Raw genomic sequence first — 72,089 nt, 5'->3', positions numbered from 1 at the left:
TCACAACAGTGAAAGGATTGTATTCGCCAGCTACAAAAGTAGTAACAATGGCGATTGAAGTGATAACAACAGCATACTTTAGTAATGAACAAATGTAGAAAACATGCCAAAACTTCAGAGTCAACAAGTCAGACATGCTGATTTTGGGACTTATTGAAATAAACAACGTATATTCTTCTTTGAAAAGGTCTTATTAGAAGTGCTAGATGTCGCAAATGATGTGTCATTACAGAAATTTGCAAGATGTTCAATGAAAATATTAATGTTTTAAAGTCTTTATTTAAAAACGTGAAAAGAACTTAATGTACACTGCAACATTTTACCTATTAACGAACGGCCTTGAAACAAATCGGTGATAACCATCTCAGGCTGAATTATTGATAAAGACAAGAGGGACTAAATTGATGATATGAAATGGAAATGGGAAATTTTCTTTTAACAGGGACACACATATTGAAAGACATCACATCAGAGAGCGGACCAGACACTTGATAAATTCTGGTCTTACATGGAACACAACAAACAGCTCAAAACACTGTAAAATTGCGTGTGCTTTATACGAATACTTACAAATGTACATTCCCGTTGGCGGATAGGGGAAATAGGTTTGGGGGTTGAACTACCTGTACTACTAAATAGTACCAATCTAATTCTTCTTCATTTGTTTTCCGGTGTATATTAAAATGACTGTGAGTACTGCAGGGGTGGTTGTCAAGCTTCAAATGTTTCCATGGTATTACAGTCGATTTCTGAGCGTATAAAATGGCAAAGGTATGATATGGTGGTCATATTATGTCGATAAAAACGGGGTTTTACAGTCTAGATCATAACTGGGGATTAAAACATATATCGCTAAAATCTCAACGATTTGAACTGGACATGCTGGAGTCTATAGGGGCAGAAGGGTTCTAACAAAAAAGGACACGGTACAGCACCCTTCCACTAGTTAGCAAATCGCATAGTAATTATTGTAGGGATGTATGGTCTATGAATAAATACCTGATTTAAACGTATCGGATAATTTCTTCCTTGCTCAGTGTGTGGATAATTTTCTGGATAGAAATAGTTGCAAAAAAGTGTTATATCAGTGAAAATGGATACTATAGTGAATGACATTAGTAAACAATATGGCTGACCTCCAATTGTTTTCATACGAGAAACAAGTTTGTTTGGTGAAAGAATGCCTACAAAACAAGAATGACTAAAACATGAGGAGTTATTTGAAGCGCTGGCTGATGTAATTGTCTGCACCCACATAACATGGCTACAGAGAGTTCGAGGTATGTGGCGAATATACGTCGAAAATGTCGACGATAAAGTTTCATTGCTAACTGAAGGGGTAACATTAAGGGGGAAAATGATAAAGTTGCTAAATACCAATCCCAATCGCTTAGATGGTAAGCAGACAGTTAGAATAAGAGTAAAAGATATATCACTTTCCGTTGACGATGGCGTTATTCTAAGATCTCTAGTTGCAGAGAATATATAATTTATCACTATCATTCGGGAGAAACTTCGTGTCAAGGATAAACTAACGAATTGTGAGAATGGTGATAGGCTGTGCATTGCGAAATCCAGCTCGCTCTCAGACACCCTACCAAAGTTTATGGCTTTTGGACATTTTACGGGTCGTGTATTTCACCCCGGCCAAATTCTGAGAATAAAGAACGTAAATGTAGAAAATGTCTAGAAACTGGGCACAAAACGATTGACTATGAAAATGACTGGCGATGCCTTGATTGTCATCAAATTGGTCACAAAAAGGGCGAATGCGATAAGAATTTAACCCTTCGAGCACCCCTCAATCAGACATAGAAGTCACTCCGATTCAGGACAGTATCCAACAAGCGGAACACAGTGAACCGTCAAGTCCACGGGCAAAAAAGAAAAAGCGGAAAAAGTCGATTAAAGGTCAAAAGCCGATCGACGCTTTTGTAGTTATCGGAACAGATAGTAAAGACACACCAAACAAAGGGGAAAAGCCCATTGCATCGGAACGGTCACCGCCGACTCCTGCAGAAGAGTTAAACGATGAGTCAAAGAAATCTAGACTAAAGGATTGTGATACTCGTTTATAACTTTCCAAAACACGATTACATTGGACTTAGTTTAATGGACCTAGATTTTGCTTTACGACATTATTTGTTTTATATGCATTTCGTTATGATCTATTTGAAAGATACTTACTCAAACACAACAAAGAGATGCTGTGTTTTTACAACATACATGTTTATAATGTGATTTATATTGTCTAAATGGGAATTATTATTGCACTAGAAAATGTATTGCACTTTGTGATATATAATGTATTACACTACTATAAGTATATGTGTGTATGTGTAGGTATTTATGGACGGTCGTTATATGTTGGATTATGCGAGTATGGAACTATTCCAAAGCGAAGTTGGAAGCTCTCCAGCTGAAGTATTTTTAGAGGTGTTAAGCGATCCTTGTGCTAATATTTCGGACAGATTTGAGCTATCCAGCTTATCATTTTTTCGCGTTTGACTATTTAAGATGTGTAAGGCTTACGCCAGGGGTTTATCAATTACATCGCCATCAATTCGAATGCAAGACCTTTTTCAGCGCTTAACAGATTTAAGTATGACTCGTGGAGAATGGACGATTATGTAATGTCATTTTTTAAGATTACGTCGGAAACATCATAATGGAAAGTCAGCAATTTCTATAAAACGGACTAGTATTCCAAATAAAAATACAAAATCAAAATATGATTATAAACCTTAACGAAATCGGAGTATAGTTGTCTGTCAGTAAGTAAGGGTTACACCGAGATACATGTTTGACGGTACAATTATATACAATGCACATTCATTAACCAAGTTATTAAGCTAAATCATCTAAGGTAAGCGACTCTATCACGCGTAAAGTGAAATCAAAGTATGCAGTTGCCTCTCCTGTTATAGCGCGCGTAACGTATGACAATATCCACACACCCTCTAGGGTTGAGGTCGAGGTTAAGAACTCGAGTAGGGGTTTACTCGACTAACTCTCACGTGTACCATGGTGAAAATGTGCTTCAATATTTATGCAAAGGGCTACAGAAACAATCTCAGTAGCAAAACAATTAAACACATACCCGGTTTAGTGGCAGTGGACAAACGCCAAAGACATAGAACACAAAATCACAAACAAGAAACAAAGAAGAAAAGCACAAAACTCCACAAACAGCACAGTGCATACATATACTTTGTATAAAAAATAGGTATGTTTATCAAGAATTTTTAGGTACCGCCTTGGAACGGTCAGTAAAATGTAATTTTACTGGGTGTTTAAACCAGTTTATGTGCACAAACTTCACTCTTATCCCAACAATTCTTAATAAAGATAAAACTCAAAAGGTAAATCTTATCAAAGTATGCATTAATTGGAGGAAACTTATCAATAAAACAAATACAAATAAACGTATAGTAGACCCCAAGTACTTCTATGATAAGAGATTCCAACTCTATCTGCAGACGGAGGGATACAATTCAGAGCATCTCAATACAACTTCTTTTATCTCCTCGGTATTGCGCCCCCAAAATCGGCTTCGTTTCTTCTCGGTATTCCGCCCCCAAATGGGTTTTTCCCCTCGGTATTCCGCCCCATCAAAATGACACTACTGACGAGGCTGGCACAACTGTGGCAGGTAAACAGTTGCTTTTAACGTTCATTTGATACAGATTATATTGAAGTTCGATAAAATAATCACTGCCAATTTTCATAAAAAAGTACAATTTTATTAATTTGAAAACGTGTCTTTAACGAGAGAGTGATCCGCTATTAGATCTGATTCGCTAAGGGTAAATTTACTTTACACATTCGCGCTAAAGCACAGTGTGAACTGTCAATACATCGCGTTGTTAGTACCGTAAGTTTTTATTTCATAACTGAAGTGGCTATTATATACCATTGTTAGATATTTTGTTAGTATAAACAATCTTGATATGATAGTTTGCGAATAAAAGTTAAGCAATAGTGCATCAACTATGTCTTATTTGTGGTGTATATGTACTCATTGAGTAAAATAACATGCATCTGCCATCCTCTTGTTTGTTAAACGAGTTCACTTTCTATCATTTATAAGGAACGATTAAACTGTTCGTTCTAGATTGCTCATAATTGTGTTATGTCCCTTTCATTCGATGTGGTATGATGAAAACACGAAGATTATGTAGCTACTATTAATTGTTTAAATGAGAGTCATTTGTACAGCTAATTTGTAGTTTATTTGTTAGTCAAGTCACCATTAAAGTGGGTTTTTTTTGTATACACATGAAAATTCATAGTTTTCGTTTAGAAATTCTTTAAAATGTGTTCTTGAAAAAACAACTGTTTAACAACGCTTATTGGAATGTGAGCATAGTAAATTCCCGCTTTCTTCCTAGTTGATCAATGATTATGTGTTTGAATCATCGGTTCGGACTAGGTCTCAAAATCAGACAATATATTTTAGTAAATATGGGCAAAAACACATATACCCTTACAGTTACATAATACTTACATAACTTTTGTGTAACAGATCGAACCTTTTTAAGCCCTGGAAACGAGTTCCAAACTAAGTAGAAGTGCTTATCTTAATCTTCACTGAACACATTTCAAAATTGGGCACCTAGCACATTGATATATTTGAAAATAATAACCACCATCAAAATAATTATTAATTCATGTAAAAATTATACATTTGCAACGTATTGTTTCATGACCATATTGTTAATCACTCGAGTAGGCCAACCTTATAATGATAAACCCCTAAATAAAATGAATCGATGCAAAAAAAACACACACAAAAAAAACACAAACAATAAAAACATTGATTGCAAATGAATGCTTTTCAAAGCATGGAACAAATAAAAGCTGAACATCTTCAAACATATGAAAAGTTTGAAAAGTTGGTCCTACATAAACTGCATGTCATTTTAGTTGAGGTGATTTTCTATATTGAAAATATATTGGGATATGAAAAGAGATCAATTTGAATCATTGTTATGTCTATATGGGTTTTTCTTAGAAACGTAGTAGTTACAATAATTCAGCTATAATAAATGTATCAATGTAATGAGAAATGGAAAATAATATTCAAATTATGGTCATTAACGTATCATCTGTCGTGATTGGTATTATTCAAAAAGGTGACGGTAAACTAATGGGATGGTGGGTGTTTAAACATTCGAAAAACAGCTTGTTTTTCTGATATTATCATTTTTATATGTAAAAACGGAATAATTTTAAGTAGCAGCTTAGTTATTTCTGATATTATCCTTTAAATATATCGTATTTATACTTACTTTGTAAGTTCAGTATTGCCTCCCTAGATCAATAGTTACACTGACAGTTATGGTCAGCTTGATTACTATGGTCACTCTGACTCCTATGGTCATTCGGACATCTCTTGTCATCTTCACTCCAATCTACGAACGGTCACTTTGGTTCCTATGGTCTGCCTTATTCCTGTGGTCGCCTGTACTCCTATGGTTGCCTGGACTCGTATGGTTATCCTGAGTTCAACGGTCACCCTAACTACTATGGTCTGTCTCACTCCTATGGTCACCCTGACACTTATGGTCACATTTACTCCTATTGTCACCCGGAATCCTATCGTCACCCTTGGCTAAAACATTTCCCTGACTCCAATGGTCACCTGGACTCCTATCGTGACTCTGGCTCAAGTGATTACCCTGACTCAAAGGGTTCTCCATACTCCTATGCTCACACTGACCACTATAATAAATATGTCTCTAATGGTGACCATGACTCCTATGGTCACTCTAATTACTATGGTCATACTGACTACTTTGGTCACGTTGACTACTATGCTCACCCTGACTATTATGGTAACATTGACTCCTATAGTCACCCTGTCTACTATGCTCACACTGACTGCTATGGTCACCTTGATTCCTATGGTCACCCTGACTACTATGCTCACCCTGACTGCTATGGTCACATTGACTCCTATGGGCACCCTGACTACTATGCTCACCCTGACTGCTATGGTCACATTGACTCCTATGGGCACCCTGACTACTATGCTCACCCTGACTGCTATGGTCACATTGACTCCTATGGTCACCCTGACTACTATGCTCACCCTGACTGCTATGGTCACATTGACTCCTATGGGCACCCTGACTACTATGGTCACACCTACTACTTTGGTCACACCTGCTTCTATGGTCACCGTGACTACTAGTGTAACCATGACTACTATGGTCACCTTGACTACTATGGTCACCTTGACTCCTATGCTCACCTTGACTCCTATAGTCACCCTGACTACTATGGTCACCTTGACTCCAATGGGCACCCTGACAAATGTGGGCACACCTACTACTATGGTCACACCTTATACTATGGTCACCCTAACTACTATGGTCACCCTGACTACTTTGGTCATCCTGACTACTATGCTCACCTTGACTCGTATAGCCACCCTGACTACTATGGTCAACCTGACTAATATGGTCACACCTACTACTATGGTCACCCTGACTACTTAGGTCACCCTGACTACTATGGTCATCCTGACTACTATGGTCACATCTACTACTATGGTCACACCTACTAGTACTACTTTGGTCATACCTACTACTGATTCTAATGGTCAGACTGACTTCTATGATCAAACTCTCTCAAATGTTGACCCTGACTTCTATGGCCACCTTAATTAATATGGTCACCCTGACTCCTATGGTAACCCGAGCTACTATGGTCACTCTTACTACTATGGTCACTCTGACTCCAATAGTCACTCTAACCCCTATGGTCACCCTGACCCCTATTGTCACTCTGACTCCTTTGGTCACCCTAACACCTATGGTCACCCGGAATCGTATGGTCCCCCTGACTCCTATGGTCACCCGGACTCCTATGGTCACTCTTACTACTATGGTCACTCTGACTCCTATGGGAATTCTAACTACTACAGTCACCCTGACCCCTAAGGTCACTCCAACTCCTTTAGTCACCATGACTTCTATGATCACTCAGACACCTATGGTCACTCTAACTTCTAAGTTCACATTTGGCTTTAATGGAAACCCTGATTCCTATGGTCACTCTTACTACTATGGTCACTCTAACAACAATGGTCTACGGTCAACTAGATGACTATGGTCACCCTGACTACTATGATCACACGTACTACTATGGTCGCCCAGAACTCTACGGTCAACCTGACTACTATGGTCACCCTAACTACTATGATCACACGTACTACAATGGTCGCCCAGAACTCTACGGCCAACCTGACTACTATGGTCAACCTGACTACTATGAACACCCTGACTAATATGGTCACCATGACTTCTATGATCACACGTACTACTATGTTCGCCCTGACCATTAAAAAGTGACCGTAAAATAATGGGATGGTGGGTGTTTAAAAATTGGTAAATCAGCTTGTTTTTCTGATATTCTCATTTTTATATATCAAAATGGAATAATTTCAGGTAGCAGCTTGTTATTTTTGATATTATCATTTTTATATATAGAAATGGAATAATTTCAGATAACATATGGATGAAATGGAATAATTTCAGGTAAAAAAGAATTTTTCATGTGTTTGCAAATTTTTAAGAAAATCTTAAAAACACGATCATAATGCCTCTTTGAAATCAAATGGTACTCATTTTATAACAAACTAGAAATTTCGATCAGTGAGGTTTTCGATCTTTCACAAGGGTTTATTAAAAGTCTCGAGTAAATTGCCAGTTTATGTTAACACATACACACTTTAAATTGATTGATTATGTGTCATTTTACTTGACCTCCCTTAGTTGTAAGTTTTTCATTAAAACGTTAGAATTGTCAGTAATCAATGTAGCACTTATTCGGAATTCCCGTAATAGATAAAGGCTGAACATAACCCACGGTAAGACAATGCTCAAAACCCTTTAAATAACAATATTTTCAAACAGAAGGAATAGAACAAAGCTGGAATTATTAAAAAAAAAACACAACATTTACTACCGCTAAAATGCAGGGGACAATAAAAGGGGGTTGATTTATGGTCGACTCAACCTTGCTACCCATACAATGCAGTTGAGGACACATGTGGTGGGGTTTGGGGATAATATGGTAGGCTTATCATTATTAACGTTGCTACCCACAGAACGCAGGTAACGTCAAAAGGGGGTTAATCAGTGTCAGAATTACGAAGGAGACAACAATAAGGGTTCAATATTGTCGGTTTATTCTTCCTATCCTTAAGTTGACAAGGGATTGACAAGGGGTTATGATGGTCGGCTCCTCGCACTATGCAAGAGACGACAAAATGCGGCTTAATTAAGGTCGGCTGAGTTTTGCTACCCGCAAAGGGACGACACAAAGTGTTAAATATGGTGGTCTCATACTTGCTATCCGTAGTATACAGAAATTGACGAAGGGGGGAATAAATTAAAGTCGCCTCCTCCTAGTATGCAGGGAACGACAAAAGGGGTGTGATAATTTATGTCGGCTAATTCTTGCCACTCGTAACATGTAGGGGACGACAAAGGAAGTTTAATTATGATCGGCTTGTACTTGCTACCTGCAGTATGTAGGGGACGACTTAAGGCTTCATTCTTGCTATCCTAAGTAGGCAGAAAATGAAAAGGGGTGATTATGTTCGGCTCTCCGTAGTATAAAGGGGTTGGGAAAGTGGGAATAGGGTTAGTTATGGACGGCTCTCCGTAGCATGAAGGGTGAGCAGAGGTGGAAGGGGTAGTAATGTTCGTCTATCCTTAGTCTCAAGGGATTGGTAAAAGGGGAAAGGGTTAGTTATGGACGGCTCCACGTAGTATGCAGGGGACGACACAATCAGGTAAATTATGTTTGGCTCATTATGCAGGGTACAACAAAAGGGGCTTCATATGGTATGTTCTTTCATGCTACCTGCAGTATGCAGGGCAAAACAAGGGTGGGGATGATTATGGTCGGATCATATCTGTTAGCCTTGTATGCAGGGGACGACAAAAGATGGGGGGATAATATTGGTAAGTTCAGTATTGCCTCCCTAGATCAATAGTTACACTGACAGTTATGGTCAGCTTGATTACTATGGTCACTCTGACTCCTATGGTCATTCGGACATCTCTTGTCATCTGCACTCCAATCTACGAACGGTCACTTTGGTTCCTATGGTCTGCCTTATTCCTGTGGTCGCCTGTACTCCTATGGTTGCCAGGACTCGTATGGTTATCCTGAGTTCAACGGTCACCCTAACTACTATGGTCTGTCTCACTCCTACGGTCGCCTTGACTCCTATGGTTGCCCGAATTCCAATGGTCACCCTGACTCTTAGGGTCACACTTACTCCTATTGTCACCCGGAATCCTATCGTCACCCTGGCTAAAAACATTTCCCTGACTCCAATGGTCACCTGGACTCCTATCGTGACTCTGGCTCAAGTGATTACCCTGACTCAAATGGTCCTCCATACTCCTATGCTCACACTGACCACAATAATAAATATGTCTCTAATGGTGACCATGACTCCTATGGTCACTCTGATTACTATGGTCATACTGACTACTTTGGTCACCTTGACTCCCATGGTCACCCTGACTTCTTTGGTCACCTTGACTCCTATGGTCACCCTGACTACTATGCTCACACTGACTACTATGGTCACCTTGACTCGTATGGTCACCCTGCCTACTATGCTCACCCTGACTATTATGGTAACATTGACTCCTATAGTCACCCTGTCTATTATGGTCACCTTGACTTCTATGGTCACCCTGACCACTATGCTCACCCTGACTGCTATGGTCACATTGACTCCTATGGGCACCCTGACTACTATGCTCACCCTGACTGCTATGGTCACATTGACTCCTATGGTCACCCTGACTACTATGCTCACCCTGATTGCTATGGTCACATTGACTCCTATGGTCACCCTGACTACTATGCTCACCCTGACTGCTATGGTCACATTGACTCCTATGGGCACCCTGACTACTATGGTCACACCTACTACTTTGGTTACACCTGCTTCTATGGTCACCGTGACTACGATAGTAACCATGACTACTATGGCCACCTTGACTACTATGGTCACCTTGACTCCTATTCTCACCTTGACTCCTTTAGTCACCCTGACTACTATGGTCACCTTGACTCCAATGGGCACCCTGACTAATGTGGGCACACCTACTACTATGGTCACACCTTATTCTATGGTCACCCTGACTACTTTGGTCACCCTGACTACTTTGGTCATCCTAACTACTATGCTCATCTTGACTCGTATAGCCACCCTGACTACTATGGTCAACCTGACTAATATGGTCACACCTACTACTATGGTCACCCTGACTACTTAGGTCACCCTGACTACTATGGTCATCCTGACTACTATGGTCACATCTACTACTATGGTCACACCTACTAGTACTACTATGGTCATACCTACTACTTTGGTCACATTGAATATTATGGTCACCCTGAATACTGTGGTCACACATACCACAATGGCCACACCTACTACTTTGGTCACACCTGCTTCTATGGCCATCGTGACTACAATAGTTATTCTGACTATTGTCACCCTGATTCTAATGGTCAGACTGACTTCTATGATCAAACTCTCTCAAATGTTGACCCTGACTTCTATGGCCACCTTAATTAATATGGTCACCCTGACTCCTATGGTAACCCGAGCTACTATGGTCACTCTTACTACTATGGTCACTCTGACTCCAATAGTCACTCTAACCCCTATGGTCACCCTGACCCCTATTGTCACTCTGACTCCTTTGGTCACCCTAACACCTATGGTCACCCGGAATCGTATGGTCCCCCTGACTCCTATGGTCACCACGACTCCTATGGTCACTCTTACTACTATGGTCACTCTGACTCCTATGGTCACTCTAACGACTACGATCACCCTGACCCCTAAGGTCACTCCAACTCCTTTAGTCACCATGACTTCTATGATCACTCAGACACCTATGGTCACTCTAACTTCTAAGGTCACATTTGGCTTTAATGGAAACCCTGATTCCTATGGTCACTCTTACTACTATGGTCACTCTAACTACAATGGTCTACGGTCAACCAGATTACTATGGTCACCCTGACTACTATGATCACACGTACTACTATGGTCGCCCAGAACTCAACGGCCAACCTGACTACTATGGTCACCCTGACTACTATAATCACACGTACTACAATGGTCGCCCAGAACTCTACGGCCAACCTGACTACTATGGTCAACCTGACTACTATGAACACCCTGACTAATATGGTCACCGTGACTTCTATGATCACACGTACTACTATGTTCGCCCTGACCATTAAATAAGTGACCGTAAAATAAAGAGATGGTGGGTGTTTAAAAATTGGTAAATCAGCTTGTTTTTCTGATATTCTCATTTTTATATATCAAAATGGAATAATTTCAGGTAGCAGCTTGTTATTTTTGATATTATCATTTTTATAGTTAGAAATGGAATAATTTCATATAACATATGGATCGAAATGGAATAATTTCAGGTAAAAAAGAATTTTTCATGTGTTTGCAAATTTTTAAGAAAATCTTAAAAACACGATCATAATGCCTCTTTGAAATCAAATGGTACTCATTTTTATAACAAACTAGAAATTTCGCTCAGTGAGGTTTTCTATCCTTCACAAGGGTTTATTAAAAGTCTCGAGTAAATTGCCAGTTTATGTTAACACATACAAACTTTAAATGGATGGATAATTTGCCATTTTACTTTACCTCCCTTAGTTATAAGTATTTCATTGATACGTTAGAATTGTCAGTATTCGATGTAGCACATATTGGAGTTCCCGTGATAGATAAATGTTGAACACAACCAACGGTCAGACAATGCTCAAAACCCTATAAATAAAACAATATTTTCAAACAGAAGGAATTGAACAAAGCTGGAATTATTAAAAAACAACAACATTTACTAACGCTTCAATGCAGGGGACAACAAAAGGGGGTTGATTTATGGTCGGCTCAATCTTGCTAACCATAGAATGCAGTTGAGGACACATGTGGTGGGGTTGGGGGATAATATGGTAGGCTCATCATTATCAACGTTGCTACCCGCAGAACGCAGGTAACTTCAAAAGGGGGTTAATCAGTGTCAGAAGTATGAAGGAGACAACAATAAGGGTTCAATATTGTCGGTTTATACTTGCTATCCTTAAATTGACAAGGGATTGACAAGGGGTTATGATGGTCGGCTCCTCGCACTATGCAAGAGACGATAAAATGCGGCTTAATTAAGGTCGGCTCAGTTTTGCTACCCGCAAAGGGAGTATAAAGAAATTGACGAAGGGAGGAATAAATTATAGTCGCCTCCTCCTAGTATGCAGGGAACGACAAAAGGGGGGATAATTTATGTAGGCTAATTCTTGCCACCCTTGACATGTAGGGGACGACAAAGGAAGTTTAATTATGATCGGCCGGTACTTGCTACCTGCAGTATGTAGGGGACGACTTAAGGCTTCATTCTTGCTATCCTAAGTAGGCAGAAAATGAAAAGGGGGGATTATGTTCGGCTCTCCGTAGTATAAAGGGGTTGGGAAAGTGGGAATAGGGTCAGTTATGGACGGCTCTCCGTAGTATAAAGGGTTAGCAGAGGGGAAAGTTGTAGTTATGTTCGGCTTTCCTTAGTTTCAAGGGATTGGCAAAAGGGGAATAGGGTTAGTTATGGACGGTTCCCCGTAATATGCAGGGGACGACACAAGCAGGAACAATTATGTTTGGCTCATTGCGCAGGGGAGAACAAAATGGTCTTTATATGGTGTGTTCTTTTTTGTTACCCGTAGTATGCAGTGGACGACACATAAGATTAAATAGATAGCCTGATTCATGCTACCTGCAGTATGCAGGGCAAAACAAGGGTGGGGATGATTATGGTCGGATCATTTCTGTTAGCCGTTGTATGCAGGGGACGACAAAAGATGGGGGGATAATATTTGTAAGTTCAGTATTGCCTCCCTAGATCAATAGTTACACTGATAGTTTTGGTCAGCTTGATTACTATGGTCACTCTGACTCCTATGGTCATTCGGACATCTCTTGTCATCTGCACTCCAATCTACGAACGGTCACTTTGGTTCCTATGGTCTGCCTTATTCCTGTGGTCGCCTGTACTCCTATGGTTGCCTGGACTCGTATTGTTATCCTGAGTTCAACGGTCACCCTAACTACTATGGTCTGTCTCACTCCTACGGTCGCCTTGATTCCTATGGTTGCCCGAACTCCAATGGTCACCCTGACTCTTATGGTCACACTTACTCCTATTGTCACCCGGAATCATATCGTCACCCTGGCTAAAAACATTTCCCTGACTCCAATGGTCACCTGGACTCCTATCGTGACTCTGGCTCAAGTGATTACCCTGACTCAAATGGTCCTCCATACTCCTATGCTCACACTGACCACTATAATAAATATGTCTCTAATGGTGACCATGACTCCTATGGTCACTCTGATTACTATGGTCATACTGACTACTTTGGTCACCTTGACTCCTATGGTCACCCTGACTACTATGCTCACACTGACTACTATGGTCACCTTGACTCGTATGGTCACCCTGACTACTATGCTCACCCTGACTATTATGGTAACATTGACTCCTATAGTCACCCTGACTACTATGCTCACCCTGACTACTATGGTCACCTTGACTCCTATGGTCACCCTGACTACTATGCTCACCCTGACTGCTATGGTCACATTGACTCCTATGGGCACCCTGACTACTATGCTCACCCTGACTGCTATGGTCACATTGACTCCTATGGTCACCCTGACTACTATGCTCACCCTGACTGCTATGGTCACATTGACTCCTATGGTCACCCTGACTACTATGCTCACCCTGACTGCTATGGTCACATTGGCTCCTATGGGTACCCTGACTACTGTGGTCACACCTACTACTTTGGTCGCACCTGCTTCTATGTTCACCTTGACTACTATAGTAACCATGACTACTATGGTCACCTTGACTACTATGATCACCTTGACTCCTATGGTCACCTTGACTCCTATAGTCACCCCGACTACTATGGTCACCTTGACTCCAATGGGCACCCTGACTAATGTGGGCACACCTACTACTATGGTCACACCTTATACTATGGTCACCCTGACTACTTTTGTCACCCTGACTACTTTGGTCATCCTGAATACTATGCTCACCTTGACTCGTATAGCCACCCTGACAACTATGGTCAACCTGACTAATATGGTCACACCTACTACTATGGTCACATTGACTACTTAGGTCACCCTGACTACTATGGTCATCCTGACTACTATGGTCACATCTACTACTATGGTCACACCTACTAGTACTACTATGGTCATACCTACTCCTTTGGTCACATTGAATCTTATGGTCACCCTGAATACTGTGGTCACAAATACCACAATGGTCACACCTACTACTTTGGTCACACCTGCTTTTATGGCCACCGTGAATACAATAGTTATTCTGACTATTGTCACCCTGATTCTAATGGTCAGACTGACTTCTATGATCAAACTCTCTCAAATGTTGACCCTGACCTCTATGGCCACCTTAATTAATATGGTCACCCTGACTCCTATGGTAACCCGAGCTACTATGGTCACTCTTACTACTATGGTCACTCTGACTCTAATAGTCACTCTAACCCGCTTTAGTCACCCTGACCCCTATTGTCACTCTGACTCCTTTGGTCAACCTAACACCTAAGGTTACCCGGAATCGTATGGTCCCCCTGACTCCTATGGTCACCCGGACTCCTATGGTCACTCTTACTACTATGGTCACTCTGACTCCTATGGTCACTCTAACTACTACGGTCACCCTGACCCCTAAGGTCACTCCAACTCCTTTAGTCACCATGACTTCTATGATCACTCAGACACCTATGGTCACTCTAACTTCTAAGGTCACATTTGGCTGGAAACCCTGATTCCTATGGTCACTCTAACTACAATGGTCTACGGTCAACCAGATTACTATGGTCACCCTGACTACTATGATCACACGTACTACTATGGTCGCCCAAAACTCTACGGCCAACCTGACCATTATGGTCACCATGAATACTATGATCACACGTACTACTATGGTCGCCCAGAACTCTACGGCCAACCTGACTACTATGAACACCCTGACTAATATGGTCACCATGACTTCTATGATCACACGTACTACTATGTTCGCCCTGACCATTAAAAAAGTGACCGTAAAATAATGGGATGTTGGGTGTTTAAAAATTGGTAAATCAGCTTGTTTTTCTGATATTCTCATTTTTATATATCAAAATGGAATAATTTCAGGTAGCAGCTTGTTATTTTTGATATTATCATTTTTATAGTTAGAAATGGAATAATTTCATATAACATATGGATCGAAATGGAATAATTTCAGGTAAAAAAGAATTTTTCATGTGTTTGCAAATTTTTAAGAAAATCTTAAAAACACGATCATAATGCCTCTTTGAAATCAAATGGTACTCATTTTTATAACAAACTAGAAATTTCGCTCAGTGAGGTTTTCTATCCTTCACAAGGGTTTATTAAAAGTCTCGAGTAAATTGCCAGTTTATGTTAACACATACAAACTTTAAATGGATGGATAATTTGCCATTTTACTTTACCTCCCTTAGTTATAAGTATTTCATTTATACGTTAGAATTGTCAGTATCCGATGTAGCACATATTGGAGTTCCCGTGATAGATAAATGTTGTACACAACCAACGGTCAGACAATGCTCAAAACCCTATAAATAAAACAATATTTTCAAACAGAAGGAATTGAACAAAGCTGGAATTATTAAAAAACAACAACATTTACTAACGCTTCAATGCAGGGGACAACAAAAGGGGGTTGATTTATGGTCGGCTCAATCTTGCTAACCATAGAATGCAGTTGAGGACACATGTGGTGGGGTTGGGGGATAATATGGTAGGCTCATCATTATCAACGTTGCTACCAGCAGAACGCAGGTAACTTCAAAAGGGGGTTAATCAGTGTCAGAAGTATGAAGGAGACAACAATAAGGGTTCAATATTGTCGGTTTATACTTGCTATCCTTAAGTTGACAAGGGATTGACAAGGGGTTATGATGGTCGGCTCCTCGCACTATGCAAGAGACGACAAAATGCGGCTTAATTAAGGTCGGCTCAGTTTTGCTACCCGCAAAGGGACGACACAAAGCGTTGAATATGGTGGGCTCATACTTGCTATCCGTAGTATACAGAAATTGACGAAGGGAGGAATAAATTATAGTCGCCTCCTCCTAGTATGCAGGGAACGACAAAAGGGAGGATAATTTATGTCGGCTAATTCTTGCAACCCTTGACATGTAGGGGACGACAAAGGAAGTTTAATTATGATCTGCCGGTATTTGCTACCTGCAGTATGTAGGGGACGACTTAAGGCTTCATTCTTGCTATCCTAAGTAGGCAGAAAATGAAAAGGGGGGATTATGTTCGGCTCTCCGTAGTATAAAGGGGTTGGAAAAGTGGGAATAGGGTCAGTTATGGACGGCTCTCCGTAGTATGAAGGGTTAGCAGAGGGGGAAGGGGTAGTTATGTTCGGCTATCCTTAGTTTCAAGGGATTGGCAAAAGGGGAATAGGGTTAGTTATGGACGGTTCCCCGTAATATGCAGGGGACGACACAAGCAGGAACAATTATGTTTGGCTCATTGCGCAGGGGAGAACAAAATGGTCTTTATATGGTGTGTTCTTTCTTGCTACCCGTAGTATGCAGTGGACGACACATAAGGTTAAAAAAATAGCCTGATTCATGCTACCTGCAGTATGCAGGGCAAAACAAGGGTGGGGATGATTATGGTCGGATCATTTCTGTTAGCCGTTGTATGCAGGGACGACAAAAGATGGGGTGATAATATTTGTAAGTTCAGTATTGCCTCCCTAGATCAATAGTTACAATGACAGTTATGGTCAGCTTGATTACTATGGTCACTCTGACTCCTATGGCCATTCGGACATCTCTTGTCATCTGCACTCCAATCTACGAACGGTCACTTTGGTTCCTATGGTCTGCCTTATTCCTGTGGTCGCCTGTACTCCTATGGTTGCCCGGACTCTAATGGTCACCATGACTCGTATGGTTATCCTGAGTTCAATGGTCACCCTAACTACTATGGTCTGTCTCACTCCTACGGTCGCCTTGACTCCTATGGTTGCCCGAACTCTAATGGTCACCCTGATTCTTATGGTTACACTTACTCCTATTGTCACCCGGACTTCTATCGTCACCTTGGCTAAAAAAATTACCCTGACTCCAATGGTCACCTGGACTCCTATCGTGACTCTGGCTCAAGTGATTACCCTGACTCAAATGGTCACTCTTACTACTATGGTCACTCTAACTACAATGGTCACATTTGGCTATAATTGTCACCCTGACTCCTTTGGTCATTTTGACTTCCATTGTCAACTGACCCAAATGGTCACTCTTACGAGGAATTCAGGAGACTACCTTTTGCTAACAGGTACAAAATGTGCTACCAGCCTTTAAGTCTCAGACGAGCAGAACTTTTTTCTCATAATTTAAATTTTAATATTAAACCTTACATAAATATGTCCTTTATTTGTGTATATAAAGTTAATCGGTACGTTTAACGGTCACCCTGACTGTAATGATCATCCGGACTTCTACGGCCATCCAGACTCCTATGGTCACACTGACGTCTATGGTCACCCTGACTTTAAAGATCACCCTGACTCAAGTGTTACCCTGTGTCTAATGGTAACCATGACTCCTAGCGTAATTCTGTCTACTGTGGTCACCCTGACTTCTATGATCAAACCTACTACTATGGTCACCCTGACCTTAATGGTCAACTTGACTACAATGATCACACTGGGTACTATGATAACAGCTGCTACAATGGTCGCACAGACCTCTACGGTTAACCAGATTACTATGGTCACCCTGACTACTATGATTACACGTACTACTATGGTCACCCTGACTACTATGATCACACGTACTACTATGGTCGCCCAGACCTCTACGGTTAACAAGACTACTATGGTCACCCTGACTACTATGATTACCCTGACTACTATGATCACACGTACTACTATGGTCACCCAGACTACTACGGTTAACCAGACTACTATGGTCACCCTGACTACTAGGGTCACCCTGACTACTATGTTCACACGTACTACTATGGTCGCCCAGAACTCTACGGCCAATCTGACTACTATGGTCACCCTGACTACTATGATCACACGTACTACTATGGTCGCCCAGACCTCTACGGTTAACCAGACTACTATTGTGACCCTGACTACTATGATCACCCTGACTACTATGATCACACGTACTACTATGGTCGCCCAGACTACTACGCTTAACCAGACTCCTATGGTCACCCTGACTACTATGATCACACCTATTACTTTGGTCGCCCAGACTATTACGGCCAACCTGACAACTATGGTCACCCTGACTACTATGATCACACGTACTACTATGGTCGCCCAGACCCTTACGGTTAACCAGACTACTATGGTCACCCTGACTACTATGATCACACTTACTATTATGGTCGCCCAGAACTCTACGGCCAACCTGTCTACTATGGTCACCCTGACTACTATGAACACCTTGACTCATATGGTCACCATGACTACTATGATCACACGAACTACTTCTATGGTCGCCGTGACCATTACAGTCAACATGACTTCTATGATTACCATAACTTTTATGATCACCCTCATCACTATGATCACTCGTAATACTATGGTCGCACTGATCATTACAGACACCCTGACTACTATGCTCACCCTGACTACTATGGTCGCCTTGACCTTTACGGTCAACCTAAAAACTATTGTACCTTCTAACACTTTAGTCACCCTCACTGCTAAGGTCACCCTGACTACTATGGTCACACAGACTCCTATAGTCACCCTGACTTCAATGATCAGACCTATTACTATGGTCACCTTGACTCCCATGGTCACCTTGACTTCTTTGGTCACCCTGAATAGTATTGTTACCCTGACCCCTATGGCCACCCTGACCCCTATGTTCACTCTGACTCCTTTGGTCACACTTACACCTATGGCCAACCGGAATCGTATGGTCAAACTGACTCCTATGGTCACCCGGACTCCTATGGTCAGTCTAACTACTATGGTCACTCTGACTCCTATGGTCACTCTAACTATTATGGTCACCCTGACACCTAAGGTCACTCTCACTCCTTTGGTCACCATGACTACTATGGTCACTCTGACTCCTATGGTCACTCTAACTTCTAAGGTCACATTTGGCTATAATTTAAACCCTGACTCCTGTGGTCACTATTACTACTTTGGTCACTCTAACTACAATGGTCACATTTGGCTATAATTGTCACCCTGACTTCTTTGGTCACTCTGACTCCTATTGTCAACTGAACCAAAAGGTCACTCTTATGAGAAGTTCAGGAGACTACCTCTTGCTAACAGTACGTACAAAATGTGCTACCAGCCTCAGCCAAGCAGAACTTTTTTCTCATAATTTAAATTTCAATATTAAACCTTACATAAATGTGTCCCTTATTTATGTATATAAATTTAATCGGTACGTTTAACAGTCACCCTGACTGTAATGATCATCCGGACTTCTGCGGTCATCCAGACTCCTATTGTCACACTGACGTCTATGGTCACCCTGACTTTAAAGATCACCCGGACTCAATTGTCTAATGGTAACCATGACTAGAGTAAGTCTGACTACTGTGGTCAACATGACTTCAAAGGTCACAAGGACTTAATTGCGCACACCTCCTAACATGGTGTCCTTGACTCATATTGTCACCTAGACTACTATGATCACACCTACTACTATGGTCACCCTGAGCTATACGGTCAACATGACTACTATGGACACCCTGACTAGTATGGTCACTCTGACTACTATGGTCACCATGACTACTTTGATCACACCTACTACTATCGACAAGACTGACTACTATGATCACACCTACTACTATGGTCACCCTGAGCTTTACGGTTAACCTGACTACTATGGTCACTCTGATAACTACAGCACCCTGACTACTATGATCAAACCTATTTCTATGGTCACCCTGACTACTATGGTCACCCTAACTACTATGATCACACCTTAAACTATGGTCGCCATGGCAATTACGATTAACTTGACAACTATGGTCATCCTGACAACAATGGCATCCTGACTACTGTAATCAAACCTATTTCTATTGTCACCCTGACTACTACGGCCTCCCTAACTACTATGGTCACCTTGACTACTACGGTCATCTTGACTACTATGATCACACATTATTCTATGATCGCCATGGCCATCAATGTTAACCTGACTACTATGGTCATACCTAATTCTTTGGTAATCCTAACTACTGGCACCTTGATTCCTTGTATCACACCTTATTCTATGGTCGCCATGGCCTTTACGGTCAATTTGACTACTATCATCACCCTGACTATTATGATCACCCTCACTAAAATAATCAAACCTATTACTCTGGTCACCTTGACTACTATTGTCTTTTAACTTCTACGGTCACTCTGACTACTATGGTCACCATGACTACTATTATCACATCTTTTACAATAGTCGCCATGACCATTACAGTCAACCTGACTACTATGATCTCACCTGTTATTATTGTCGCCATGACCTTTACGGTCAACCTGACCACTATGGTCACATTGACCACTTTGGTCACCCTGACTACTATGGTCACCCTGACTACTATGGTCACCTGGACTCGTATAGTCACCCTGACTACTATGGTCAACCTGACTACTATGGTCAACCTGACTACTATGGTCACCTTGACTCGTATAGTCATCCTGACTACTATGGTCACCCTGACTACTATGGTCGTACTGACTCCTATGGTCGCTCTGACAACTATGCTCACTTCTACACCTATGATCCATGCTACAACTTTGGTCACCCTGACTATTATGGTCACTCCGACTACTATGGCCACCCCGACTACTATGGCCATCCTGACTGCTATGGTCACCAAGACTACCATGGTCACTCTGACTCCTATGATCACACTGAATACTATGGTCACACTGACACCTATAGTCACCCTGACATTTATGATCAGACCTACTACTATGGTCACCTTGACTCCCATGGTCACATTGACTACTATAGTCACCCTGACTACTATGGTCACCTTGACTCCATGGTCACCCTGACTACTATGGTCACCCTGACTTCTATGGTCACCTTGACTCCTTTGGTCACCCTGACTTCTATTGATATATCTACTACTATGGTCACACCTTGACTACTATGGTCACACTTAATACTACGGTCACACCTACTTATATAGTCATCCTGACTATTTTGGTTACTTCTACTACAATGGTCACACCTTTTATGGTCACCCTGACTAAAACAGTCACCCTGACTGCTATGGTTATCCTGACTACTATGGTCACACCTACAACTATGGTAACACCTGCTACTTTGGTCACACTGCTATTTTGGCCATCGTGACTATTATAGTTACCCTGGCTACTATGGCCACCGTGACTACTATTGTTACCCTAACTACTATGCTCACCTTGACTTCTATAATCACCCTGACTACTATGGTCATACCTATCACTATGGTCACACCTACCACTATGGTCACACATGCTACTATGGTCACCGTGACTACTATGGTCACACCTACTTCTTTGGTCGCCCTGACCACTACGGCAAACCTGACTACTATAATCACACCTACTACTATGGTCGCCTTGACCTCTACGGTCAACCTGACTACTATGATCAGTTCTACTTATATGGTAGCCCTGACCATTACAGTCAACCTAACTAATATGGTCACCTTGACTACTTTGGTCAACCTGACTACTTTGGTCACCCTGACTACTTTGGTCACCCTGACTACTATGATCACACCTTCTACTTTGGTCGCCCAGACCTTTACGGTCAACCTGACTACTATGGTCACCCTGACTACTTTGATCACCCTAACTACTATAGTTACTCTAACTACTATGGTCACTCTAACTACTATGGTGTTATTTGGCTATAATGGTCACCCTGACTCCTATGGTCACTCTAACTACTATGGTCTCATTTGGCTATAATGGTCACCAATGGTCTACAATTATAGCCAAATGTGACCATAGTAGTTAGAGTGACCATAGTAGTTAGAGTGTCCTACTATGGTCACTCTAACCACTATGGTCACATTTGGCTATAATTGTCACCCTTACTCCTATGGTCACTCTAACTACTATGGTCACTCTAACTACTATGGTCACATTTGGTTATTATGGTCACCCTGACTCCTATGGTCACCCTGACCCCTATGGACACTCTAACTACTATGGTCACTCTAACTATTATGGTCATATTTGGCAATAATGGCCACCCTGACTCCTATGGTCACTCTAACTACTATGTCCACGCTAACTACTATGGTCACTCTAACTACTATGGTCACATTTTGCTATAATGGTCACTCTGACACCTATGGTCACTCTAACTTCTATAGTCACTCTAACTACTATGGTCACATTTGGCTATAATGGTCACCCTGACTCCTATGGTCACTCTAACTACTATTGTCACTCTACTTACTATGGTCACATTAGGCTATATTGGTCACCCTGACCCTTATGGTCACTCTAACTTCTAAGGTCACATTTGGCTATAATGGAAACCCTGACTCCCATGGTCACTCTTACTACTATGGTCACTCAAACAACTATGGGCACATATGGCTATGATTGTCACCCTGACTCCTTTGGTCACTCTGTTTCCCATTGTCAACTGAATCAAATGGTCACTCTTACGAGAAATTCAGGAAACTACCTTATGCTAACGGTGCGTACAAAATGTGCTACCAAACTTTAAGTCTCAGACGAGCAGAACATTTTTTCTCAAATTTTATTTTTTTATATTACACCTTACATAAATGTGTCCCTTATATGTGTATATAAAGTTAATTGTCGTATATCAATGTATTTTAATAAAAATCCAGTTTTTATGACGTCAGCGATCCACATTATGTTGTTGCTGGTCCTATGACATTATAAGTACCGGCCAGTCAGCCACCGAAAATGTATACGTTAGCCTCGGTCCATTCAACTTAGGGGGCTGACTGGCCGGTCCTTATAATGCCATATGGCCCGAAGTGGTGTGTTATATTTCTTATATTATACCGAACACTGTTTTTACCATTTAATAATTTTAAAGCGTGTTTTATCTATCAAATCTAATAATGTTTACTTGCGAAAAAATGTCGTTGTGAAATTTGCAGGCAGCACTCACCTGTTATATGACGTCAGCAGTTCATATTATATGAAGTCAGCGGTCCATATTATATTTTTGGTGAGGTCCGTCCGGTGACGTCAAAAAAACTGGATTTGTATTAAAATACATTGATATACGGACCGGTCAACTTTATACACACAAAGAAGGGATAATTTATGTAAGGTATAATATTAATATATATTTATACAATGGCTATCCAATGAACAATTTTTGTTTTATCATGATTGTGTCGACAGCTGAAACGACATTGGTTAACTCCACGTTTCAAATCAATATATTTTCTCCTATAATTACAGCTATATATTTTACCAGCCAACATTTATCAAGTCACAATTTTTGAATACGACGGATAATTCAAAGATGAGGGTATATTTGGTGAGTTAAATACTTTTTTTTTCATTTTATTCTGACTAATATTAAATGTTACCGGAGGGGAAGATAAATAACCACACCTGCTTCTTGTACATTAATGATAATGATACTTAGGAAATATTGCTTTTCAAATTTTAACGCTCAGTTTGCAATTCGTATGACCAAAGATATTGTATGGTAGCAGAAAGAAAAATCGAGCGTCTTTCAATATGTGCGGTTGATATATCAAACTCATATTGTAACAGACATCATTGCAATTTCGAGAATGTTTAATTCTAAACTATCGTTAATGTCTTATTGTACACGTTCATGAACAGTGGCGTAGCTACATATAGGCCTTGTAAGGCTGGGTATACAGCTTTTTTGGAGAATGACAAAATCAAATAACCCGAAAAAGCAATAAAAACTAAAACACTTATAACAACTCAAAAGTTTGTTTAATTATGGCCAATGCAAGTTCGGTGTTTAATTTAACTATATGCAAGGTGATTTTATTTTAGTCATTGCCTATTTGCACTTGTGCTTTTGGTTTTTCTCCAGAAATGCTTCATAATTTCACCATTTTGCTTCTTATTTAGAAAGAAATTTTAGAGTTTTTAAGGCATAGGTACGCCTCTGCATGAATATATTATGTGAACGTGTGTGAATGATTATTTGAACGGAATAACGTTTGCAAATGATACAATAACACTCATCCGCCGAACACAATCCTATTTGCTTAAACAATTTTTAATTAAGTATTATATTCAATAAACATAATCAAAAGATTAACTGTGAAAATAATTAAACTGTAGAATAGTGCATTGATTTTTTTTTAATTATTGTTACCGCCTGTATCTTGCAAATTGTGCAAAAAAAAAGAAATTTGTTCAAGTTACAAAATCAGGCAAAAAAAGCTTACATAATGTCTCCGTGGCCTTGTGGTTAAGGCGTCCGCCTACGGAGCGGATGGTCGAAGGTTCGAGTCTCAAAAAGGGCTTGTTCTGACATGGCCGGTTGCCGACCAAGCAGCTAGTTAAATCGAGAGATACCGATTGCCTTCCTGCCAGGTGCCTGGCATTTGGGATAAGGAATCGGGGTAAAGATGTTCACGAATGTCGGTGTCTCATAAGCCCAACGGGCTGGCCCTTAACTAAGAGGGGTGACACTATAATAAACAAACACTTTACTTTACTTTATATACTGTCAAAAACACATTTTTATATATTTTGTATGCATACTGTATGGTGTTTAAGACTAAACCTTTACAGGAGTGTGTTATATTTCAAGAAATTCATTGTTGTTTTTTTTCAAATCTGCGTTTGACTAATTTGGAATAAAATATTATTTTAGGAAAAATGGAGATTGCGCAAAGGAAACAACATTAGGAAGGCAGTAAATTGCACCAAAGAATCACTGTAGTGATACTTGTTTCTATTGTCTTAAATAACAAAATGCGATAACAATATCCGTTAGTTCATAGATATAACCATAACTTCTTTGTTCACAGGTTGCATGCTTGGCCGTGCAGTTGCTGAACGTCCATGGTCTCAATGTCTTTGACCTGGGCTCTTCATCATCTTCATCATCACCATCATCCTCATCATCGGAAGGCCGTATCAGAATTAGCCTGTCGGACTTAACGAGAGGCAGCAGCAGCAGGAGCAGCAGCAGCAGCAGCAGTAGTAGCAGCAGCAGCAGCAGTAGTGACAGTAGTAGCGAGGGTGTGCAAAGCACCAGTACCGATCCTCATTGCAGCCTGTGTGGCAGTATTTTAAGTAGTGACGACAGCAGCAGCAGCAGCAGCAGTAGCAGCGAAGGACATGGTATTAATTTAATCTGATTTGAATATTCCGGCTACGTTACGGGCTATATGTGAAAGTTATAAAGCGGAAATCGTTAGTTCCAGTCTTTTTAACAAATATTTAATATCATAGAGGTATTTTGTATGATAAGTTCTCTGTAAATGTTGCAAATATCTTCATAATAAATTCTATATCCTCGTCCTTACAAACAAAAATGTCCATTTCACGCCATCCTTTTTATTTTCAAGATGGCGATACTAATGGCGGCGGGACGGGCGATAATGGCGGTGATGGTGGTGCTGGTGGTGCTGATGGTGCTGGAGGTGTTGACGGTGGGAACGGCGGCAGTGGCGGACAGCATTCTGGCCGTATGTTTGTTCCATTAAGAATCTTTTACGAATCCTTTAACCAATGATTTGAATTATGGATGCATTCAGACATTTTATTATAATAAGATTTGGTTTTACAACATGCATACAATGTGTTAAAATAAATCAAAAACAATATTACATCGAAATCAATATTATAAAGTTTATAATATAAACATATTGTTAATACATATGTAACTATATATTATAACAAATTTGTTCAGGGATTTCGCGATTATTTGCATGACTCAACGATTATCAGTTTTGTGGCACGGGCCGATTTTCGATTATTATTTTACGGCCCGTAGAAAGTTCGCACGTGTATTCAATTTTCGCCTTTATATCAATTTTGGCGATCTTAAAATAATATCTTGACTAAATAAATAAGAATTTATTGAACTGCTTGAAGAAAGTTAATAGTAAAATCCTAAAGGGAGGCAAGCGCGAACCAGTTTAGAAAGATATGCTAGTGTTCGATAACCAGTATGGACCAAGTATCACTAGGCCGTGTATTAACCTCCAACAAAACTGATAAGCCTGCTGCCGATTTCAGTTGAAACAAAGAACAAAATGCTAATATCAAAACCTTTACCAACAATTCGTGTCAATGCATTTATCGTACGTATAAGCAATAAGCAAACAATTCCAATCTCTAAGTCTCATAAAACACCCACTCGATATACGATGTTCTGCTCAGTATACGTCATCTTATGCCACACGTATAAATGAAATATTGCTCCGTGTACGTCATTTTTCTGTCACCAACGCTCGATATGTTACAGACTGCCTCGTAAACTTTATCGACTAGCACATCCGCTCAATATATGATATCTTTCTCCGTGTACGTCATCTTTCTGACACCAGCGCTCGATATAGGATTTATTTCTCCGTGTACGTCATCTCTCTCTGCCAGCAGCGCTCGATATAGGATATATTTCTCAGAGTACGTCATACAATAATTTGACAAGTGAACGTATATCAAGTGTTTTCCTCATGTAGCCTCGTGTTATGTCACTCGTCACGTTCGTCATCAAATGTACATATAAAAACGATAAAAAAAACTGTGTTTTTTTACGAATGTTCGTTATCTCGAAGTATTTCCCCGAGGTCCCTACGACTTCGACATAGCGAGTTTTAACTGTATCTCAGTTTAAACCTGTCTGAACATCGAGACGTATAAACAAAGCTAGGCCACCTTTAATCTATTATATCCTTACTCAAAGCTGCTCATGTCGGCGGCGACTGTTCCGGGTGCGGAAGCTGCTTCGACCCGCATGCTATCTGTAAGGAGTTCGGCTGTTTCAACATCTGTATGTGTGAGCCGGGTTACGCGTTTGTCAAGAACGGAGCATTTCAATGTGGACAGTGTCTTCCAGGTGAGTAAAAGTGTGGAAGCAATGTTTGTTACATGCATTAATTGAGTGCAAATGTGTTTTTATCGTGATGTTTATTTTTAGAGCGAACACAGTTGGAATAAAAAGATGTCTACCTAAAATTTCGTTGTAATACTCTAACAAAAATAAGTCAATGGTGATATCTCAATTATCATATTCTAGCCTTCTGGCCCCAATTTCTCTTAACAGGCTTAAGTCGCTTAATTCAATTAGCCAAAATACATACTGAAAAAGGATTTTGATTAATAAAAAAGTGTTTATTCTGATAATCATACAGATTATTCCTACATAATTCCTAAAAATTCTTGAAGAAGTAAATATAACCCATTTTATAGAACAGCAAAAATAGTGAGATTAGCTTAATCCTGTTATAAGGGACTAAAGAAGTTTCGAGAAATTGGGGCCCGATCTTTAGGTACATATAACTCTATACGGATAATACCGGAAAATTCTATACGGGTATTACCGCCCCTTTTATAAATATTCAAACACATGAGTTACTGATTCTGATTAAATTGTGTTGTTATTGTTTAATACAAACTGGTGTGTTTAATTCAGCATGTGCATGTGTATTTCAAAGATTTGGAAACTATGAAATGTCGTTCGAAAATTGCACTGATTTGGATGACCAATACTCCGCTTCGGTATTCATGTTTTTCAACCACTCGTTGATTGTTAAAAAGTGTCCTTATTATGCCCCCTTTTGAAAAAAGTGGGGTATATTGTTTTGCACATGTCGGTCGGTCGGTCTGTCTGTCTGTCGGTCGGTCGGAATACCAAATGGTTTCCGATCAATAACTTGAGAACGCTTTGACCGAGGGACCTCATACTTGGTATGTGTATTGGTCATCACCAGCAGATGAACCCTATTGATTTTGAGGTCAGTGGGTCAAAGGTCAAGGTCAGTGTGACCTTTACATGAAAAACGGTTTCCGATCAATAACTTGAGAACGCTTTGACCCAGGAACCTCATACTTGGTAGGTGTATTGGTCATGACCAGCAGATGAACCCTATTGATTTTGAGGTCAGTGGGTCAAAGGTCAAGGTCAGTGTGACCTTAACATGAAAAACGGTTTCCGATCAATAACTTGAGAACGCTTTGACCCAGGGACCTCATACTAGGTAGGCTTATTGGTCATGACCAGCAGATGAACCCTATTGATTTTGAGGTCAGTGGGTCAAAGGTCAAGGTCAGTGTGACTGTAAGCTGAAAAAAGGTTTTCTGATTGCCCATATTTTATTTAAGTGTCCAAATCCTACTAACAATTTGGCTCCCAAGGGGGCATAAATGTTTCACTAACATCTCTTGTTTTTTTTCTTAATCCTATAGAGTGTTCCTGCGAGGATGGTCAGGAGTGCGTAAATGGAGAATGCGTTCCCGAGTGCGTCGGATGTGAAGTGCGCATGCCCGGAGGCGAATGCGGTAAGTTAACCCCGTTAACATAACTGATTTAAAGAGAGTGAAATAGAGAGATTTCTTGAGTAAACACTTATCCGAATGAACGGGTGTAATATATATGGATAGAAAATGAATGGTATTGTAAAAACATGCCGTTCGAAGTAATGTTTCTAATGACGAGAGCGTTATCAAGTTTACCGGAAGTTGGGTGCGCATGCCCCAAAAGAATACAGAAAGGACTTAAGATGTTTTATGATTACCGCATCAGAGCTGCTTTGATATTTATAGTATTGTTACTATGACATGTTAAAGCCTCTCAAACTTTTTCTGAAAAAACAATACAACTAGGATGCATCAGTGTTAAATGCAGTACGTATGTGTGTGCGTGCGTACGTGCGTGCAAGCGTGTGCTTGTGTACGTGCGTACAAGCGTGTGCTTGCGTACGTGCGTGCAAGCGTGTGCTTGTGTAATTGCGTGAGTGTGCGTGTGTGTGCGGGTGCGTATGCGTGTGTGCGTGTGTGCGCGTGTGTGCGTGTGTGCGTGTGTGCGTGTGCGTGTGTACGCGTTTTCCACTAATGCAGGTTGCCGGGTTACATTTGTTATAAATGTAGGAGTAGACTACAATTCGAAATCCTTTAGGTTGTAAATCCTGACTTTAAATTTCAGTGGAACTTCTTTACGGAGACGACTGCACGCTGTTCCCTGACGGTTGTTGCCGTGACGATCTCGCATGCATGAGTGGCATATGCGAATGTGTGAACGCGGGTCTCCAAAACGACGAGGATGAAGACAAGTGTTGTGGGTTTTTGTTTATTACTGTTAAAATAGGATAGAGATTTAGCTTGTCAGAATAGATTGCAATGTCCCACCAAAGGGCGGGACTGAGAATTTGATGTAATCGGATGAGGGTCTTTACTTTGGGTATAAATCTCATCGTCATCCCTTCAATGCATCACGTTTAAATTTGATATGGAAGGTTAACTGATATCAACTAAATAAAATCCGATATCATTTAAAAATATAATATTTTGGTTTATTCTGCATATTCGTATTACCATAGTGTCATAACAAGTTCAATTTGAAAATTCAAGCGGATTTGATTGGGAGAACGGGCGCCCTAATTCCCATGGGCTCGGCCTATGAGTCTAGGGCTTATATTGATATTCATGTTATATTCAACAGTTTATTATTAATAACATTCATTTCGAAATAGTCAATTAGAAGCATGATGTTATGGATATTCATGGGCTTATTATAGCCAAGATAAAAGAAATCAATATCCTTTCACACAATGATTTCATTCATTGTATTGGCAAATATGTAAAGGAGTTAAAAACAATCACTTGATCCATGATCATCCATTAAATGGCCTAAAAGATTTCAATTTGGTGGCCAATACTTACCAACGTCAAATGAACTAAAATGGTGATTGACTTGTATCGTTACGTTAAATCTAAAGTTATAATTGAATATGGCTCCTATCGTTAAAAACACATCAGATAGCCTTTTGTTTTCGGTAATCACTTATTTTAAATCTAATATGATAATTAAATACGGTGCTTGTTATATTAATCTTTCGATGTATATCATTAAAGAAACACCCTTATCAAAATAACAAGATTGCTTAATATAGTCACACATATGTTTTCCTTAGTGGGTGATGACCTCGGTGAGCCTTGCGATGATAATGATGAAACCGACCTATGCACAATCAAAAACAATCGTACCGTGTGTGTCAGTGACGGGGATGGCAACCCGGTGTGTAGCTGCTCTGAACCATTCCTTGAAGAAAACGGCATCTGTGGTAAGTATTTCATAACCGTTTTTGAAGCAAATACGTATATGGTAGGTAGGTGTGAGCCACGAACAGTACGTGCAAATCACGATATATTTATGCGCACGGTATATCAGTTCCAATCAGTGCAAAAGACAATCTTTATAAAGCGTATGTCTGCTTCGAATTTTCAACGAGAAAGATGACATCTAATGTAGTTCTGCTTCGGGAATAAAGTTTGAATAGACGATACCTGCTGGTTGTTCTGCTCGAGTGCCTACGAGAAAATAGACTGCAACTCCGGCAAAATCTTCTTCGAGGTGAGCACGACAATGGATGGCTTCCATTTGTATCTGCTCCGAGGCCAACGTTCAAACAGTTATTTTCTGCTGTAAATGTTCGGTGTTAAACGTTGAAATAATCGGCATCTGCTTACATATCGGCTCGGTGTCTTACGTTGAAATATGTGATGTCTGCTGTAAGATCGACTCGTAGTCTTACCTTGAACGATCAAAAAAAAATAAGGCCCAAAGTCAGCGTTGAAATATTTCTACATCAGCATTAAGATCGGTTCCGTGTCATAGTTTGAACCATACGGCATCTGCTGAAAGATCTTATCCAAAACCTTCGATAAGATGTACGGCACCTGCTGAAATATCGGTTCTAAATCTTACTTTTAAATATGTGACATCTACTGAAAAATCGGTTCTGAGTCTTACGTTAATGTATGCGAAATCTGCCTTTAGATCGGGTCCGAGGCCTACATTGAAATATGTGGCATCTGCTGTTAGATCGGCTCCGTGTAAAACGTTGAAATATGCGTCATCTAGTGTAATATCAGCCTCGAGTCTTACTTTGAAATATACGGTATCTAACACAGTTCAGCTCCGGGGATAACGTTTAGATATACGGCACTTTCTGCTTGAAACATATACATATGCTGTAATGTCCGTTCGGAGTCCAATGTTAATATAAACGGTATAAACTGCGAGATCTGGTTCGAGACCTACTTAAAAATATGCCCTATCTGCTGTAAGATCGGGTCCGAATTCTACGTTCGAAGATGCGCATCTGCTGATATGTCGGGTCCGAGTCCTACGTTCGAAGATGCGCATCTGCTGATAGATCGGGTCCGAATTCTACGTTCGAAGATGCGCATCTGCTGATATGTCGGGTCCGAGTCCTACGTTCGAAGATGCGCATCTGCTGATATATCGGGTCCGAGTCCTACGTTCGAAGATGCGCATCTGCTGATATGTCGGGTCCGAGTCCTACGTTCGAAGATGCGCATCTGCTGATAGATCGGGTCCAAATTCTACGTTCGAAGATGCGCATCTGCTGATATGTCGGGTCAGAGTCCTACGTTCGAAGATGCGCATCTGCTGATATGTCGGGTCCGAGTCCTACGTTCGAAGATGCGCATCTGCTGATAGATCGGGTCCGAATTCTACGTTCGAAGATGCGCATCTGCTGATATGTCGGGTCCGAGTCCTACGTTTGAAGATGCGCATCTGCTGATAGATCGGGTCCGAGTCCTACGTTCGAAGATGCGCATCTGCTGTTAGATCGGGTCCAAGTCTTACGTTGAAATGTATTGCGCCTGCTGTTATGATCAGCTTCGTAGCCTACATGAAAAAACGGCATCTACTGAGTTCGGCTCCGATGCCAAAGTTGAAACATGAGGCATAAGCTGTATGTTTTTTTGGCTTCACATCCTGAGTTGAAATGTTCGGCATTTACTTTAACATCGGCTCCCAGGACAACTTGCATTTAATTTGCATTTGCTGATATATGCTCCGAGTTCTCCTTTGGAAAATACGGCATCTGCATAAGGATCGGCACCAAAACATAGATTGAAGTGTGATGCAAATGCTATAAATCGGCTCTGAATCCTTCGTTGAAACATATTGAATAAACTTAAGATCCGTCCCGAAGCCATTTTAGTAATATGCAGAATATCCTGTTATAATATCTGCACCATGTAAATAGACAAAATCAGCTGAAAGTTCTGTTCCGCGGCCTTCGTTTAAATTATAAGGTATTCTCTGTGAGTTCTCCTCCGGCATCATCTTAAAAGTGTTAGCTTTTAATAAAGACTTGCTAAAAATAGATACCTCTTCCGTCTCTCATATCAATATTCAAATACCAAACACATCAATTGCCGAATGTGATTAGGTCGTCTTGTATTTGTTTTGTACTAGTTGGTTGGTTAAATTATGTCGTATCTGAAAGGTTTTGGAACAATGAAATGTCTTTCGAGATTTACTCATACTTGGATGACCAAAATTTTACTTTTATATTCATTTTTTCTGAACAACTCTGTGATTAATATTCTTTATCCTTCAGAGTGTTCATGTGACGATGGTTGCCCTTGCGGCAATGGTCAGGAGTGTATAAATGGAGAATGCGTTCCCGAGTGCGTCGGATGTGAAGTGCGCATGCCCGGAGGCGAATGCGGTAAGTTAACCCCGTTAACATACTGATTTTAAAAGAGTATATAAATATAGAGAGATTTTTTCGAGGTAACACTTATCCGAATGGACGGGTGAAATAAACGCGTGTTTGAAATAAGATGGTGAAAAGTACGTGGTGAAGGATTGACGGCTGTGAATGAATTTCTCAATAAAAAGTGCCATCTGAAATGCACTTGATGTTGGGTGCGCTGTCCAAGTGAAGGATATTGTAATCATAACCATTTGCATGCCTCTGGAGTAGTGTTTTAATACGAGGGTGTTCTCAAATACACCGGAAGTCGGGTACACTTTCCCCGGAAAGAAGATTTGAAATTTCATGTCGACTGCTTTGCGTTGGTTGAGTGCACATATGACGAGAGCGTCCTAAAACTTGAAGTGAGAGTGGTGCGCATGGCCAAAATGTTTGTGTTGTTATCACGTGCCGTCTTCTTGTGGATGCTGAAGAAGAATGAATGTGTGAATTTTCAGAATACATACTATGTGGGATGCGCGTTCACTGACGTATGAAATAAATTGACTTGTATGTCAATAACATATATTTATGTGCTGTTTGTAAATGTCCCTAAATGTCCCTTAAACGTTGGGTTAATTTAGGGTCCAATTCGTCGGTTTCCATGCTCTTGGCAATTGATTTTTCGTTTAAATACTGTGATTGTTATATCACAAGACTGCTTAAAAATGTACATATTAATGCACCAATCAATTGTAAAACCCCTCCCCCCCCAGGTCCGGGGAATAGCGGGAACTTTGACTTTCGGTCCAGCCAACCCCGGTTAAAATCTCCGCGTTGCGGGGACGAACTGATGGTCAATTCCCCGCAAAATGCCCCCGCACCCCAGGGATATATTTTGTGCGAAGACAAAACCACCGCATTCACCCGTCACTGTGTAACGTAACAGCCACAGATACTCTCTAAGTGTTCACTTAAACTGTTGGAAGTCTTTAAGTTATTAAACAACAACCGTTCGAATGTCAGTTCTTTATTGTTCCACGTTCTTTCTAAGTATAATAATAAGTTCTAAATACAGCATGACATTTAAGGTAATCCCGCATCCTAACTGCCGTCCATTAGGGACCCAAGGCCGCTTTCCTTGCCTTGCCTAACCCAACTCTGTTTTCACATCCCAAATCATCTCTCTTATACTAATTTGTTGTCTACATATTACAGCTTTACAACCACAGGAATACACGTTTTTGTAATTAACATGACCATTTTGTACATTTGTACCAGGTCGGCTGTCAACCATCTCCATATTCAAATGACAATCAAATATGCCCTACATTACTAAACATACAGTATGTAGACACATATACATTTAATTAAATCTTAATTATATCTTAAATATAACTTTGATTAAAGTATTACGGTATTACGTCACAACTGCAGGGCCACCTGCAATCTCAAAACACGGCCCGTTTCTCCGGCAATCCCCCCGAATCTGGGGGGGGGGGCGTGGTCCCAATTGACTGGTGCATAAACGATATCTATGGAATTGAGCGTTAGCAGATGTTTGAGTTTTTGTCATTTATTTTGTGTTTTTTTATGTAATTGATACACTTGAATAATATGCGCCAACACAGAAAGTATTAAATTGCATCGAATTCTTTCGCAGAAACATATGATGCATACTTTATGGGGTTTTCATTTAGATTATTTTTTATAATGTTTTGCAACAGTATTGGATGCGTTTGATTATTACAGTCGAAACCCGTTGGTTCGAATTTGCTTTGCTCGATTATCTCGTTGACTCGAAGTGTATGTAAAGAACTTATTTCTTTTAACACAATGTAAGCATATCCACTTGGCTCGAATTTTCCGAGGCTTGAGGTATTTTTGCCGGTCCATAGGAGTTTGAGCCAATGGGGTTCGACTGTAGTTAGTTTTATCCTCACCAAATTTCATTGAAAAATCAAAAATAATTGCCATTTGCCTCAAAAGAGGAACGATGTATGTTAGATTATTTTACGAATTTGGCGACGATATTTCTTCGACACATTTATAATATATATCAAAAGCGCTTTGGGTAACTTATCATTTTAATTCAGAAACGACTTCAATAATCAGTTTTCATTAAAGATTCAACGATTACTTTCGTTTATACATGTGCGTGCGTGCGTGCGTGCGTGCGTGCGTGCGTGCGTACGTGCGTGCGTGCGTGCGTGCGCGCGTGTGTGCGTGTTTGTGTTTGTGTGTGTGGAGGGGTGTGGGTGGGTGCGTACGTGCGTGCGTGCGTGCGTGCGCGCGTGTGTGTGTGTGTGTGTGTGTGTGTTTAACACTAGAGCAGGTGTCAGGGTAACATTTGTAATGAATGAAGGTTTTAACTACATATTCGAAGTTTTTTAGGCTGTAAACTTTTACATTATCGTTTCAGTGGAACTTCTTTACGGGGACAACTGCACGCTTTTCCCTAACGACTGTTGCCGTGACGATCTCGCATGCATCAATGGCACATGCGAATGTGTGAACGCGGGTCTCCAAAACGACGAGGATGAAGACAAGTGTTGTGGGTTTTTGTTAATTAATGTTGAAAAAAAATGAGATATAGCTTGTAAGAATAAGATTGCAAGTACAACCAATGTCCCACCAAAGGGCAAGATCCAGAATTTGATGTCATCGGGTGAGGGTCGTTTCTTTGGGTACAAATCCTATCCTCATTCCCTCAATGCATAACGTTTTAATTTGATATGGGAGGTTTACCGATACCAACTCAAAAAAAGTCCGATATCATTTTAAAATATAACATTTTGGTATATTTAATACCATAGTGTCATAATAACAAGTTCATTTTGAAAATTAAAGCGGAGTTGATTGGGAGGCCAATGGGCTTTAGAGTCTTGGGTTGATATTGGTATTCATGTTATGTTCAACAGTGTATTATAAATAACATTCGTTTCGAAATAGTCACTTAGAAGCGTGATGTTTGGGATACTCCTGAGCTTATTATAGCCAAGATAAATAAATTAGTATCCTTTAACACAATGATTTCATTCATTGTATTGGCCAATAAGTAAAGGAGTTTAATATTATCACTTTTTCCATGCTTATCCATAGAAAGGCCTAAAAGATTTCAATTTGGTGGCCAATACTTACCAACGTCAAATGAACAAAATTGGTGATTGACTTGTATCGTTACGTTAAATCTAAAGTTATAATTGAATATGGCTCCTATCGTTAAAAACACATCAGATAGCCTTTGTTTTCGGTAATCACTTATTTTAAATTTTATATGAGAAATTAATACGGTTCTTGTTATATTAATCTTTCGATGTATACCATTAAAGAAATACCCTTATCAAAATAACAAGATTGCTTAATATAGTCAAAAATATGTTTTCCTTAGTGGGTGATGACCTCGGTGAGCCTTGCGATGATAATGATGAAACCGACCTATGCACAATCAAAAACAATCGTACCGTGTGTGTCAGTGACGGGGATGGCAACCCGGTGTGTAGCTGCTCTGAACAATTCTTTGTAGAAAACGGCATCTGTGGTAAGTATTTCATAACCGTTTTTGAAGCAAATACGTATATGGTAGGTAGGTGTGAGCTACGAACAGTACGTGCAAATCACGACATATTTCATGCGCACGGTATATCAGTTCCAATCAGTGCAAAAAAAACAACCTTTATAAAGCGTATGTCTGCATCGAATTTTCAACGAGAAAGATGACATCTAATGTAGTTCTGCTTCGGGAATAAAGTTTGAATAGACGATACCTGCTGGTTGTTCTGCTCGAGTGCCTACGTGAAAATAGACTGCTACTTCGGCAAAATCTTCTTCGACGTGAACACGATAATGGATGGCTTCCATTGGTATCTGCACCGATGCCAACGTTCAAACAGTAATTATCTGCTGTAAATGTTCGGTGTTAAACGTTGAAATAATCGGCATCTGCTTACATATCGGCTCGGAGTCTTACGTTAAATATATGTGATGTCTGCTGTAAGATCGACTCGTAGTCGTACCTTGAACGATCCGACATATGTGTTAAATAAGGCCCAAGGTCAGCGTTGAAATATTTCTACATCTGCATTTAGATCGGTTCCGTGTCATAGTTTGAACCATACGGCATCTGCTGTAAGATCTTATCCGAAACCTTCCCTAAGATATACGGCACCTGCTGAAATATCGGTTCTAAGTCTTACTTTTAAATATGTGACATCTACTGAAAAATCGGTTCTGAGTCTTACGTTAATGTATGCGAACTCTGCCTTTAGATCGGGTCCGAGGCCTACATTGAAATAAGTGGCATCTGCTGTTAGATCTGCTCCTTGTAAAATGTTGAATTATACGGTATCTACCACAGTTCTGCTCCGGGGATAACGTTTAGATATACGGCACCTACTGCTTTAAACATACGTCATATGCTGTAATATCCGTTCGGAGTCCAATGTTAATATAAACGGTATAAACTGCGAGATCTGGTTCGAGACCTACTTAAAAATATGCCACATCTGCTGATAGATCGGGTCCAAGTCTTACGTTGAAATGAACTGTGCCTGCTGTTATGATCAGCTTCGTAGCCTACATGAAAAAACGGCATCTCCGATGCCAACGTTGAAACATGAGGCATAAGCTGTATGCTTTTTTGTCTTCACATCCTGCGTTGAAATATTTGGCATTAACTTTAACATCGGCTCCCAGGACAACTTGCATTTAATTTGCATTTACTGATATATGCTCCGAGTTTTACGTTGGAAAATACGGCATCTGCATAAGGATCGGCACCAAAACATAAATTGAAGTGTGATGCAAATGCTGTAGATCGGCTCTGAATACTTCGTTGAAACATATTGAATAAAGATCTGTCCCGAAGCCATTTTAGTAATATGCAGAATATCCTGTTATAATATCTGTACCATGTAAATAGACAAAATCAGCTGAAAGTTCTGATCGCGGCCTTCGTTTAAATTTTAAGGCATTTTCGGTGAGTTCTCCTCCGACACCATCTTATATGGGTTAGCTTTTAATAAAGACTTCCTGAAAAAAGATACATAAATACATAGCTACAGATACTAACCGAAACCACTTCCGTCTCTTATTTCAATATTCAAATACCAAACACATCAATTGCCGAATGTGATTAAGTCGTGATGTATTTGTTTTGTACTAGCTGGTTGGTTAAATTATGTTGTATCTGAAAGGTTTTGGAACAATGAAATGTCTTTCGAGATTTACTCATACTTGGATGACCAAAACTCTACTTCTATATTCATTTTTTCTAAACAACTCTGTGATTAATATTCTTTATCCTTCAGAGTGTTCATGTGACGATGGAGATAGTTGCCCTTGCGGCAATGGTCAGGAGTGTATAAATGGAGAATGCGTTCCCGAGTGCGTCGGATGTGAAGTGCGCATGCCCGGAGGCGAATGCGGTAAGTTAAACCCGTCAACATACTGATTTTAAAAGAGTCTATGAATAAAGAATTCTTGAGGTTACACTTCTCCGATATATTTTTCAATAAAAAGAGCCATCTGAAATGAACTTGATGTTGGTTGCGCTGTCCAAGTGAATGATATTGTAAATATAACCATTGACATACCTTTGAAGAAGTGTTTTAATACGAGGGCGTTCTCGAAAACACCGGAGGTTGGGTACGCTTTCCCCGGAAAGGAGATTTGAAATTCATGTCGACTGCTTTGCTTTGGTTGAGTGTATATATGGCGGGGCGTTCACAAAGTAAGCGGATTTCGGATGCGCTTGCGATTGGTGATTTAAGTAAATACCGTTTTCTTGCAACTGGCATTACATGGCAACTACTTACCGTTGTTGGAGTGCATATATGTCGAGTGCGTCCTAAAACGTGAAGTGAGAGGTGCACATGGCTGGGAGGTTTGTGTTGTATGCACGTGCCGTCTTCTTGTGGGTGCTGAAGACGAATGAATGTGTGAATTTTCAAAATACATACAATGTGGAATGTGCGTTCACTGATATATGAAATAAATTGACTTGTATGTAAATTACATATTTCTATGAGCTGTTTGTAAATATCCCTAAAACGTTCGTATATTGAATGTTTGGATTAGTTTAGGGTTCAATTCGTCGGTTTCCATGCTCTTGGCAAATGATATTTTCGATTTAATACTGTGATTATTATATCACACGACTGCTTATGAATGTACATATTAATGCACCAGTCAATTGTAACCATGCCTCCCCCCGATCCGGGTAATAGCGTGGACTTCCGGTCCAGCAAACCCCGGGTCAAATCTCCGCCCTGCGGGGACGAACTTCTTGTCTATTCCCCGCCAAATGCCCCCGCAGCCCAGGGATCATAGGTAAGGCAACTTCCCCGCTATATTTTGTGCGAAGACGAAACCACCGCATTCACCCGGCACTGCGGGGCCACCTGAAATGTAAAAACAAGGCCCATTTCCCCGGATATTTCCGGTATACCCCCGGACCTCGTGGTGTGGTTATAATAGACTGATGCATAAACGATATCTATGGAATTGAGCGTTAGCAGATGTTTGAGTTTTTACATTTATTCTGTGTTTTTATGTAATTGATGCACTTAAATAATAAAACGCCAGCACAGAAAGTATTAAATTGCATCGAACTCTTCGCAAATGCTTATGATGCATATTTTATGGGGTTTTCATTTAAATTATTTTTGATAATGTTTTGCAACAGTATTGGATGCGTTTAATTATTACAGTCGAAACCCGTTGGTTCGAATTTGCTTTGCTCGATTATCTCGTTGACTCGAAGTGTATGTAAAGGATTTATTTCTTTTAACACAATGTAAGCATATCCACTTGACTCGAATTTTCCGAGGCTCGAGGTATTTTTGCCGGTCCATTGGAGTTTGAACCAACGGGGTTCGACTGTAGTTAGTTTTATCTTCACCAAATTTCAATGAAAATTTAAAAATGATTGCCAATTGCCTCGAAAGAGGGACAATGTATGTTAGATCATTTTACGAATATGGCAACGATAATTCTTCAACGCATTTCTTATATATATGCAAAGCGATTTAGTAAACTTATCAATTGAATTTCAGAAACGAATTCAATTATCAGTTTCCATTAAAAAGTTAAGCGATTACTTTTTAATTATACATGTGCGTGAACATATGTTAGATTTTTGCATATCTATCATTATCATCAGTCGCTACATAAGCATAATGATATATGTAATGAAACAGGCATGGTATAAACATTAAATATGAAACCCCCAAACATATAAGGAAATGTGTTCTTAAATCCATAATATTGTACTTTCCAAGAGAACGTATATTTACATATATCTTTGATGGGACGAAAATAAAACGGGAGCGGTATTCATAAAACATCTTAAACATTTCTGAATTCATGTTAATTTCCTAGAATGTTCGTAGTCAGCTTAAAATGAGAAAAAAGTTTGTTTCAAGACTTTATTATGCATTTTGAACCAATAGAAAATAATTATTTCAGGAACATTTTAATGATTCGAATTCATGTGAAATAGCATACCTTACTAAGGGAATGACTTTGTTTTCCCCAGAAGCAAACTTGAAATAATGAAAGGACAGTTTTTTAGTATTAATTGTAACTATGACACTTAAATGCCCGCCAACAATTTTTTCCTTGACACACAATAATGCAGTGCGTGTGTGCGTGTGTGCGTGCGTGCGTGCGTGCGTGTGTGCGTGCCTGCGTGCGTGTGCGTGCGTGCGTTTTACACTAATGGAGGTTATCGGGTTACATCTGTAATAAATGTAGGAGTAGACTACAACTTGAAATCCTTTAGGTTGTTAACTCTAACATTATAATTTCAGTGGAACTCGGTCACGGAGACGACTGCACGCTGTTCCCTGACGGTTGTTGCCGTGACGATCTCGCATGCATGAGTGACAAATGCGAATGTGTGAACGCGGGTCTCCAAAACGACGAGGATGAAGACAAGTGTTGTGGGTTTTTGTTTATTACTGTTAAAATAGGATAGAGATTAAGCTTGTCAGAATAGATTGCAATGTCCCACCAAAGGGCGGGATCGAGAATTTGATGTTATCGGATGAGGGTCGTTACTTTGGGTACTTTGGGTACAAATCTTATCGTCACCCCCTCAATGCAAACCGTTTAAATTTGATATGGAATGTTTACTGATATAAACTCAAAAAAAGTCTGATATCATTTTGAAATACAATATTTTGGTGTATTCTTCTTATTCTTAATACCATAGTGTCATAACAATATTTAGAATTTAAAGCAGAGTTGGTTGATTCCAATGGGCTCGGCCAATGGGTTTTAGAGCCTAGGGTTTATATCGGTATTCATGTTATATTCAAAAGTGTGTATTTATCAATATTTTTTTTTTTCAAAATAGGCAATTAAAAGCGAGCCCTTTTGGATACTCCTCAACCCATTATAGATAAGATGAAACTAATAAATATCCTTACATAAAATGATTTCATGCATTGCATAGACCATTAAGTAAAAGAGTTAAATACAATCGCTTTGGTCCATGCTCATCTATAGACAGACCTAAACAATGTTAATGAGGTGGCAAAGTCTTGCCGATGTTAAATGAACACATGGGTATTTACTTGTATCGTTACATTAAATCTTATGTTCTTATTGAATATGGCTCCTGTCGTTCGAAAAACATTTGTCAGATAGACTTTTGTTGTTGGTAATCACTTACTTTTAAATTGAAAATGAGAGTTGAATACATTCGTTGTTCTTTTAATACCTGCGATGTATATCATTAAAGAAATACCCTTAACAAAGTAACAAGATTGCTTAAGATAATCACACATGTGTATTCCTTAGTGGGTGATGACCTCGGTGAGCCTTGCGACGATGATGATGATGAACCCGACCTATGCACAATCAAAAACAGTCTTACCGAATGTGTCAGTGACGGGGATGGCAACCCGGTGTGTAGCTGCTCCCAACAATACACTCTAAAAGACGGCATCTGTGGTAAGTATTTCATAACCGTCTTTGAAGCAAATACGTATATGGTAGGTGTGAGTTACGAGCAGTACGTATACATGACGGCATATGTTAAGCGCACGCTGTATCAGTTCCAATCAATGCATCAAAACAACCTGTGTAAAGCGTATGTCTGCTTCAAACATTCTACCTTGAAATATACGGCTTCTGCTGTAAGTTTGGCTTAGGGTCCTGCATGGAAATAGACGGCATATATACATATCGAGTCCGAGGCCACGTTAAAATATGCGGCATCTTGTTTACGATCGGCTTCGCTTCGTTTGTTTAAATATTCGGCATCTGCCTTTTAATCGGCTCTAATGACCATTTGCAAATATACGGCATCTACTTATATCGGCTCTGTGTTATCTGTTGAAATATGAGGCACCTGCATTAAGATTACCTACGAGCCCTAGTTTGAAATATTACGCCTTCATGGTTTAAGAAAGACGCTGAGCCCTTCGTTAAATCATACCGTCTTAACTGAAGATCTGCTCACAGGCCAAATTAGTAATATCAGGACTATTATGTATGATCCGCACTAGAGAAATAGACGAAATAACCTTGAAGTTCTGCTCCGAGGCATTCGTGTAAATATGAGGCATCTTCTGTGAGCTCTCCACGAAGACCATCTAACAAGTGTTTGCTTGCCCCAAAGCGTTCTTGAAATTTTAAGGCATTTAATTAAGGTATGTTTGCTACTATGCTTACAGGAATATTACGGCATCTAATGTGTGTTTTTCTGCTCCGTGGAGCTTCTGAAAAGATAAGGCATCTAAGTAGAGTTTCTCGCTCCGAGGACTAGCTGGAAGTTATTGCATCTAAAAAGTATGTAGCTGCTGAAATATAACATGTAATCTTGTATGCCTTTATCAAAATATTCTTAGAAATAGGAAGCTACTAAGTAGTGTGTTTCTATTTCGAGTCCTTGATTAAAAATAAACAGCAAGTTGTTTTAGTTCCCCCGGAAATATACAGCATCTGTTGTAAGTAGAATTCGTCCGCTTCGAGGCTTAAAGGGACTGTACACCAGATTGGCACCAAAAAAGGTTTTGTTCTGCAACGAATCTCAGAACAATTATCTAATAGAATGTGTTACGCTTTGATATCATAATTGTAAAAAAAGTACCAAAATGTAAAAAAATAATTGTGTAGGAGACCGGGTTCGAACCCGTGTCGCCAAAATTGTAGTCTAGCGTCGTATCTACTGAGCCACGCAGCTTACTCTATTTGATTGACATAATTAAGCTAAACAACTACCTCGGTAATATCACGTTATAAAACCGAATCGCCAATCACGCATAAGGAATGAATTCTGCCTAGTAGACATACCCATGTAATCTGTTTTAATGGAAAAATACGAAATAACTGCTAAACTTGAATGAATTGTAAACTATGTGGTACTTCAGTTAGCAAGTTTCAAAGCCATCGATGTCAGTTTTCGACAATGTTCTTCTTTTTTCCCCCGCTATTTTATCATACGTAGTACAGCCCCTTTAACGGGAACAAAACAAAAAATAAAGTCTGGATTTTTCGTCTTCTTCCTAGCTTACTTGGAAATACATATAATATCTGATTTTTTCCGCTGCTTCGGGGCTAACTTGGAAATAAACGTCATATGTTGTAAGTAGTGTCTGTCTGCTTTGATGCTAGCATGGAAATATACTCCATCTGGTGTAGGTAGTGTACGGCTGCTTCGTTTCTTACATGTTAAAGACTAACCTTAAAATATACATACGTCATTTAAGTACTGCCTGTCTGCTACGTGGCTTACCTTGAAATAGAGTGGCGTCTACTGTTAGTAATATCCACAGTGGCTTGATGACAAAGGCTCATTATAGTCTCAATAAATAATTTCAACTAGCCAAATTTATATTTTATACATACTTGAACATGTATGTCATCAATATAATACATTGCCATAAACAAAAAATGAGATTTGACAAAATTCAAAAATACCCTATACTGTAATATGAAACAAGTGAAGAATGTTCGCCCAGCGAAAATGTAAACAAACACAGATTCTCGTTGAAAATTATAACTTTTTCGTAAGCTACAAACAAAATACCTATGGCAATGTATTTTATTGCTGACATACATGTTCAAGTATGTATAAAATATACTTTTGGCTAGTTGAAATTACTTATTGTGACTTTAATAAGCCTTTGTCATCAAGCCACTGTGGTAATATCCATTTTAAAACAGAAGTCATATAAGTTGTCTGTATCTGCTTCGTTGCCTACATGGAAACAGATGACATCCACCTCTAGAAAGTCAGATCGAATGCCCAATTTAAGAAGCAGTGGTCTATGACATCTATGAGCCCTACTTGGGATTGGAAGGTGTCTAAGTAGTATGTTTATATTCTTAAACCTACTTGTAAACAATGACATTAAACAGTGTCAAACGTTAATTAAATAGAATCTACCGATTTCACAATTTTAGAAACAATAAAATGTCGATCGAGATTTACCCTTATTTAGACGTTGCTTCGGTAATCATATTGTGTGAACACATCTTTAATTGTTAAAACGCATTTATTATTATTCTATAGAGTGCTTATGCTCCTCGGGAGGTATCTGTGCATGCGACGAAGGTCTGGAGTGCGTACAGGACAATTGCGTTCCCGAATGCGGCCGATGTGAAGAGCGCGTGTCCGGAGTTTGTAGTAAGTATATGCCGTCTACTTTCTGATTTGAAATGTACATGACAAGCAATGTCTTGAGTACACATTGTATATGCGAGTCGGATCAGTCTATCTTGAAATATACATATTTTATCTTGTAATATCAGTTTTAAAACGGTTTAGATATGCGGCAAAGGGCTATCTTGAAATGAACACCTTCTTGGTTCAGTATGAATGATCAAATTTGTATCTAAAGATAGACACATTATAAACGGTGTACACATATTACAAGGTTTATCGGTTAGTATTTATATTCTAAATATAGGGTGTAAGATCATATGTATTAATGGTCAGTGACAAATCATAAATGGTTTACTAAAGTCTATCGGGACAGATTCTAAGTAGTAGTAGTAGTAGTAGCAGTAGCAGTAGCAGTAGCAGTAGCAGTAGCAGTAGCAGTAGCAGTAGCAGTAGCAGTAGTAGTAGTAGTAGTAGTAGTAGTAGTAGTAGTAGTAGCAGCAGTAGCAGTAGTTTTAGGAGTCATCATCATCATCATCATCATCATCATCATCATCATCATCATCATCATCATCATCATCATTATTATTATTTCTATTATTATTATTATTCAGGTCCACAATGTAACGATTCGCAAGTGTGCAATGAAAATGAACAGTGTGTAACTCCACGTAAGTAACTGTATCCTTCAATTCGTTAAAGTTCAAAGGTAGTTCATCCATTATTTATCATCGACAAAATTAGTACCGCTGACAAAACGATAGATAAAAAACCTGTTTATGAATGCAACGGAGATGGGGTATGAACTTTTTTCTTATGAAGAAAAGTATTCATGACGCCAAACATGTGTTGTGTAATTTTTTTGCGATAAGATTCCGAAGGTCCCCAGTCTGCATCAATGAAACTGCCCCATTAGAGCGTACTGTGGCGGTGTACGTTTGTTTACATATTTCAAAGGGCATATCGATGTATAAGATGTTTTAATAAAGAAATGTTTACAAGACGGCAATAAACTAAAACACAAACATTATTCGAATCTTTTTATTTAGGCTGGTCGCTGGTCATTGGGTATTTCCTTTCGTCAAGGGAAAGTACTGCGCTTCACAGATTGCTAAATGCTCACACGTATAATTAAATGTTTAAAGGATATGAAGGAAGGGTGAGGAAAGACCTTAAAAATTAAAGGAATGCGATTACGCATCTAGATAGAAAACTGCCCGCAGAGATTAACTGCGAGGTGACCAGTTGGCTTCCATACGAGTGGTGGAGGATAACGTTTTTCTTGCAACATCTTATCCTGGTTTATTATGATGTACATCAATTCATGCTTTCCCTGATTATTGAATTGCTTTTTAGAAAGAATAAACTCATTTTTACTCTCATTCAAATCATGATAGAATATGTATTCACACTAACACCTATTGAACCGCGTCTTCGATGTCCTGTATCCAAACTCGTTTTTTTAAGTATTCATAGCCATTCAATATGGGCAGTACACATCCAACGTGTCAAACAGCCGTCCAACATGCACAGTACCCATCCAACATGAACAATAGCCAGCCAACATGAACAGTAGCAATCCAACTTGAACAGCAGCCAACCAACATGGAAAGTTGCATCCACCATGACAAATAGCCATTCAACATGACAAATAGCTATCCAGCATCACCAATTACCCTTTATATTGAGCAGTTGCCATCCAACATGACCAGTAGCCATCAAGTATGGACAGAAGCCATCCAATATAAGCAGTATTCATCCAACATGACCAGTGGCCATCCAACATAAACAGTAGCCACTCATCATAAACTGTAGTCATTCGATATGGACAGTTACCATCCGACATTAACATAAACATCCAACATTGACAGTAGCCAGTCAGCATGAGCTGTAAACATTCAACCAGAGCAGTAACCTTATACCCGGAACAGTTACCGTCCAGCCCGAACTGTATCCGTCTAACATGAACAGTAACTATCCAATATGAAGAGTGCCATTCAACATACACATTATCTTTCAGACATGATCAGCATTCATCAATAGTTACGATCCAACATCAACAGGTTGATTAGTAACCATCTAACTTTGAACAATGACCATGCAACTTATACAAAAATCAAACACGATCAGCATTCATCGAACATTAACAGTTGCAATATGAACAATAATAATGTTTGTCGAATAATGATTTATATTTAGTAGTATTTTGTATTTTGTAAAGTATTTTCAGTCCTACATTTCGGCATGTAGTAGTGCGTGAAAATGCATTGCTTTGTCACTGTGGTATTTGATTCATAATCAGCGCAGGTGGTATTCATTACCGGTAAAAAGACAGGTGTTGGAAGTGAACTGACAATTTCCATCATATGATACAACAAAATATGGATCACTTACAGGAAATAATCTAGTCAGCTTGTCATAGGCTGACTTACTAACAAAATTCATGAACATATTAAAACGTATTAAGTATTGTCTGAACAATCGTGATATATTCTATATAAAATCCTTCCGGGGTTGGGTTGTTGATCCGATATGTCATATTCGGAGCGACTGACACCATTTCCGGATTTGAGGTTCCCTTTCAACAGATTTGAATACCTTTGCCCATTGATGTGATCCATTATCGGGTCACTTACTAACACCATAAATTATATATCACATCGACAACCTGTTTTTATTAAAAAAAATATCGGAAAGGTTTCAATATTCATCAAAGTCGAAAAAATATGCCTTTTCGGGATTATGTTATGTCGTCATTCATACTGTAATTTGTTTTATAAATATAAACGTTATAGTGTCCATTATCATTAATATTTCAGTGGCACTAGGCGATGAATGTACGGGTACAGGAAGTGCGAATGCGTGTATGAGGGATGATGGGATCAAATGTAGAAGTGGTGACTGTTGTGGAAATGCAAATGGAAATCCTGATTATCCATGCAATGTGAAGTACTGTGTGTGTGAGACGGAATGGGGATACAAGCTAAACGCGTCCCAAACCGGGTGTGAGTTAACTGGAAATCCAGTAGTACCGAAAGGAAATTGCGAGGACATGCTTTACGTCTAATGAAATCGGAAGGGCAGCATAGGAACAATAAACATATTCCATGTCGTATAACATCTAAATACACATGCATGCACTTTTTCTTGCTAATTTTAATGAAGTTGTAATTCTTAATACTATCTAATAAAATACCTTCGTTTTTAAATTGTTGTTCAATAACAATGTACGGTAATCATCAAACCAGTAGGATTCAAACCTAGATATCAGCCATCAAAATGAGATTTACCATTCAACAAGCATATTGATTTTTCAATATCAATATCAACCATCACGCATATAAGCCGTCTTAACTAGGAAATACACCGGATCAGTAGCCAGTCAACAAACTAAGACAGAAGCCATCATACATAAATATTAGCCATCCAACATGTAGAGTAGCCATTCAACATCCACTGTAGCCATTCAATATCCGAGGTAGTCATTCGACATAGGCACTGGATATGCAACAAGGCCAAAAGCAGTTCGACAGTTGCATCCACTGTAGCCATTCAATATCCACAGTAGCCATTCGACATGGACACTGGATATGCAACAAGGCCAAAAGCAATTTAAAAGTAGCCATTTAACATACAGAGTAGCCATTCAACAAGCCATTCGACATAGGCAGTAGCCATTTAACAAAGCCAAAGTAGGAATATCGGGATTCATCAATAGTGACAAATTACAACCCTACATGACCAGTTACAATTAAATCAGAAATAAACTGTTACTATCCCGTATGACAAGTTGACATAGAACCTGCCTAGCAACTACACAGCAGGGACACTATACATGATCCTGAACAAAAGCGCATCCCCAGAAATCATCACACATTAACATAAGCAATTCAACATATACAGTGGCCTTTAAACATATACATTTAACATACATCATAGACAGTTTCCTTTCAATAAGACCAATTCTAAATAACCTTAACAGTATCCATCCAACGTGAACAACACCGATCCAGCATTGACGGTAGCCATTTAACATGAACAGAAGAATTAACAGTAAACACCCAACATGATCAGTTATAATCCAACATGAATAGTAGTTATCCGACTAGACCAGTAGCATCACAACATGAACAGCAGCAATACATTCACATGGAATGTATCTAATCAGCTAGCAAATACAGATCCAACATGGCTAGTAGCAATCTAGAAATATAGCAGCAATACAACATGAAATGTAGCCAGCAAACATAAAGAATATCTATCAAATATGGCTCGTAGCACTCCAACATAACCAGCAGTAATTAAATCAGAAAAGCAGTCATCGACCATGAGTATTAACTTTCCAACATGAACAATTCACCTCCATAAACGGAAACTTAATTATGCACATTGACCGTCTAACTAATTATCAGCGAGTCATGTGAACAGAATCAATTCATAGCGAAATTAGCCAACAAACATGACCGGTCGCAGTCCAACTTGTACAGTTACGATCAAACATGGATAGAAACCATAAGTATTTCAGTAGCTCAAACAACGCGAACCGAACTCAAACTTATGAATTAAATCGATGTTGAGTAATGTTATAAGAATCTAGTAGCCAATAGGAAACACACCTGCTACAACAATGTAACGATAAATGCGAATGGTAGAAATGAATAAACATAAAAACAATATTCACAATGTACCTACCATCCACACACAAAAGTATACCTTAGTATAGTAGAGGCTACTGCTTTAACGTATCCGGATTTACCGGATAATATTTTAATAAAACCTTGGTGTAGGATTTAAATCAACAGTAAAAACTGTGCTCTTTTATATTTTGTCATTGTTTGTAGTCTAAAACACCCGCTATAAAGTAAATATATGTGTAATATGTACAATGTTATCACAAGATTTGCTAACAAAATCATATAAGAACACACATTTTAGTGGTACCTTGGTACAATGGTGATGGTGTGACTCAGGCCCAGAGACTGATATACATGTTTATTGGACATGAAGAGTTTCCTAGCAATAAATAGCTCATAAGGATGCATCTTGGAATCATGCTGATCATATAAAGACGGAACCGTCTTGACCGTCAAGGAACAACTTGGCCCTTATTTTATTAGCTTAGGCATGACACTACAATACCAGGTACAAATATGCAGCAAACACTACGGACTGTTTCCTAAACGTATTTAATAATGGTCGTACTGGCGTAAGAAAGACGATATTGATCCTGCAAGAAGGGCCGAGACAGAATATTATTTGGTCAGTCAGTATTGCAGTAAGATGCCGATGTTTCGTAAAAAGCCGGCTACTGGCATGCACGGTACACTGAGGGTTGTCCCCGGATAATATCCAACGTCTTGGGAATACTTATTACACTATAAATCAATCTTTGTGTGGCTGGTACAATCAAAATGTAATTCCCAAAGACCGATGGGGACACTTTGTTTGGGTAAATCAAGCACATTGACATAATCTGGGTGGTTGGATCATCGAGAAGGATGCGACGTGACGCCTATAGACTGAGATCTGGTATGTAGGGTATATCTAGAGCAATCACCAAGCACCAACAAATTTCTTTTGTGTTGGAGTCATCTTTGCCTAAACTGACCCTGACCGTCCGGGGACCCACTTTTGGGTAAAACAAGCACCTTGACCTGCTTTGTGTAACTGGTACGTCAGGAAGGCGGCGATGTTACATACTAAGACCAGGTACTAGCATGAACGGGACGTAGAAGAAAATACCTAATACAGTGGTTAGTGAGACAGGACTGTGGAGGCAACAACACTCAATACAGTGGTTAGTGAGCCAGGACTGTGGAGGCAACAACACTCAACACAGTGGTTAGTGAGCCAGGATTGTGGAGGCAACAACACTCAATACAGTGGTTAGTGAGCCAGGACTGTGGAGGCAACAACACTCAACACAGTGGTTAGTGAGACAGGACTGTTGAGGCAACAACACTCAACACAGTGGTTAGTGAGCCAGGACTGTGGAGGCAACAACACTCAACACAGTGGTTAGTGAGCCAGGACTGTGGAGGCAACAACACTCAACACAGTGGTTAGTGAGACAGGACTGTGGAGGCAATAACACTCAACACAGTGGTTAGTGAGACAGGACTGTGGAGGCAACAACACTCAACACAGTGGTTAGTGAGACAGGACTGTGGAGGCAACAACACTCAACACAGTGGTTAGTGAGACAGGACTGTAGAGGCAACAACACCCAACACAGTGGTTAGTGAGACAGGACTGTTGTGGCAACAACACTCAACACAGTGGTTAGTGAGACAGGACTGTGGAGGCAACAACACTCAACACAGTGGTTAGTGAGACAGGACTGTGGAGGCAACAACACTCAACACAGTGGTTAGTGACCCAGGACTGTGGAGGCAACAACACTCAACACAGTGGTTAGTGAGACAGGACTGTGGAGGCAACAACACTCAACACAGTGGTTAGTAAGACAGGACTGTGGAGGCAACAACACTCAACACAGTGGTTAGTGAGACAGGACTGGAGGCAACAACACTCAACTCAGTGGTTAGTGAGACAGGACTGTTGTGGCAACAACACTCAACACAGTGGTCAGTGAGACAGGACTGTGGAGATTACATGTTTCATAACAGTGGTTAGTGAGACAGAACTGTGGTTAAAATATGTGTATTACGATCTGGAACTTAAACCTACATTCTGCTGACATCCTTTTGTCGACCACATTTGATAAAACTGCAAGCTAGTCTTGTTAGGGTAAACAAATAAATATCATCACGTATTTTAGTGTAGTTTGTTACTATTTTAAATAAAACCAACACAATGACAGAACATCATTATATATTTTAGAAATGTATCTTTTGGCATGATAAACAAGCGTTGAAAATTGCAATCATGGGACTTTGCGTATAGTAACGATTGTGTCGAATGCATGGATTTTGAAGGATGAAAATATACTGTGTAAATGGTATGCCCTAGCATAGGCGGCGTCATCGCAACTTTTCACTGATTGTATTTTTAAAGAATTGATTTGGTGAATGCATGGATGTCCAAAAATTTAAAAATATTGCGAAAACAGTATGTCCTACCTGATGGTCCTGTCTGTATCAGGACTTTTGCCTTTTCTGATGTACATTGTCCATGACAGCGTTTGTCATACTGTAAGTGAAAATGTCAGCTTTCGGCATTGAAAAAAAACTATACAATTCTAAAATCAAGTGAGGAAAATAAATGGCCTGACACTACGACATTGTCAATTACACTATACTCGTTATTTGAAATATGAATATAACAGCAGACAACCAGATAAACGAAGACCTTACTATATAAGTCTCAATGTATTAACAATAAATATATTGATACAAGTGATGACCTTTTTCCAAAAATTTTAAAAGGAAGTAGTGTAGCTTAAAACGTTTGCGTAATTCTTACCTCCTTGAGAGTTAAGAGACTTAAAATAGGAACTATCGAGATGAAAATCACATTTAAATATATGTCATTTATAAAAATCAAATAATAATAGTATTTTGGGTAATTAATATAAGACAGCCAAGCCTGTTCGAAAAAATGTGGTCAAGACAGTCCAAACAAGTTTTGACAAAATGGGTTTCTACAGCACTTGGGAAAAAACTACAACAAAAACAAGAGCTGCAACAGTATTTGACGAATGTCCCCGAATGGGACATTGACCTATGAACAAGGTCAGTACATGAAAAGTCAAAGCTCAATCACTGGCCTTTGATGTATGCATGTGGATCTTGCATACGACACACAATCTTTATATGCCAAACACATGTGCCAAGTTTTTGTTGTAAATCTGTCATATACATGTACGTGTCAAAACATATCGCAAATGATTTTAAATTGCCTCTGAACATAAAAAAGCACCCACACTTGACAACATACACTCGTATGTCTTTATATTCTGCATTCCATTGTGTATAAACACTAAGTGTATCTTTCACCTTAGAGATGGGGACAAGGGTCCTGCACGCGACACGTCATCTTGGTATGTTGAACTCATGTGCGTTGTCGTTTTAAATCTGCCCATACACGAGAAAGTTACAGCATGGACACGACAACCTATTCTCAATACCCTTATATGCAGCATTCCATTGTGTAAAGACTCCTACGTGTGGCATTGACCTTAGATGAAGGGACATGGGTCTTGCACGCGACACGTAGTCTTGGTATATCGAACGCATGTGGCAAGTCATTTCAAAATCTGTCCATTCAAGAGAATGTTACAGCCCGGACATGACAACCTATACTCTATGTCCTTATATGCAGCATGATTTTAAGAAACACTTAGTGTGACCTTGACCTTAGAGATATGGAAACGGGTCTTGCACGCGACACGTCGATGTGGTATGTCAAACACACGTGGCTAGTCATTTTAAAATCTGTACATATATGAGAAAGTAACAGCCCGGACACGACAACCTATACTCTTATGTCCTTATATATGCAGCATTCCTTTGTAAATAACACTAAGAAGTGTGAGTTTGACCTTAAAGGTTGGGACATAGGTTTTGCATGCGATACGTCGTCTTAATATGTCGAACACATGTGGCAAGTCATTTCAAAATCTGTCCATACAAGAGAAAGTTACAGCCCGGACACAAGTTAATGAGCCGCACACAAGGACGGACGGACGGACGGACGGTGCGATTTTAATATGCCCATTTTCGGGGGCATAAAAACCGAATATATTATACAATTTTCTGTTTTATTCATTATAATTATTCTTCATATGTTTAGATTCTATCAGGTTCATACATTTCTATTTTATGTTTAACCTATTAAATCTTGATATCTATATATTTCCATTGTTTTGTATGACTGAATATTCAAAGTGTTAAATAAATCAAACAAACGGTAACGTATTGAAGTAAAAATCATTGTTAGTACAATACATTATATTGAATAATAATTTTTGAAGTAAATTTATATTCCTACGCACAAATTGGCGCCAGACTGCATACCTATCTACGTGTGCTCCGGAAAATAATAATCGTCAAAAACTTTGGTTTTTTACATTCAAAAATTATCGGTGGCCAACGAGATTATTTGGGATATTGCGAGAGAAGACAATTGTTGTACTCGAAATTTACGGATGCTTTTTAAAATGTTTATTCGATCTAAAGAAAAAAAACACAAATATGAAATTCGTTGTCACATTTAAACGATATTGAGGATATTGCAACATTGTGGTTTTTACAAACAAATATCTATACACACTCCATCAGTACTTATCCATTTTGGTGAGCACAGTCAATATACTACAAGCCTGCAACATGACACTGATTGCGTATATTAAGTAGAAAGTTTAGAAGCAATTCTGAAACATATAAATTAAAGCTACAAATTCTACCTTTGTCAAATACATAGGACTTCTGCTTTGTCGTTTCCTTCATCATTGTATTATACGATACTTCGATACCAAGCGCAAACCAAACAGCCATGACTGCGGTCTTTTAGTAATTACAAATTTAATTGAACAACGGATTTATTTAAGGTAATTTACGATGTGCAAGAAAAACAAGACCATTAAGGTTACTTTCTCTTCGAAATTAAAAAAGTGTGTGCCTTTCCAAAAATCGAAAAACCATCACGAACAAAAAACATGGTGTTCTTGTCAGAATAATTCATAACTGTACATGGTTGAAATCGACATTTAAATTTACAAGTATCCTATATACAATCACATGTTTTCTAAATGTAATAATAATTGATTATCGCGGACTCGTCGTCTAGCGTTAACACTTGACTGTCAGTTGAAGGTCGCACGTTCGATTCCCCGCCGCACCACTAAAGACATACTTATCGATTTCCGGGAGGGCCGTTAAATGGGGGTCCCGTTTGACAGTGCCATACACTGGTGAAAAAAATAGACAAGCTGTAACCAGGGTTACATTTTGTCTGCACACATTGCTCCAAAAAACATAAAAAGACTAACAATCTTATCGCACCACACGCGCTTATAAATAAGCTCACAGACCACCAAATGTAATAAGCACTCCGAATGGCGACAATAGAACACAGATAGGCATAACATGAGCCAAAAGAGCGGCATACATGCACAGTTTTAAATAAAATGAATTATTTGTAGAAGGTGTTAGGTTAACGAACAAAGGGATCAACATGGGATATATCCGTTAATCTTAGAAAGCTAATAATAAAATATTTTCCATTCTTATGATGAAGGTATGTCATAAACATCTAAATGTTGTGATATTTGATGTAACTGGCAACATAGACAACATAAGCGACATTTGAGGGTATTACAAATGTACAATTACAAGTCTCAGAACGAAATAGAACACATATTTTATTGTCAATAAAGCCATAAGAAAACGAGCACCAGTGATTGAAGACACTGTGCCATTATGTATACTGCACTGGAACTGTGACCACAGTGTCATCATGTATACTGCACTGGAACTGTGACCACGGTGCCATCATGTATACTGCACTGGAACTGTGACCACGGTGTCATCATGTATACTGCACTGGAACTGTCACCACGGTGCCATCATGTATACTGCACTGGAACTGTGACAACAGTGCCCTCATATATACTGCACTGGAACTGTGACCACGGTGCCATCATGTATACTGCACTGGAACTGTGACCAAGGTGTCATCATGTATACTGCACTTGAACTGTGACAACAGTGCCCTCATGTATACTGCACTGGAACTGTGACCACGGTGCCATCATGTATACTGCACTGGAACTGTGACCACGGTGCCATCATGAATACTGCACTGGAACTGTGACCACGGTGCCATCATGTATACTGCACTGGAACTCTGACCACGGTGCCATCATGTATACTGCACTGGTACTTTGACCACGGTGTCATCATGTATACTGCACTGGTACTGTGACCACGGTGCCATCATGTATACTGCACTGGAACTGTGACCACGGTGTCATCATGTATACTGCACTGGAACTGTGACCACGGCGTCATCATGTATACTGCACTGGAACTGTGGCAACGGTGTCATCATGTATACTGCACTGGAATTGTGACCACGGTGCCATCATGTATACTGCACTGGAACAGTGACAACAGTGCCCTCATGTATACTGCACTGGAACTGTGACCACGGTGCCGTCATGTATATTGCACTGAAACTTTGACCACGGTGCCATCATGTATACTACACTGGAACTGTGACTTAGGTGCCATCATGTATACTGCACTGGAACTGTGACCACGGTGCCATCATGTATACTGCACTGGGACTGTGACAACAGGGTCATCATGTATACTGAACTGGAACTGTGACGACGGTGCCATCATGTATACTGCACTGGAACTGTGACCACGATGCCATCATGTATACTACACTGGAATTGTGACCACGGTGTCATCATGTATACTGCACTGTAACTGTGACCACGGTGCCAACATGTATACTGCACTGAAACTGTGATCACGGTGCCATCATGTACACAGTGATTTGATGGGAATGAGCTTAATTTTGACCTTTACAAAATTTAGTGACATTTAACCTAAAATGACCTAAAATATATTTTTTTTCAGATTCATCAAAGGGGTCACTCCATCCAACTATCTAGCATAAATAACTATGAATTACTGCCCTTTTACAAAGTCAGAAAATCTCGAATTGTCTAAATAGAGTAAAGTGAAACAACTCCAATTTCATCGAAATGTGACAGCTAAGAAAAACATGCCTACAAAAGCACCCAAACGAAAAGTTGCAACAAAAACATGCAGCCAACATGCAGATAAATCTTCAATATTTCAATTGCAACCACTATTCTCACCTGAACATGCCACTAGTTTTTTTCAAATTTGATCAAGTTTCTGAAAAAATCCCAAAAAAATCTCAACACAAACTTGTGGTACACCACTTTTAAAAAAACAGTCTATTTTTTATAATATTGTATTTAATAATGCAATCAACCTTACTAATATTCATAAATTAACATCACCACCATCAAAACCACAATCACAACCACCATCACCATAACCAGCGCAATCATCACAACCATCACTATCACAGCCATCACTACTACCATCATCACTGCCATCACCATCACCCTACCAACATCACTACTACCACCATCACCATCACCACCGCCATCACCACCGCCATCAACACCGCCGCCACCGCCGCCACTGGCTCCACCACCAACACCATCACCAGCACCACTAGCACCACCATCACAACCACCGCCGCCGCCATCATCACCATCACCACCACCTCGATAGCCACAACAACCGCCGCCACTACCACAATCATCACCACCATCACTATCACCACAACAACCAACGCCCCCACACCATCACCACCACCACCACCGCCACCACCATCACCACCGCCATCATCACCATTACCACCACCGCGATAGCCACAACAACCGCCGCCACTACCACAATCATCACCACCATCACCATCACCACAACAACCACCGCCCCCACACCGTCACCACCACCACCACCGCCACCACCACCACCACCACCATCGCCACCACAACCACCACCACCACTATCATCACCATCACCAACACCACTACCACCATCACCCCCATCACCACCGCCGCCACTACCACCACCACCACCACTACCACTACCACCACCACCACCTCCATCATCACCACCACCACAACCACCACTACTATCACCATCACCACCACCACCACTTCTATCACCACCAACACCATCACCACCACCGCCACCACCACCACCAACACTACCACCATCATCACCACCACCGCCACTACTTTTACCATCACCACCACTATTACCACCACCACCTCCACCATCATCATCACCACCACCATCACCACCACCACCACTACTATCACCATCACCACCACTATCACCACCACCACAACTATTTTCTCCATCACCACCACAATCACCACCGCCACCACTAATATCACCATCACCACCACCAAAACCACCACCACCACCACCGCCACCACCCCTATCACCATCACCACCACCACCACCAATATCACCATCACCACCACCACCACCACCACCAATATCACCATCACCACCACCACCACTACAGCCACCACTACAGCCACCATCACCACCACTATTATCACCATCACCAACACAACCGCCGCCGCCGCCACTACCATCACAAACACCACCCACACCACCGCCACCACTACCATATCTTATATTTCTTATATTATACCGAACACTTTTCATTACAATTCAATATTTTTAAAGCGATTTAAATGTGTTTTATTGAACAAAGCTTATAATATTTACTTGCGACAAGTTTTCGCCGTTGTAAAAATAGCAAGCCGCACTTAACCAATTGTATGACGTCAGCAGTACATATTACATTTTTGGCAAGGTCCGGACTGGCCAAAAATGTAATATGGACCGCTGACGTCATTAAACTAGATTTTCATCAAAATACAGTGCTTTACGGACCAATCGTGTTTATATATACAAAGAAGGGACAAATTTATGTGATGTATAATATAAAAAATAATGACTATTATCCAAACAAACATCCTTTTTATACAAGAGCAAGGAATAATAAAAAGCATTTACAGGTGTGAAATTCAGGAGTTAAATCAAGAGCTTATAGATTAAAATTCTATAACTAATACAATATAGCCATGTGCAAAATTGTGTTTTAATTTGTATTAATTGAACAATATAAAATATATTCTTCGACATTACATAATTAATATTAACATCATAACCTGGAATTAAACTATTAGTCATGCATTTACAACCATGGTGATTGAAATCATACACGAACGCGGAGCGCAAATTACATGTATATATCAATTTAGTCGCGACATCAGCATCCTGAACGACACGCACCTTGAAACTGATAGTATATTTAAAAATCAATGCAATAAATCATCACAGTTTAATCATATTGATATATATATTGAGGACATGTTTTTAGTTCAGTAAATAAAATACTATGAAAAGCGTTTCATAAAGAATCTTAGGAATTGTGTTCGAACCTAAGTCTGATTTTCTGTCCTAGAGGTGTTTCATCATTTTCAATCATTTATATTTAGAAATATATTCATCTTATAAGCATATCAATACCAGTCAAATAAAGGTCGTTGTTTAAAAAAAAAATATTGTATAACTAGAAGAATCTTATTTACAAAATATTCACAAAAAATGTTCAAACGGACAGTTTTCTTTCATGCTTTTCGATAAAATATGGTGTTTTATCAGTGAAATATCAACAGTGAAAATATCGATCGATGATCTTGGCAAACACAAGCGCCTGTTGGTTCACATATCAGATCATATTTTATCTCCTTACACTTGCCGGTCAAAGTGTTGCACATATTTACGGTATTAGCATGCCTGTCAGTAAGAACAAGCGTGTCCAGGGATGGTATGTAGGTACATTCACTTTCATCACTCTCAAACGTCTTTCCAGGAAACCGCACGTTGTCAAAGTCGCTCTCTTCTCCGTCAACGTTGATCATCCGTGCATGCCGCGGGTCTTCCACAGTGCTCACTACGAGCGTGCTGTCGTTCAGGGGACAGATAGAGCCACAGAAGGTTGACGTGGTCAACGTCTTCATCAGCGTGATCGTGTTGTCACTGTCCACTTTCAACAGGCAGATGGCTTGGTCATTTAAGGTAAATGCAATAGAGTTATCAGAGAAGGAAGTTACGTCCCCAGGATTTGCCTCAAATTCATAAAATATATCGAACCTCTTCAGATTGTTAATCAAGATAAAACATTTATAGTTCTTGTTATCAACGGCGACGATTCTCCCGTCTGGCAGGAAGTCTATCCCACACGGGTCCTTACTGTCGTCCCCTGTCTTCACAAGCTCCATGGTCTTCAACAGCTCCAGACGCACCGCTAATTGTGTTTTTGGTTCTAGTGTATTTGATTCATGTGTTCGATTTAATGAGAATAATGCGACATCAGTATCAGTATTTCTTATTTTTAAAATGTTTTCGTTAATTTTTAGTCCCACTTTGACGGTGTAATCATTCTTCAACAAAGTGTGCAGTGTTTGTGATGCCTTGTCTTGCGTCCTTTTGAGAATGCGATTAAGAATGAAGTTTTTTTTTCAGGTTTTCAGCCGCAATTCTCCTCGTCCCTAGACGTTCGTTTCCTGTGTGTTATGGTAAGCCATTTCGCTGACAATTCTCGACTTGGCTTCCTCAATTTTCGTTAATATGTCTTCCTTGTGAATATCTATTTCTTTTACGATTTCTTCAACACGCGAAACGTTGCTCAATTGATCCTCTTTGCATTTCATTATAACTTCAGAGGCAGTAATAATGGATGCGCGTATCCTGTCCTTTGCAATATCTTTCACATTGTTAGCGACCTTTGCAATTTCGTGGATATTGTCGCATCTTCGATGTCGGGAAAAGGCACATATTTCACAACCCAACTCTTCGTGGTCTTCACAGTGAAACATGGACACTCGTTTATGTTCTAAACACTGATCCAGTCCCTTCACATCTGGCCTGACACAGGCTTTATGGGCTTTAACGATTTGATATTCAACTACGTTTTTTTTATGTGCCCCTTGTGTACAACACAGCAGTCGTCGCATAGATATACATTGTATGTATTACAAAACAACGAAGCTATCTCTGACCTGTCCCGACGACGACATGGTTCCTACTTGCTCCCGACTATTCCAACGACGGCGTCACTTCCACATTCTAGAAGTGTATCGTCAAATCCCACCGAAGCCATAGATTTAAGCTAGTGCCTTTTAATGTATAAAACAAACTCAAACGTTTTGTGGGGTGAAAAACTCATGCACTGTCGATTTAGGATTAATTTAAACCGAAATCCAACCGATTAAAAAATATGTACAATGTTTCAAAAGCCCATATCTTTGATAGCGTATCTATATCATATGAACCTTTTAACGTTCAACAAGGTCAGATAATGAAATTTCTTCCTGAAATCTTCAAACTTCAACATTAATTAATGTGATCGTTTTTAAAATTATTTACATGTGAAAGAACATGATTTAGTTTGCGGTTACACCACAGTAAATAAATCTAAAGTTTATAACATAATTTGATTAATGAATTTCTCGTTTCTTGAAAAAACGTTTTGAGTTTACACTAGCAAATTTGCCCCGCCCGCCGAAGTCGTCTACTTTTATCTTTGTACCGTGCGAGACCAACACCCAAGACCAACAGATCCCTTCGGAGAAAAGCTGAAAATGCTTTAAACGCACGTCCGCCGCATACAGCGGACCGTTACATTATTATGAACGCACAATCGCCGCATACAGCGGATCGTTACACCTTCTTCTTCAACATAGAAGAAAAATGATAAAATACACCCTAAATGCATCATTTCCAACTAGACATTGTTCAAATTTGCTTGGGGAAGTATCCCCAAGACCTCATGCCATCACTATAAACCAAATATATTTCGATTCTGAGTTGTGCAAGTGAACGTTACGCCCCTATGTTAAGCCCCCGCCCCAACGTCAAATCCTGGAACCGCCCTTGCATGAGACGTAAGTTTCTAGGATCTGGATTATCTGAATTAAAACTAAAAATGGAGATTTGCTACCTTTTCGGCCAATGTCATTACTTTCGTTTTATTCAAGACAGGACGACATAACTTCCTTTATGGCAAATGTTCCGAAATATAGTAACATTTTAGGCCGAAAATGGATCATTACAGACTGGATTCCACTGCTGTTATGGCTGGCGTGCCATAATGAGACTAATCCCGGTAAAACACGCACCTGAACAGGTAACGGCAGAGCTCAATCACGCGCCGCACTTGACGTAAATAGCAACACTAACATGGTTGGAGAAAAGGTGTTTGCATAGTAAGCCCCTGTTTTGCGAGAAATTAAAATAACAGATAATATCAAAGTAAACGAAATCTTACGTGACAGTATGCTTATACCTGACACATTTTCCTTTGAAGCATCATCTCCACTTTTATTTCTAGTATAAGTAAAACATGTCTAGTGTAATCCACGACCAATTGATACATAAACCAAGCAGTGGCGTTTTGCATCACATGATCGTACCTCGCATTTAAATTACTCCTAGTTTTACATTGACAGTTGTCAAGAATATGTCACCAACATATTTTTGTCATCCATTTTTGTTGGTTTAAAACCGCTGAATAATACAATTAAAAATAGTATTCATTAAAACACAAACACATGGTGTACTTTTAATGTTGCTTAAACATACTATATGCTTTAAATGACCTTACATTAAGACATGTCTTAAATTTATTCAGTATCTATCATTCCACACCACACTTCATTGTAGTCTATGACCTAGAAACAATGACTCTGTTGACGTCAGATATACAATAGCTGCGTCATAGGACAATCAGTACGATATTTGATAATTGTCCAATTTAACAATCAATGAAAACTTACTGTAGAGTTAAGGCCGATATGTTTTTTATATATATAATGGAAAATAAAACATATGCAATATAAAGGTTAAAAATGGCGCCGGTGTGCCGTCTGTCGATAATGGCACACCTGGTTCGCAATGGCCCTCGGGCCATAACGGAGCAGTTGTGCCATTTTGGACAGACTGCACACCGGCGCCGTTTATTAACCTCTAAGTTATGTTGTAGCTGACCTTTAGTCGATGCCACACACCAAATAACAAAGTTGTTGCCCTGGCGGTTTTGGCAAGGAATTCTTAAAGCTGCACTCTCACAAAATTTTCTCGCAGTTTTGCCATGTTTAATTTCTGAGTCTCAGAATCAGCTTAGTTAAGCATCAAAGCCATCAATCCACTCATATAAAATACCCCACTATAGAACATGTTTTCAATTATTCGTTAAATGGCCGAAGGTGTTAATTCTCTTAAAGCGTTAGTTACGTTTTAAGCCATAAAACATAAATTTTCGACCATAACATGAAAATCCCCGATCCGATCTCTAGTCAGTCCTTATATAGTAATATTGCCCTGACAGTAATGCAGTAATAGGCTCATTTCAAGACTCACAAAAACGATCCATCTATGAGAGTGTAGCTTTAAAGAGTTTCCTTATATAAGTGGGCTAATATTGACCCCAAGTTGCATACGTTCAAAATACTTATGTAGACGATTCCTCGTACCAAATATAAAACATTTTGGCCTTAAAGGTTTGATCAAAACATATCACAAAGAAGTTATTATATTAAATAGGGCGGAACCCAATGGCACACTAGATATTACTTTGCACCAATTATGAAACCTGTATGCCTTGTAGCTTTGGATGAAATAGTTGTAGGTGTTTCAGTTGATAAGATCGTTTCAAACGAATGACTTCCGGCCCGTGGGGTAGTGAACCATTGTGAACAAATATCCTTTCCATTAGACGAACACATTGTGTAGTGTTAAAGTCTAAGTCATTAAAGGTTATGTTAAACTACGCACATCTGCATAACTTCCAGGTATGTTGGTATGGATATATCAGACGATGCTAATGAGAAAATACCACAATCCCATTCTATGTCTGACAAGTAAACCTCCCAGGGGGAATCTTTGATCATTGGTAAATTTGTAATAATTTCGTAAATAGTTGACATTTGTTCATACAAAATATCTTGCAAAAAGATCTGTTATGTTTAGGCCGTCATGACAACAAGGGTCTTCAATATTTAAGGAATGTGAAAGGGTATCACCAAGGGAACAGTAAAAGTATCTTACATGGATGTTTCTCTGTGAAAACACGTATATTATAAACAAATATAATGCAAGTGTTTGTGTGCATTCTGATTGCTAAATCTTTTCTGACAATGCTGTTACGTACATTAGGTTCCTAACAAGACTTATTCGATCAGAAATGAAAAGTAAACTATTCTAAAACATAAAATATATACAACAATATGGTAATAAAATCGCCATTGACGAATCGTAATGTATCAGTCTAAAATAGGAGTTTGTATTCAAAGATAAGTTTAGTGAATAAATTCAAACCATTGGTGTCACAATTTAGAACATATATATAATAACATTGCTTAATTATTGTTAGAAACAGTGTAATGTTTTCCCAACTTGATTCAAGTGAGTTACTTATTCAATAAATTTGACAATCAAAAAGGGAATGACAGATCAACATCGTTTGGTATGGAAGAAAATATGATAGTTTCCATGTTTTTTTTAATCATACACAAGGTGTCTATAAATGCATTTCCTTACAGAATCTTCTATTAGGGGTATAGACCCTTGTATATGTATACATACCAATTTGTATACACTTCTAATGATACATAACTCAGGAAATTATTTTTTTGGAAAACGAATGACGATTTCAGATACGAGAAGAAAGTCAAGAAGACTAAGGTATGCAGTATCAGCTGAAAACCATTGACATTTATTTCATTAAAAATGTTATGTTTGGCTAATCGGCAGCATTGACAAGTCAAATAAACGTAAGTTACAACAGATGTGATAAATACCCCGAAAAAAACGCTTTTACACAAAAATGGCTTTATGTCATGTTTCTGTATTAACAACACAAGCTAGTGCATTATAAAACTCGCCATTATTTTTTCATCTTAATTTTGTTCTTGAAATCTGGATGACAGTTTCAGAGTCACAGTCTATAAATAAATTAGAGGAGCAAATAATCCCATTCTGACTAACATTCCTGAAGTTTGGAGTTAAATACGTCAATGACATGTCGTGAAGGGACGAAACGTGCCTATATAGTCCCATTGATACATAGTTTCTGCCCGGACAGTTCTTAATAAATTACACTTTTCAACAAAGGCCTTGTCAGTTTTAATTGGACCTACAGACATGGGGGTTTTGCGCGCTATTCGTCATTATCTCATAACGAACTTACGTGAGAATGATAAAACCCCTTTGATAAACTGTTATCAAGAATTATATAGCTTAGAGCCACAGTTGCAAACATGCTGCCCAATGCATGTTTTGTTATACAAATGCCGTGCATTTCAGTTAAGTTGAAAGTAATTCAAAACCACAAGTAAAAAATGTGATAAATTGTGCACACTTTTATGAAATGCTTAAACACAGAAATTTACTATTTAAACATTCATTTTAAATTTGCGTCAAGACTTTATCGCACGTGACCGCAGAAACAAACCTTGCAATCAAGCTTTGAGTTGCATCAACATTTCTGACAACGACCGCTTAACATACAGTTTTCATTTGTTTTTATTTGCAAAATTTTTGCACATTTTTAAAGAAAACCTTTACCAGCAATATGGAATAGGCAACATTGCATACACTACAATTCTACATCAAATTCAATACATGCAACCAAACAAAAACATACATAGTCAACATGGATAGTAAATCACAAACACATTCTGCTTGAATAATAACCTAAACACCAATCACAACCATTAAAACTTGTATTGCTCATTGATATATTCAAATAAGGTTTCACATTCAAAACAAAAATACATTTGCTAAAATCAAAACTTTTACAAAAACAAACGTCATTCAAATGCATATGACTTACTAAGGTTATGAGTTACCATTTTAACATTGCGCTTTAAATCAATAAACAATGTAACATTTCATTTTATCAACCACTGTGTGTTCAATGGAAGTAAACATGTAGCACCTTAACTAAGCCTTTTGTTTTTCAAAGCATGTATTTAACACATGGCTCAAAGATGGAGACGAAACTTCTGATATATGAGGTATCCGTTCGATACTTTCAATGAATCGTTTCAAAGTGAAGATATTTTTTTTGATGGCTGGATGTTTCAACAAGTATGTCTTTAATAATTGGAACTCTTAAATTTCGACAAACAATCTTCAATTTGGCGAAAACGTCTTTAATGTTTGTGCTCAAAATGATGCAATTCCAAACGCTGCATTTCAAAATTTTGGAGCGGTTTGAAAATTGGTTGGCAATATCTAGAAGTGATGCATCAGGTAGAGACATATTTTTAAAATCCGCCTCATGAACACACATCTCTGCAATTTGGTCGACCATGTTTTCTACTCAAGTGTTCTTGAGTCGCACTGATTGCAATGCCTGCTAAGTACCCGCATCATTTAAAATGGGTGAAATGATACGTGGAATTTGCACTTGCATAAAACTTATTTAGATAATTTACAATGAAACGATTAACATATCGCGGTAAAGTTGTTTTTCATTTAAAAAAGTTAAAGAATGTCATGCAGTATTTATATTCATCCTAAATATTGCTAAAGAAAAGAAATGTTTACTACATAAAATATAGAACCCAAGGCACGGCCATCTTTGATCCAACGGCAATAATGCGATACTTATAAAGCCATTTACGCAGTATTAGAAATTTGGTTACTTCATGTTCAGATAGTATCTCATCTGTCCTTTGTTCTATTCGGAAGAACAGCCTTCGGTTCTTTTAACTTATTTTGATTATCTTGGTTTCTTATCATGTAAGTCTTTGTATTTGATGTTATAATTGTATTGTGTTGTATTTGTTACAACTATATAGTCTCCTAAATCCAATAAATAGGTGATAACACATAAAATGTGGCATATTATATTGAAGATACATTAATTAATAAACTATGACACCATTCCGTATGAGTAATTGTATGTGACAACCCGTTTGGCATTTCTTTTCCGCTTTAAATAATCATTTTAACATGATATCATCAGACATTTGTACCGTTGATATACCTTTTCTTATATATACTAGCTTCGTACACGAATGTAGATATTGTTTCTGTTTGTGATATTTTCGTCATCGATCAATGACGGGTTTTTATCTAATTAATGTGAATTGAAAATTAATGCTAACAGGCGTTGATAAATCTTTTCAATTGGAAAGGTAAAATGATAACTAATTAACATTACAAACAAGAGATAATAGTTTTATATATTATGATTTGTTCTAGAAGAAGTGAATAGTTAGTCATTACAAAAGTCATTTAACTTTAATACTCACATTTGTTATGTCACAGTAACATTTCACTGTCCATGCGACCTCGGCATAGTATGAAGATACGCTTGATCTAAAACTGGAACAGTCAAGAGATAAACACTATCAAGCATGTTAAACGCCACATTCATGGTTACACCAAATATTGTTTATATCTATATTTATGATTTAATTGTTTAATGGGTTCTTCCCTGCTCCAAGTTTTTGTTTTCAAAAGAACTTTGAATTTAGCTGTGTTTTACAAACTCGTTGTAACTGTTGACCGTTTTAGTTTCATTAAATCACCCTTTATTTAAACCATCTCTTGTAACTAGGTAGCACAAACACAGTTCACAAGCGGGCGTATACAGTTTTATTATATTGATAGTACATGTCCTCCTTTCTCACTAGACTTTTATTTCGGCAGCATGAAACACTCAACTCAAATTAAACTTTTGTTACTTGAATAGATGAAACAAACCTTTCATCTGGATACTGTATCCAGAATGTTTGTAAAGCCTGCAATAATGTTTAAATATACAAAATAGTTTCATGATCATTCAGAAGTATAATAGTTTGCGTATTATAACAGTACATTGGTTGCTACTTGTTTTCCTGATAATACCTATTCACAATAGCGTTGAGGGAAACATCAACATTTTTAAACTTATAAGCCTATTTTTAAACTAGATATTGAACCTCTTATTACACGCTTCTCTATTTCAGTTACTTCCGAAAGGATCCCGAGTTATCAGGGTGATGCCCAACACCCCGGCTCTGGTCCTAGCAGCAGCTTGAGTACTCGCTCCTGGTCAAGCGGTTGTAGACGGGGATACAGACCTTGTTATAGAACTGTTGAAGTGTATCGGCATTGCAGAACCTGGCTCAGAGAAGCTGCTTGACGCTGTGACATGGCTGAGTGGAATTGGACCTGCATATGTAAGCTAAATACAAAAGCTAATTATTACCTTGTCAGCTTTTGTTAAACAAAATATTAAGAAATTGTGATAGGCTTGGTGTCTTCAAATTGCATTTTTATGCCCCCAAAGGTGGGCATATTAAAATCGCACCGTCCGTCCGTCCGTGCGTCCGGCTCAATAAATCGTGTAGGGCTGTAACTTTCTCTTGTTCGGACAGATTTAAAAATAACTTACCACATGTGTTCAGCCTACCAAGACGAAGTGTCGCGTGCAGGACTTTTGTCCCTACCTCTAAGGTCAATGTCAGACTTAGTGTTTATTCACAATGGAATGCTGCATATAAGGACATAGAGTATATGTTGTAGTGTCCGGGCTGTAACTTTCCCTTGTATAGACATATTTTAAAATAACTTGCCACATGTGTTTGACATACCAAGACGACGAGTCGCGTGCAAGACCCGTTCCCTATCTCTATGGTCAAGGGCAGACTTAGTGTTTGTTCACAATGGAATGCTGCTATGCAATCTTGTCATCTGAACACATTAGTATGTATTTTACCAAGAATAAAATAAAACTGCTGATAGTGATATAAGTATTTTCCATGGCCGAGAGTGTAAGATAGGTACATTCCGATCCGAGCGTAGGGTGTTTTGCGGAAACGATGGACGGAATGAACCTATCTTACACGAGCGGCTATGGTAGATGCTTTTTCTCCCACCTCAGTTAAACCAAAATTAGAAAAATGTATTTTTTGCATGAATTCTTTTGTGCTTAGAGAAAATAAGTGCGTATGGATAATTCGTGGTTTTCATGGATATGCGCGCAGTGATTCAGATTATGTTTATAGTCAAATCGGTCTTTAAATAGTTCTAAGGAGAGTGAAGCATTATTTCAAAATTTGTGTGTAAAAACTGTTTTATGGTGACAATTGAAGCGTGAAATAATTGAGTAGCTTTCTAAATATTGCCACAAGACAAGGTTTCCATGATGCTACAGACGACAGTCTTCAACAAGGGAAGTAATTATAATGTGGCGACCATTAAAAGGAGTTTCATACGGGCATTTTAAGATAAGAATTTCTAGCATGGTTAAATTATTGGATCTACTTATTTGAGATGAGGGAATATCGGATCTTGTTTTATAAACAATGTATTCATTAGTGGAACAAAATACTTGGCATATACAGTTTGACGGTACTTCAATGCCTCGAACAAAGGAAAAAGTCCCCTGGTTTGAATACAACGGCGTGACGATGGAAGATTCCCAACTAATCATACAATACCTTGAGAAAGTGTTTAAGGTTAGCTTTTATAACACCGTGTGTAACTCTCCGAAAAGGCACTGTTGGACTCACTTTTGATCATTAAATACTTTGAGCAAATGAATGTCAGCCATATTCCACCCACTTTACTTCATGTACACACTGAAGTAAGAGTTTAAGGTCAGCATTTTTAACACTTATCTACCGATTTAGGCACTGTAGCACCCACAACTGATTATACTTTACCTTGTACTCTTGATTAAGGTTTAGTAGATTAAGTATAATCAGTTTTGTTGTTGTATTTCAACATGGGTAAGCGCTTTGTAGACATCGTTTGTATGCTCCATTTTTAAGTGTGTACGTATTTGATTGTTTGGAAAAGTAATACTAAAATGTGTTTATTTGCAGGTGAACCCGAATACCCATCTTACCTCGAAAGAGCGAGCAATAGCCTGGGCTATACAGAAGTGGATCGAAGAGTTTACATATAGGTGAAAATGAATCTCTCTAATAAATATCATGAAGGAATATCACAGAAATACAATTGAAAATAAAAAAAACAAGGTCAGTAACCAAAGACCAGGTTAAACGAAATATTTCAACTGCAATAGGATAAACGAATGTTTTTTAGTTTTTTTATTGTATTTTCATTATCATTATGTTAAATGCCAGATATTTTAAGTGCTTGATGACTAATTAATGTTTGATATTTTTATAAATAATACACAAAAAAAAATTCAAAAATAAAGGAAACAATACGACATTAACATCAAGTTACAAGTAAGGAGAACATAACTTTTTCAAAACAAGTCATGTTAAACAAAACGAATACCAGCCAATAAATTTATTTCCAATTTATTTATTCTTTTTTCTCTCTTCACATTATGGTTAACGTTTTCACAAGATGGGTTCATTTTCAATGACGTCATATTTGAAATGAAGTAAAAGAAAACTCTCTTCACAGGTTGAGTGTTTGCATTTTCAATGACGTCATATTCACAATGAAGTATTATTTCTTTCTTAATATGTCGGAATTTTACATTTCGATGACGTCATATCTATATCTTTTCACATGTAACATATAAATGTAGTATACTGGTTGAGAAGCAGTTTCCGACAGTTTTTATACGTTTTTATTGAATTATTTATACGTGTTTAAATACCTACTAAAATTGTTCACAGTTTAGATAACTACAGCTCAAGCTGCTATTGTCGATATATTTTTCACATGTGTGACGTCACATATAGTGTATCTAATAGGGGCGCAAAGAGGGTACTTACATTGTTCTGATTAGCTTGTGATGAGAAGCAGTTTCCGACAAATCGAATGCGGGGCATATTTAAGGTGCCTTCTGTGTGTTTTTATTATCCGTTTATTTAATGAACTAAATATAAGACTGTAATAAGAGAAATATTAATTAATTTTTCAGCATTTACGAAAAATTTAAACCTTAAGATTTACGACAGTCAATTCATATTTGAAATCAGGCAGACACTGAATATCAATGATATTTTGATTCATTTCTGATAGAAACTTGTGTTTGTATACATTTAAGTCAATGTGCGTGTGAAACTAGCATGACAACAGTGTTCACAAATATGTACACAATGATCATCGTTTGTATAAGTCAATTTAGGAAAACCTTGTAGCTATTCATAGATATGCAAATTAGCTCCACACGCATGCGCAATACGCTGCGCGTGCAAATCCTCCACGTGCAAGTTTGTGTACACAATGAAAAATAAACATTAAACATTAAATAATAATAAAAGTTACTTACGTGTCTCGGTAAGAATTTCAACTTTTGACTGCCTAGTTACCATATTGTTGAATTGCAGTACCTTCTTTATGAAGATCTAAAGAAAGTACGCGAAAAAGCGATTTGTCGGAAACTGCTTTCCGTCGGAAAAAAACTGCTTCTCAACCAGTAGTTACTATAATCTTTCACAGGTTGAATGTTTACACCAGATGGGTGATTTTCAATGATGACATGATCAGAATCCAGTCAACCTGCCCAAAGTACATGAAGATACCAATACGTAGGAAGGTTGAAAGCATGCTACATGCGGTCGGTGTTGGTCGTCATCACAAGGAAGAAGTTCACGTGAAGATGGTGAACGACTTAAAACAGTTTTCAGCAATTTTAGGTAAGAGCTTTGAATGCCCCTTCAAATACATAATCTATGTTTTACACGTTGTTTATTAGTAGGCACTATTTACGTACAAATGTTTCTTAATGTTTCTCTAAATAATTTCTGTTCACATCCCGTGTAAAAGACGTAAAGTTACATAACTTGACCTTTCTGACCCTTGAAATTTCTTCGCATAGGCGATTGGAAGTACATTATGGGAGACCAGATATGCGATGTAGATTGTGCCGCGTTCGGCATTCTGTCCCAAGTCCGCTGGTGTACGCCGTCCGCCTGTCCAGGAAACGCCTTGCTGCAAGGTGAGATAAACACTTCCGGTTATGATTACCTATTAAAAAGCACCCAATCAATGCCTACATAAATTTATCTGGTGCATTCCCGCTTAAATCACTGCTTGTACACACACTGTATGTCGTAAAAAGGAAAGACCCGTTTAGGTTTTGCTTTAAACGAGGTTTTTTACTAGTACACACGTTGTACCATAATCCATCCATAATGAAATTATTTTATTAAATGCTTCGACTTTGTTTTCTACTTATTTTCAGGAGGAGAATTAAGAAATGTCACAGACTACATGGACAGAATACGAAACGAGTTTTGGCCGGATTGGGGAGGCATAATAAGCAAGGCTACCTAGAAAACTTAAAACAATGAACATGTGGATATATGTTGTTATCGGACTAAGGCATTTCACCGTTATTCAAACATCCCATATTTATATATTATATGTGTATATCAGATTAATTTTCGCAAATAAATTGTACTCGAAATACAACAAAGGTTCCATTCATCAAATTAGTGAATTCAAAGCCTTGAAATACGAAAGCAGGTAACCAACACATATCTAGATTTTTTGTTTACTTACTAAGCACGATACTGCCTTCGTACCGCATGTCCACACCCCTCCACAAACCCTCCCATAATAGATTATATTTTAGTAGAATATCTATCCACAGAGTTATCAGGTGACATGATCAAATACACACATACCAAACATTGTTTTAGAAATGTTTCCTGGCCATAAAGTGAATGCAAACTATTAAACAAGCAAAATAGTGTTGGTTCCTAAACGTTGGCCGAAAATGATTAAAAAGCGATAATTGGGTATGTTTATCATTCGAGTCGGATATTCTGCGGTATTTACAAGGACAGTCTCTTTACATTAATATTTTGATTCTGTCCACTAAAATTCCAAAAGGACGGTCAGGGGAGGAACCAATAGATTGCTGTTTTGATCCTATCAGAGGGTTGCATAGGGACACAAGTGAAAACATATCAAGTCATTTAATCAGTTTATGCAATTGTGTGCTCATGAAGGTTGTTTTTCAACAAACATAGTTTATAGTTATTTTACTAATCATAAAAGATTTTCTCCTCGAGACAACGGTAACAATTGATACCAGTAGCTTAGTTTCCAGGCACCCGGAATTAAAATGTACATTGACATTTGGAAGGCTCTGTATGTGTTTAAAATGCAGAAAACGTGTTTCATC

General features: G+C 38.9%; 4 protein-coding genes across 4 annotated transcripts; all 4 read left to right on the top strand.

Moving 5' to 3' along the window:
* Positions 1 to 7,090: 7,090 nt before the first annotated feature.
* On the top strand, positions 7,091 to 10,129 carry LOC128204912 (repetin-like). Its single transcript, XM_052906314.1, has 2 exons — positions 7,091 to 7,215; positions 9,394 to 10,129. The coding sequence occupies exons 1-2, from the start codon at positions 7,091 to 7,093 to the stop codon at positions 10,127 to 10,129; spliced, it is 861 nt and encodes a 286-aa protein (XP_052762274.1).
* Positions 10,130 to 18,330: 8,201 nt separating this feature from the next.
* LOC128204911 (location of vulva defective 1-like) lies at positions 18,331 to 27,203 on the top strand. Its single transcript, XM_052906313.1, has 4 exons — positions 18,331 to 19,128; positions 25,157 to 25,262; positions 25,700 to 25,819; positions 27,043 to 27,203. The coding sequence occupies exons 1-4, from the start codon at positions 18,331 to 18,333 to the stop codon at positions 27,201 to 27,203; spliced, it is 1,185 nt and encodes a 394-aa protein (XP_052762273.1).
* A 3,052-nt stretch (positions 27,204 to 30,255) lies between these two features.
* Positions 30,256 to 47,493, top strand: LOC128204910 (neurogenic locus notch homolog protein 1-like). The gene is made up of 10 exons (XM_052906312.1): positions 30,256 to 30,418; positions 32,735 to 32,845; positions 35,235 to 35,366; positions 36,204 to 36,353; positions 38,122 to 38,238; positions 40,624 to 40,755; positions 41,618 to 41,770; positions 44,337 to 44,450; positions 45,041 to 45,097; positions 47,246 to 47,493. The coding sequence occupies exons 1-10, from the start codon at positions 30,256 to 30,258 to the stop codon at positions 47,491 to 47,493; spliced, it is 1,377 nt and encodes a 458-aa protein (XP_052762272.1).
* Positions 47,494 to 68,436: 20,943 nt separating this feature from the next.
* Positions 68,437 to 71,233, top strand: LOC128204909 (failed axon connections-like). The gene is made up of 5 exons (XM_052906311.1): positions 68,437 to 68,484; positions 68,854 to 68,936; positions 70,397 to 70,593; positions 70,776 to 70,895; positions 71,142 to 71,233. The coding sequence occupies exons 1-5, from the start codon at positions 68,437 to 68,439 to the stop codon at positions 71,231 to 71,233; spliced, it is 540 nt and encodes a 179-aa protein (XP_052762271.1).
* The last annotated feature ends 856 nt before the right edge of the window (positions 71,234 to 72,089 follow it).

The sequence above is a fragment of the Mya arenaria genome, chromosome 10 (genome assembly GCF_026914265.1).
Source record: "Mya arenaria isolate MELC-2E11 chromosome 10, ASM2691426v1".
Taxonomy (NCBI): domain Eukaryota; kingdom Metazoa; phylum Mollusca; class Bivalvia; order Myida; family Myidae; genus Mya; species Mya arenaria.
Note: the sequence above shows the minus strand (reverse complement) of the source record. Positions and strands in the feature narration are given on the sequence as shown.

Coding starts and splice junctions, on each gene's coding strand:
- LOC128204911 (XM_052906313.1), top strand. CDS start 18,331: ATGGTCGCCCAGACTACTACGCTTAACCAGACTCCTATGGTCACCCTG. Junction 19,129..25,156: donor TGGTCACCCGGACTCCTATG/GTCAGTCTAACT, acceptor CTTTGTTCACAG/GTTGCATGCTTGGCCGTGCA. Junction 25,263..25,699: donor ATCCTCATCATCGGAAGGCC/GTATCAGAATTA, acceptor TTTATTTTCAAG/ATGGCGATACTAATGGCGGC.
- LOC128204909 (XM_052906311.1), top strand. CDS start 68,437: ATGGAAGATTCCCAACTAATCATACAATACCTTGAGAAAGTGTTTAAG. Junction 68,937..70,396: donor ATCGAAGAGTTTACATATAG/GTGAAAATGAAT, acceptor AATCTTTCACAG/GTTGAATGTTTACACCAGAT. Junction 70,896..71,141: donor AGGAAACGCCTTGCTGCAAG/GTGAGATAAACA, acceptor ACTTATTTTCAG/GAGGAGAATTAAGAAATGTC.
- LOC128204912 (XM_052906314.1), top strand. CDS start 7,091: ATGGTCTACGGTCAACTAGATGACTATGGTCACCCTGACTACTATGAT. Junction 7,216..9,393: donor CCTAACTACTATGATCACAC/GTACTACAATGG, acceptor CTCTGGCTCAAG/TGATTACCCTGACTCAAATG.
- LOC128204910 (XM_052906312.1), top strand. CDS start 30,256: ATGTTTTCCTTAGTGGGTGATGACCTCGGTGAGCCTTGCGATGATAAT. Junction 32,846..35,234: donor CATGCCCGGAGGCGAATGCG/GTAAGTTAACCC, acceptor TTATCGTTTCAG/TGGAACTTCTTTACGGGGAC. Junction 41,771..44,336: donor TCTAAAAGACGGCATCTGTG/GTAAGTATTTCA, acceptor ATTATTCTATAG/AGTGCTTATGCTCCTCGGGA.